Source organism: Homarus americanus, unplaced genomic scaffold (genome assembly GCF_018991925.1).
Source record: "Homarus americanus isolate GMGI-L3 unplaced genomic scaffold, GMGI_Hamer_2.0 scaffold50490, whole genome shotgun sequence".
In the NCBI taxonomy this organism is placed as follows: domain Eukaryota; kingdom Metazoa; phylum Arthropoda; class Malacostraca; order Decapoda; family Nephropidae; genus Homarus; species Homarus americanus.
In genome coordinates, this window is record NW_024735381.1 from 657501 (window position 1) to 720939 (window position 63439).

A 63439-nucleotide genomic window follows, 5' to 3' on the forward strand; every position below is an offset into this window, starting at 1 on the left:
TTAATGGAATTTTATTACTAAGAAAGATGTGATATAACTTTCAGCATGACAAAAGATTAGTTAGTGTTGGGTATAGACTACTGATCCATATAACAAACCTAACCTAACCTAACCTGAAATGATTTAATTCTCACCAAGATGTTATTTACACTAAGTTGTACGTCTGTATGTTCACTAATAACCATAAAAAATTAACTAGTTGTGGACAAAGTAGATACCTAGAGTGCATTATATCCTTTCCAAAGCCGTGGCGAAGCATCACATTAGATTTTCCACAACAGCGTCTCTCCTCCCACGAGAGCCAGTCAGGCGAGCCGAAGAATGTCTGTTTGGGGGGTCAGTGAGACATAGAAAACGGTACGAGCATAAACTGATACACGTTCATAACTCTTCTAAGGTGACTATTTCAATCACTTATTATCTTAGCCTTCATGTTATTAACCTAAACACGTGTAGAATGTTTTATTGTTCAAAAGGTTCGGTAAGGTCGAGTATAATAAACTATCCCTTTACGAGGAAACAGCGAGAAATTATCATCAACTGTGTAACTTCTTCATCTCCTTATTTACGAGATGGGGGGAAGTGAGGTAATATACACACAAATATAATGGATCACTTTAATCAATCTTATCTCTCTTTTTATATATTTTATTGGGCTACTGTTTCAGTGTTTACTCCTTTATATTATAACTTATATTTTCTCTATTAATTCCCCCATCTTCTTTGACCCTTTCCCTCCTTATTTCATTCATCATCTTCCTATGCTCTTAGCTTAATGATTTCTCTCTCTCTCTCTCTCTCTCTCTCTCTCTCTCTCTCTTGTAGTCCATCCACCCTCAGGTTTGTGCCCTCTTGACCTCTTCCTCTGACAGCTTATTCCAAACACTGATGATTGCCTCCGCCTTCCCCCCCTCCTCTCGTCGCACCATATGACCAAACTATCTCAGTCTCACATCTTTCATCTTGCCTCACACATACCACTCCTGTTCCCCCTCACACGGTTTTTGCTTTTTAACTCCTGGTCTTGTGTAAACTTTCTGTACAACGTATTTCGGAAATGATTTTTATTATTATTATTATTATTATTATTATTATTATTATGATGATGATGATGTTGTTGGTGTTGGTGTTGTGGTTGTGGTTGTGGTTGTTGGTTGTTTATCGATTTCATTATAATTCTTAATGGTATTACTTTAATTTAATAAAGTTAAGGAACAAAACACGGTAGTGGTGGTGACAGCCTTCCCTCACCCTCTTGCTAATCCTTTCAGTCGCTCCAGGCAAGCAAGTTTATCCTGCAACATCCTCTCCCAACACTACCTTCTACATCAACACAAACACTAACATTTTTCCTTTACCTTTACACCCTAACAGTACCTCGACTCTCACAACTATCCGATATGTACCCGAACTCTCAACGTGTGACACCCGACCACTTGTGTATCTGTAGTGTCTTGAAAGCCTTTTTGTATTAAATCTCTTCTTATCGAAAAACTTTATTTTAGTATCTACGTCTTCCCAGGAGTCTCTACCACGCAGTCCACCCTTCCTCCATTTGACCCTTCTGTTCGCCAAGAGCAAATTGCACCTTCATGTTTCCTCCTCCTCCTCCTCCTCTCTCTCCTCCTCCTCCCTCCCCCTCCTCTTCCTTCCTTTCTTCCTTCCCCTTCTTCGTCCTTGTCCACCCCAATATCCATCATATCTCCTCCCTCCTCATTACACCGCCCACACCATTGTCCCTTTACCTGCCTCTTCCTTCCCTGGGTCGTGTGTGTGTGTGTGTGTGTGTGTGTGTGTGTGTGTGTGTGTGTGTGTGTGTGTGTGTGTGTGTGTGTGTGTGTGTGTGTGTGTGTGTGCCATGGAGGTGAGGTAAGAAAATTTATACAGAAAAATTTATTTGTTTCTTGAACACTTGTGGCCTTACTGAACCGTGTACTTCTGTAAGTGACTGGTGGGTCATGTAAGATTAACAGTATAAAGAAGTGTTGTACTCGAGGAAACTTGTGGTATCAGTGGGTCGCGTCCCCAGAACCTCGTCGCTCCAGATTAATGCTCCCCATTATCTTGATATGTTGCAGCATTTATCGGAACATAAATTCAAAAGTATTCTGGAAACGCATTAAGAAATATAAATCCTCCAATACAAGGCGTCACCTACGAACCCTCGTGAAATTAGATAAGGCCTTTTTGTGAGGGTTAATCAGGTTCAAACAGCTTTTGTTCCCCCTCCATCATTGTCTGCCACGAGAGATCAAAGGAGACCCTAATAGTGTTTGATCCTTTCCTAAACGAGAGAAAAAGTGGAAGATTTTTATCCAGGTATATACGATGTATTCTTCATAGTTTTAATGACCTAACCTCAGAGTTTTTTTATTATACTTTACAGGTAACAGTTTATCTTACAATATTAGTGACCGTCTTCCCACGAAAAGGTGAAGGTAATTTATTTATTTTTTTTAATCAGCGTTAATCTGCCGCCTCTTTGACAGGATTCATCATATCTTAAACTGTCTAAAACCGCGGCCCCAAATTCCTGCGGGAGTTCTGGAATATGGAAATTGAAAAGTTAGTTGAAGGAATCAGACGTTGCTTCCCGGGAATATATTAAAGTGTGTTTTCCTCTTCCTGAAGTTATATTTCTCGACTTTTGGATAATTTTTCTGCCATTTAGACTTACTTCATTAAAGGTGTTGAGACTGATCTGCTTGGTCTTTCCAAATTACTGTATATAGAGTAAACTGAGTCTTGCCTGTTTAAATACTGTACGTGACTGATTAAAAATTCCATGAATCAATCTCTATCAGCTGAGACAGGTTGTGTGTTCATATTATTGTGATACAACAGTAACTTTATCTCTCTTCGTCGGTGAGGAGCAGTAGGGAGACCAACACCCGGATCTGGTATGAAGGATGAAAATTACTACTCGTAAGAATTGCTCTCAGGAACCAACTTATAGCGGGGCACAAACTGTATTCGTGCCACACACACTTACTCTTAACTCACCTTCCTACTCTGCCAACTCAACCTCTGTAATGGTACCAGCCTGAGCACGCCGGTCACACTCCACCTATAACCTATACCTCATAAGAGAGAGGGAGCTAAGGTAGACCATGCACGTGAGTCCATCATCTTGCTACTAACTGGTGATAACGCTAACCCAGAGTATAACTTGTGTTTCTGAGGACTAAATAACACTAACTTTAAGCTACTGAGACCAAAGTTAACCGTGCCAGTAACGATAGACAATAGATCTCGCAGGAAAAACACTGTCCACACGAAAGTTATAACTGAGTCAGAGACCAATAGCTGCATAACCTACAATTTGTGTTACAGTATACTAGTTGCCAGAAACGGTACACTATACAACCCAAATCTACAACTACCATAGCTTATGATAATGACATCACCACCACCACCACCACCACCACTATCAAAATTACAAGAAGCACCCGTACCACCACTACCACCATTACCACCACCACCACCACCACCACTACCACCACCACCACTACCACTACCACCACTACCACTACCACTATAACCACGACAACCTTTAGGAGAGTAAATTAGAACTTTATACTCTCTACCTGGCCGCCTCAAGAGCCCGTTAGGAGGTGAGTGAGTATAACCAAACATCAAACTTAATAATTAAAAACCATTCTACAAATTATAGCATAAAAACAATGACTAACGCATCCACATCCATTTCTATACGTTCGAGTAGCACACGTTCACAATATGCTCTCTCTCACACACACACACACACACACAAACGTTCCCCCTTAACACAGCTACGAGGAATAAATCTTGGATACTCGTCGTTGACATAAAAAGGCACCAGAAAAATTCCAATAAATTCTATCCCCCTGCAAATGGCGCTCCTGAAAATGTATCACGTTTCATCACTCGACTCGTAGTAGGCGGGAAGAAGAGGAGGAGGAGGAGGAGGAGGAGGAATGAAACCTATGAAGTATTTCCTACAACTTGAAGCTCTGAGGAAAACCTGTACAAGTGGCAGAGTGAGACTTGGTTAGATCAATATGAAGGATCGGCAGGGTGGAGTGGTCTTGTAAATAAGTCTTAACATGACAGATCAAACACAGCGAAATTGAGGGAGTGAAATAGCGAAAAAAGCATGATGAAATAAGCATGATACGTATAATGAAAATGAGGAAATAAGCATGATCAAATAAGTATAATGAGGTGAGTATAATGAATCGAACATGACTAAGCGAGAATTAGTGTGCATGATGAAGTGAACGTCGTGAAGTGTGCATAACGAAGTGAACAGTTTGTAAATAGAAAACATTTTACTTCAGTCTGTCATTCGTGATGGAAGAGTTTTCCATTTTCTTCAACTGTTCTTATAATATTTACTTTCCCCGTGTGCTGTACCAGTGTACCTCATCTTCCTCTCTCTCCACCTCCTCTTCCTCTCTCCCCATCTCCTCTTCCTCTCTCTCCACCTCCTCTTTCTCCTCCACCTCTTCCTCTCTCCCCATCTCCTCTTCCTCTCTCTCCACCTCCTCTTTCTCCTCCACCTCTTCCTCTCTCTCCATCTCCTCTTCCTTTCTCTCCATCTCCTCTTCCTCTCTCCCCATCTTTTCTTCCTCTCTCCCCACCTCCTCTTTCTCTCTCTCCACTTCCTCTTCCTTTCCCGTTTGCCCTTTACCACCTCTTCTTCGTCCTCTATTTCCCCTTCTCGTCCCCTTTACCCGACCTCCCCTTCACCATCCCTTCTTTCCTCTTTTCCTTTCTTTCATTCCCTTTACTACCCCTTTCTCTTCCTCGATCTTTACTTCCCCCTGTGCTTTCTTCCTCTTTCTTCCCGCCTCCCTTTCTTACTTCGTTCCTTAATTGATTGATCCTCTCTCTCTCTCTCTCTCTCTCTCTCTCATCTTCTTCTGCTTCTCCTTGTTTTCAATCCTCCTTCGCTACAACCCCCTCATCCTTCACTTTCTCCTTCGTTCCTTCAGTAATAGGACGTTCCCACCCTCGCTCTCCCTTCCCTAACTCCTTCGTTCCTTCAGTAATAGGACGTTCCCACCTTCGCTCTTCCTTCCCTATCTCCCTCGTTCCTTCAGTAATAGGACGTTCCCACCCTCGTTCTTCCTTCCCTATCTCCTTCGTTCCTTCAGTAATAGAAAGTTCCCACCCTCGCTCTCCCTTCCCTAACTCCTTCGTTCCTTCAGTAATAGGACGTTCCCACCCTCGCTCTTCCTTCCCTATCTCTTTCGTTCCTTCAGTAATAGAAAGTTCCCACCCTCGCTCTTCCTTCCCTATCTACTTCGTTCCTTCAGTAATAGGACGTTCCCACCCTCGCTCTTCCTTCCCTTTCCACCAGTGAGATCCTGCCTGGCCTTCAATAAGGTGGTGGCAGGAGACAAACACTTGGTAATTGAGCGATGTTATCTGAGCCTCGCCCCACTGCTTTAAGTTTTATCAGTTTTTCTTTCACAGTTGGCGGAGCAAACAATGGCCGCAGAACTGACAGTCGTGACAGGACAGATGATAGTTACACCCACTTGTGTCAATATTGGCTTCAACAAATGTGGCTGAGTTAACCAACCGGGTGGTGCTATTGACGAGAGTAACAGGGCAGACGAACTGATACATGACTCACAGTAAATGACATAATATGCTTCTGTTCGGTTATTTAAAACTGGTTAATCTGAAGACCAAAGTTCTGTACTGCCTGTGTCCTAGTGATGTTCTTTTCCCCCCACACAGCCAAATAAAAGTGAGCTCATGTTAACGGAGTCAGAGTACGGACGTAGATAACACATCACACCCTCTTTATTATTATAACCTCCATCACACATACACACCATATACGCTACACCCAAGTGGTTACTACACCCATCACATTCTTCATCTACAGATCTGCCAATTCACCACAACTCCCCCTCCCATCGTCACACTCACCGTTGTTGTATATTATTCACACGACTCTATGTCTGTCCTTTAATCTTCACATTTTGGACCACAATTTAATTTTTTTTTCCGTTTTTCCTTTAATTTTCTCGCACTTTCCTGTATCAGTTTTCCAATTCTATTTTTTTAACACACTTTACTGCAACTTTGTATCACTTTAATCTTTTCCCTGTGTGCGTTGTTCACCAGGTCTCTCTCTCTCTTCTTAATGGCTTCGTCTATCATCTTCGTTTATCACCGTCCTTCTCTCTCACCTCCAGCGTGCAGGGAAAGTCAGTCACTCGAAGGGCACACGGGATGAACTCTTCCAATTTGTGTGAATCAACCATAAAACTCGGGATGCAATTTCATATTTCTTTACTGGAGGATCCTATCTCCGGTTGACTGCTCGCTACCTTTTTCCTCGACACTTCATTCAAAAACGAGACTTTGGTGACGCGTGAGCCTCGAGCAGGAATTGTTGTTGTTGTTGTAGTTGTTGTGGATATGGTGGTGGTGGTAGTGGAGGTCGTGTTGTTGGTAGTATAGTGTTGGTGGTGATGGTGATGGGAGTGGCGATGTTGGGGGATATAATATTGGTTATGGTGATGGTGGTGATAGATGATGATGTTACTTGGTGGTGATAGATGATGATGTTACTTGGTGGTGATAGATGATGATGTTACTTGGTGGTGATGATAAGGATTCGTGATGATGCTTGGTGGCCATAGTGGTAATAGTGATTGGTAGTGGTTGTGGTTGGTGTTGGTGATGTTAATGGTAGATGGTGGTGGTGATCGTGGTGATTATGGTGGTGATGGTATTTTATGATGGTACAAATGCAACGAGTGCACCCATGATGACAGTGCGTATATGTATGGTATCCATTAGTGTGTGTATGCTGAAGTGAGTGTACAACATATATAAGCGAGAAATTTGTGATTTACCTCAAGCAACGTCAAACACATACTTAACATCGCAGGAAGAACTCATCAAAGGAAAATGAAATCCGATTCATGGACATCGCGCTAGATCAGGTGGGGGGTGAGGATGAAAAGGAAAGGAGGTGAAGGGGAGATGGAAATTGAGTTAGGATCGTAAAGTATATATATATATATATATATATATATATATATATATATATATATATATATATAATTTTTTTTTTGCAGTAACCTCCTCCTGTTATCTGGGTCTACGCGTTACCTATTTCTACTTTCCCATTTGTAAACTTAATCAGACTAATTTGGATATCTACTGGTGAAGGTGAAATTTGTGTTTTTATACACCTAAAACAATTGGAGGAAATTATATAAAATATAGTGTGTTTATATACAGTACAGTACAGTACAGTACAGTACAGTACAGTACAGGTATACAGTGTATTGGTAGCCAGTTACAATTATAAGAAATACTACCTATTTTTGTTTATGTAGATTAGATTCACCCACCCGGGAGAACAAACAACAAAAGAAAAAATACGTTGAACAATAAATAAATACAGAAAAAAAAACAGATCAAGAGTGAGAAACGCTATATGTATGTTGGGTGGTCAAAGTAAGAGAAACAATTGAGACCCTGCAATTGTGTGTAAATGAGGCAGAAAGTCAGATCAGCAACCTGGGACTTGGTCACAATTTTTGTGATGCCATATGGCAGCAGGGTCTACCATTAGACAATACATTGTGCTTCCAATATCTTCCCAAGAGGCCGTACCTCCCTGTTTGATAGCTGCCGACTACTTCCTCTACCTACGGTAATTTCCTGTATCTGGCTCGGAGCTTGTCTCATGGTTGCCGGATATGGGAGCTTCAACCAGTCTTTCCTATATTTGGGCAAGGAATTTCCTTTGACAGATTAGATGAAGTGGCAGAGAGAAATGTTTGTGTGTGCCAAGATTGTCATGTTAGGGGAGAGGCTGTTGAGGAAATGGATCAGGACAATCCATCCCGCCCCCCGGACAACGTCGCTGACTCCATCTCGGAGATGGAAACAAATAATTAAATGCATTTCCCCTGTCACTGTGCTACTGCCTCCAACAAGCAGAGAGAGGGGGAGGAGCTGGGACATAGAGAGATGCGGGAGTGAGTCATGCTGTTGTATCACCTCACAAGTTAACGGTTATCATGGAAGTCACGTCCATGTATCCGTGTGGCCTCATCAATCGTAGTGAATGTAATAATTCCTAAAGGTGGGGAAATTTTGCTGAAAACTGGCAGGTATTTTGGTAACCGCAAGGACTCGTATGTGTAATAATATATGTGATCCGATCATTTTAATCCGGAGATTGAGAGCTTCCGGGGACAGGCTTGTATCGCGTGTTCTAATTTCCGAGAATACAGTTGAATGAAAATTAAATAATCAAATTGACTATACTGTAAACTTATGACTGGCCAAAAACGATCAGGTAGGTCCTAAAAATACATACAAACGAATAGTTTTCCGAAATAGGAATCTTTTTTTTTTCAGTCATATACTGTATTAAGAAAAATTCATATGTGTTGAAATTTAGCCCCGTCCTTGAATGCACTGAACACTATTGAGACCTACAGGATCAGATCACGTATGGTTGAAATAGGTTAGTAATGATCCTATTAATTAGTAGGTATTATAACAATGTTGAAATTACCTCTATTTGTCACACAAGTACATTTATTTTCATTAATTTCCATTCATTAATCTTGCTGCTGTGAAATGTGTGTTCTATTGTCGGAGTTCCCTTCTACGACAAGTGGTTTACCCCCCCTGTCGGTACCAAACATCGGTGACCAGCATCTCTCAATAGCAATTTCCCCAGATTCACCCGACGTCATGCTGTATGTTCATTAGAGCATCCATTGCTTCCTGAATGTCGATCATTTGTTGATTTCCATTTCATCCTTCAATTTATCCTTCCATCTGTTTCATTTTCCCTTTATCAATATCTTACTCTCCATTCTCTCAATGTATACCTGCCACCTGAGAAGACCCTCCATCGTTTTCTTCCGGATATTTTTCTCAATTCTGCATCTTCTCAACTTTGTATCTCTTATTCTCTCTAGCATGTTGCTTCTCATATCGCTCTCAAGTACGGTATACCCATTGCTTCTAATTTGCACCTTCCTCTTGTTGTCTTGTATCCAGACACTAAGCTTCTCACCCTGCTTTAATATTCCTCCTTAAAGATCATCATTTTTATCTTCTTTCCTGCAGTTATCTCTTTCCATAGTATATATCATCATTCCTTTCACGTCTACCCCCAGATATCGACAACATTCCACTTCTTCCATTCTATCTTCAATCTCTCTCTTTCTAATCAACCTACTTTCATCAATTTACTCGTGTTTGCAATTACTACCACATTCTTATAGTTCCTTATATATCCTTCTAAACCCATTCACTAATATTTGTAACTTTTCCAACGAATCTTCCACCAGAACAATGTCATCTGGAAACAGCAGCTGGCTCATCTCCCATAGACATTCTGTATAATTACTCTCTATAATGGGGCCTATACCTTATACTTATGTGTCAATATTAAACAACTAAGGTAAACTCAACAGAACATTTCTTCTACATTTCTTTCATTTATTCTTATCATCTTTCCTTTGTATGCAGAAGAACTACGTATGTTTTTTTTTTGCTCCTCTGGTATACATTTTTGTTATCGTTATATCCTTGTCGTCCATGGTATCACTGTTTCATCATCCACCAATAACATTTCAAGTGTAATTATATCCATCTTTGAAATCATTCTGTTGCTAAACCTACTTATAACCAGTCTTCAGTCTTCCCCCCTCCTCCTGTTCCTCCTCCTTCGGTCTCTCTTGTGTGTTATATTCACCAGGTGTACAAAATATTCACTCCATATCTCCTCCTCTTTCTTTTCTCCCCATTTCTCTTTCTCTTCTGTTATCTAGAGTTTCACAGTTTAGTTAATTCCTTTCCGATCATTTGCCGTTTTTTTTTCGTCGTCATCTTCACCTTTTTTTCAGTTTTTCCTTTACTCTTCCCTTCTTTCCCCATTCCTACCCTGCCATTGACGCCCATATGTTGTTCTCTTCTACTGAGTGAACGCTGATGATGCCTTATCTTCTCATTTGCTATTTCTGGTGTTTCCTCAACAGTACTTTCCAAAGGCTGTACCCGTGAACCCTTGCATTTAAATTTCCCATGACTTTCTCACTATCTCTTACACTAAAACTTTCACCACACTTACTCAGGTCTTCGTATGACTCCTCTCTCTCTCTCTCTCTCTCTCTCTCTCTCTGTCTCTGTCTCTGTCTCTCTCTCTCTCTCTCTCTCTCTCTCTCTCTCTTTTCTTGTACTTTGTTTGCAGACTTGCTCCCTAAATCCCAACTGCCTTTACTTACCTTTAATCTGTTTTATAATACTATATTCTCCTCTATAACTCTACACCAATCTCTAAAAAAAACTCTGCCTTTTTTTTTTTCTTTTACTCATTCAGACTCTCCTAACTTTACTCCCTTCACTTGTCCCTTGCCTCTACTTTACCTTTTAGATTTCTCCTTTGTAAACACAGACTCCAGGACCCTTATGCTAATTGGAGTTTAAATCACTCTTTCTACATCAACCAAATTACAGCCACTCACATTCATATATTCCATGTTCATTTTCGTTTCTGTTTCCTTTGTGTTTCCAAATATTACAAGTTGAGGTTACTAGTGCCCCTCGGCCTCAGGTTGAGAAGTGGGGAGGGGGACTGGGGTGTGGGGACAAGTGGTCTAAACCCAGAACAACTAACCTATTACCATGCTCATATGTCTTCTCAGATGTATATAATAGGGTAGTATAGGCGGTACAGTACACAGGAGATCATGGTAGTGTATGTGAGTATTACCATGTATAGTTTTAGTGTTTTACAACTTTTGAATACCCGGGAATCTTCATATCTGCTTTACTTATTTCGTACTTATATTGTCTATTCACAGAGAGGACAGAATGACTAAATCGCTCTCTTCAATCTAAAAGTAGTACCTTGGGGATTAAGGTATTAAATCACCGCTGGTAAACTTGAAACTTACATAATTTGCATACACTAAACATCAGGCAGGGACGCCCTCAGTTGTTAATGTGTGCAGTTTGGGACGCAGTTGATGGATAGATCCTTTCTGTCTTCCTCATCCCCATTATATCTTAACCTCACATCACTGGTTTAAGCCGACTGACTCATCTAAGAATATGGAGCATTGAGAAAAATTAAAACACTTAAAACTGCATTTATCACTCTATTGTGACTGACACACACGCACACACACACACACACACACACACACACACACACACACACACGAGGACCTCAGAAAAGCTTCAGATATTTTCCAGTATATCTACTGTGCCACTCTGTAATCTCACATAATCCCCTTAACATAATATACAAACTTTGCCTTACTGTTTCATCTGATAAGTATGTAAATTATTATTGATACGATTATTTATTATTTTCCATGCATTAGTAAAAACTTTAATTCATCATAAGCTGGTAAGGGTTAGAGTGAGATCTTTGACACACTCATACATATACAAACAATATTACGAGTAAGAATATTTGTCCGTAATATCAACAGCAGGAGAATATGTATACAACTAACCTCCCACCCCACCCCCAATAATATCAACAAGTGCAAACAAAAAAATATTCCCAAGAAGTAAATAACAAAACAATATGATTACCTTAGAACTTTCCTCATAATTTTAACAGCAGGAAGATATGTGTACAACAGAGGCACATATGTTCACTGAAAGAAAAATTTACGTACAGCTAAACCAACAGTTTTAACAGGAAGAAAATATGAGTACAATAATGCACATAATGTTTAACGATAAGAAAGTCTACAGACAGCAACTATCCCGATGTTCACAGAAGGAAAATGTATAACTAACAATAAATACAATGTTAATGGTAAAAGGGATCTAGGTACACACAACAGCCAACATAGTTTAACAGCGAGAAAATATGTGCATAGCAACGCGCATCACATGATAACTGTGTGAGACATATACATATATCTATTCATAACCACGTCAACAAAACATAAAAACACGAAAACAGCAAAAAAAGATAAATTGTAAAGTATTTTCGAAATTTTGGATCCAAGAGTCTCCATCTTCATATGTCGTCACGGTGCTGGAAATTCTTAATGGAAAAAAAAATACAATTAACAAAGGAAACTTTTTCCAGCTTTGGGTAAAAGTTCCTCCATATCCAACTAAAGTTTCATTCCGAGACATTTATTCATTTTTGTTTCATGATCAGTATGTACATTCGGTTTCATTCAGACAGCGTGCGGGATGAGGTGAAACTTTTGTTTAGCTGGTACACTTTGCTGTTCAGCGTCAACACTGAGCTATAAAACAAGCGCCGTGAGACGTAAAACTGTTAGCGAGTATTGTAGTTGTTGGCGTAATGACGTCAGCGAGGACACCCACAGCCATGGACCAGATAGTATATTGATCTGCCCCGCCGAGCTGCGCCTACCCTGCCAGCTGGCTCTACTGCCCTCCCTATCTTACGCTCTCGCCAGCTGGTTCTAGTGACCGTCCTAGTTCTCTCCCTCGCCAGCTGGCTCTAATGACCTCTCTACCTTACTCCCTCTCCAGCTGTCTCTACTACCATCCATCTATCCCTCACAACCTCGCCAGCTGGCTCTAGTGACCTCCCTCCCTCGCCAGCTGGCTCAATTTACCTCCCTCCCTCAACCTATCAGAATTCTTTAGTATGCCCATCATAGTCTTTTCGCCTCAGATCATCTGTCAGATTCTTCTTTATGTGAGCGTTTTATTTTTTTTTATGTTTATGTTTGAAAAGTTAAGACAACACAGCCATGTTTACGTCTTTGTAAGGCGTTATGAAATAGTGGTCAAGGGATTAAAAATCTTTCAAGGGGTCTTAAACTTTTATGATTCTGGATTTTTTTTCTGGCAAGTATTATTTTTTATCAGTAAGCAATAAATGCGGCTTCAATAAGATTGTATTTTGTAGTGCGAAGTTCAGTATTTATCAAAAAGCCGTAATGTGAAGGATCCTGATGCAGCAACATTCTGGATGGTATTGATCCCCTTGATCGACTGCTTTATAACTTACAGTAAGTCTCATTCTATGTAATAAATCACCGGAAATATCGGTCGAAGAAGAGGTGACGGTGGATCTCAGTAGTCACCTAACGATTGACCCAAACGTATCCACCCTGAAAATTAACCACCTCGATGTTACCTGGAGCTTATCTTTTGGTGATTCATTAGTGATAAAATTACGAACGGTCTCGGGTCTCGATGTCAAAAAGTCTAGGCCTCAACAATCAGGTCTCGGTTTTGGTCTCCGACTTAGTGGTGTCGTAAATGTGTCCCTCCATCTCTGATTTGTTCTTATATGTCCGGTAAACAATTTACAATTTATAGTTGTTAAGCACAACATGGAACAACAGTAGAAGTTGTATTTGTTTTTTTTTCAGAATTCTTAACACATTCTCATTTTCCTTTCGCTCAAGCTGTAGATTGGTATTTCATGTTAAATCTATTCCTTCACGTTCATCTTCTGTTACTCCATCAACTTCAGAAATTCTCAGATGTGTGTCCCCGCTGTTACATTCGATTCCCTTCGCAGCCAATAATTTCTTGCCAAATTATATAAAATTTTAGCCGTACGTATTGGAGGTATACAATAATGTCAGCTGAAGTGTCCTTAATTCCAGTCGTCGATTTCGCTCAGGAATGACATAACCAGAAATGTGGGAAAGAAATTAATAATAACGTCTCCAGTATGGATGGATGGACGCACTACTTGCAGGCTAACCACTCACCTTCACTTGTTCCTTCTCTTCATCCAAATGTTGAATCTTTCACTAAATGATTGTAGTGTTTACTGTCAATAATACTGGGTCGAATAGACGTGTGAAGGCAATTAAAGTTGTAGCAGGCTATAATGACTCAGTGAACCGCTCTTACAAACTCTTGTAAATTACAGTCAAATGGAGAAACTACACACGAGTTTTTAGAAACTGACAAACCTTATAATGTAATGAAACTCACAGCCCGGAATGTGGGTACTCGAAGACACCTCCGTCAGCCTCTACAGCGTCGACACACACATATACTGTCTACATACAGTATTATGTACTGTACATGATACCCCAGGTGGAGGCAGTGTACACACACACACACACACACACACACACACACACACACACACACACACACGCGCGCGCGGGTACATGTAAAGAGGCGGTCCTGAACATGAGAAAACACTGGTTAAAACCGTGGCCAACTACACAAAAGCTAGCATTAAAATTTATGACCCAAGAATTATTGAACATGTTCAGTAAATACACAAGTGAACTCTGGACCCCCTCCCCCAGATCCCGGGACGTGCTGGAACGGCAGACTGAAATACGTGGACAGATGTACATCCTGATATGCACAGAAAGTCAGATACACACACTGAGAGCCACACACACTGAGACGCACACTGAGAGACACACACTGAGAGCCACACACTGAGAGCCACACACTATGAGACGCACACTGAGAGCCACACACTATGAGACACACACTGAGAGCCACACACTGAGAGCCACACACTATGAGACGCACACTGACAGACACAACTGAGATTCAAACTGACAAAGGAAGGATCTCGGTTTTTTATACACTATTTACAGGTAAAACAGGTACAATAATTGCAGGTACTAGAGGTGAAGGTGGGTTCCATATAGGCATAGCGGGCCATTAGGGGCAGTAAGATTACACCAGTATAGATGCTACGCCTTTGGTACTCAATGAGGCAGTCTAGCCGCCACTACTCTCGTCCAAAGCAACCATTGACCTTACAAGAACTTCAACAAAAGCAATAACAGTTGTGGTCGTTGTGGAGTTGATCAACCACATTATGACAGTCTGGCTGTCTGTCCTGCTCAGGGTAGGAAGTGTGAGTGTGGAAAGGTCGGACACTTTGGTTAGATATCGATGAGTGAATCGACAAACAACTTTGTGCCATTAGGGTCAGGTTTCTGTGACTGAGGCGGCAGACATCCAAAAAATCCACAGTCTAAGACGACATTGATCATGTTTATTCGTATAAAATATTTGCCAACTCAGTGTTCAGTTAATGTCAGGTAAAGCCTGAGATGGCACTGCACATTACTCCTGAAAGCTCTCATGGTCACTGAGTCAAACATCAACACTTCCTCAGTGCCAGTACGAGAAGATGTTTAAACTGGTGCTCTTACAACTTGAGGACGAAAATTTAGCAACAAACGATACCCTTCAGCCAGTGGCCGCAACAGTTACAATATAAATCAGACAGAAGAGCACTAAGCCTACCAGGATGTTTCAAAACATTCATAGCTCATCTTAAAGATACTGATATACCTAAAGTTGAATCGGTTTTCCTACGTTATCGTTAATGAACTTAAAAAATTACGAGAACACCATGGGAACTGAATCAGCTCAGAAAATTTAGGGTTTTGGTCGCTACATACTGTACAGACAGCCAACAGTATTTGCAAGTCAATTGCTGACAGCCGTTCTATATTCTCAATAAAGTCACAGAGCTGGACGTCATAGAACCTTTAGCCGGCCCCATTCAACGGGTCAGCCCGATAGTAACGTTCAAAAGCCATAAAGCTCGCATCTGTGTGTGTGGACTCAAGTATTTTGAAAAAAGGCTGTACGTGAGAGTACCATCCTACACCCACTGTGAACGACTTAGTTTACCAAGCCGAATGAAGGCTTTCACAGCTCGACTTAAACGAAAGAGAATTTGCTCACAACCTTCACAGCTCGACTTAAACGAAAGAGAATTTGCTCACAACCTTCACAGCTCGACTTAAACGAAAGAGAATTTGCTCACAACGTTAACGACATACAAGGACTATGCACATAATTTTAGCATCAAACATCAGTTGTGTTGTTGATGCGTTCCATCACACGGTCAGACAGAATTTCAGTAAATACCTAATGCAGTAACCCCCCAACAGGTGGCAAGACATAAAGAACATCACATCCTCCTCAACTGACGCAGAAGTGCGAAGTTTCCTGATGATGGTCAACGACTGTGTTTGTTTTTCCCCAAAAATTCGTCGAAATTGTAAAGTCTCTGCACAAGCTCACAAAGAATAACGGTGCAGTACCTGGGCACAGCGAAATGCAGAACAGTGTGCGTTCGATGTTGTAGAAAACGTCTGAGTGGAAAGCACGTTTCAAGACTATCATGATTCGTCACTGGAAACTACACTAACTGCGGATACCACTTACGTTGGTGTAGGTGTTTTTCCAGACCAATAGAAAAGAAGCAGTGTCAGCCTGACTCCCGTGTGGTGATCAATTATGTCAGGCAAACCCTCACAAACGTTGAACAACGTTTTTATTACACATAAAGGAAGCTCTTGTTCTTGAAATACCTACTTCTTGCTCACCACCACAATAGTCACTAGCAATAAACGATGGCTACTATCTTGGTTATTTCAGAGCCAAAACCACCTATCTGGGTACATAGACACTCTGAAACTCTGCAACTCCTCTGTACAATCAAACATCACACGGACCTCCGCGGATTATATGAGGTATATTCCATATAACATTCTAATAAAACACCAGGAAGTTGCCGAATCCGACATCTACGTTGGAGTTTCAAAAGCATTCTCCCTTGATGAGATACATGCAGTGACCTTGGAGGTTCATATCCCTACTAATCCTTATAAGTCTGTTGTTGGATATTCTAGGCATGTCAGCGTGATTCAGCCCCAGTTGCTTCACTCTATCCACCACACTTGACGTGTTCCGTGATTGAAGAACATCGTGACCAACGTGATCTCTTGTTTTCATGACAAGAATGAACCTCGCCACTATTTTTGGAACAATTTTTAAAAAGCTTGGATATTAACTTCTGTGTTAGGGGAGAGTACCATAGACGACCATAAATATTTCAAGTGACATTGTGTAAACGCCAAGCAAGTGATCCTACGGGTATCAACTGAGAGGTATTTAGCATGTCTTTCGATAATTCTTATTCGTGTTACTCCAATTCACCATTTGGCAAATGGTGAAGATATGGGAACCTGGAACAAGGAAAATTAATATATATTTTTTTAAGAACCGGTTTAGTCCACTACATTATATATAAAAAAATGTTTTATCTGTGTACCGAATATTAAACATTAAAGTTAATCAAGTAATAAAGGCAGCAACAATGACGCCCCACTGGCTAGTAAGCTGACCAGAAACGAAGAAGATAAATCAAATTGCGTACGTTACCTCTGTGCCATTATGATAGTAAGAATAGGTGAGTCCTGGTGGCAAGAAGTTGACGAGAACTTCCGTTTTCTGTCTCAGGTTGGAGCCACCAAAGAAAGCGTCTGTTTCTCTTTGCTAACAATAATACACCATAGTATAAACTATAATGCATTAAAGAAAAAGTACTGGAATTTTCTGGTGAAAAGGGAGGTCTTAACCTCCAGGATCCCTCTGGATCCGCCCTTGGTAGGAGGATGGCTCGCTCCAATGGGTAATTATACAAAATAAATGGCAGGCAGAGATTAAAAGGAGGGGGACGCACTTTATTTTACTATCTTTAATGAGACGCAATTACTGTGCATCCTTTAATTGCTCCAACAACACTAAAAAGAACAGAAACTTGTCTTTCTTCCGATTTCCGAAGAGGTTAGTCGTTGACTGTTCATTTGTTTTTATGATCTCTTTCTTTATTTAATGTATATAGTATCGATAACAACCATTCTTCAGAATTGCTATTTAACATCAGGGGATCAATATAACATATAAAATTAGTAGGATACTGTTGTAATGTCGAAATATAGTGGTGGAACTTTTAACTTTTAGGTCACTATTCGTTTTAGGACTGCCCACGACTTTTTGGACGAAATTATATTTATCCTGTATATTTCAATGTGTTTTGAATGGATTTCACATTAATTTCGTAGGCAAGTTGACTATAAGGGAAATACAACTCATTCATTATGAGTTAACTTGTGCCCTAGAAACAAGTGTGAAATTCATGAAAACATTGCCAACCCTCTTCCCGCCATTATCGGATTAACCCTCTCTTCCTAGCGATCACCTGTAGTAATTATTACTTTAGGTGCTGTTAACACATTTCGCCAGAAGCTAGTGCCTGAACCAATGGGATGATCGCGGAATCCCTAGAGGTCCTAGTTGACTGATGGGAAGGCTACTTAATTCCCACAAGTCTATGATGCCATTGTATAAAGGCAGCCCATGCCAAGGTATGTACAATGTACATTGTACATTCCCTCACTCTTATACTCTCGCTAGATTTCAAGTGTCTCCTCATCTAGACCTCATCTCCTCCCAGGACTCCATGGCCATGACTCCGGCGATGTACAGCCCACGTCTTTCGACTTCTTCGTCCTCCTCTCAGAACTTCTCTCAGTCTACAACCCCAACATCCCCGTCGACGTCCCACACTCCCACATTGCCATACCGACGTTCCAAAACTCCAGTGATTCCCTTCTGGTGTCCTACTGCTGCTGTAACTACCCCTGCGACTACAGCCTAGGAGACGTCGACGCCCTCATCACTGTAACTTCGACGTCGTACGACTCCAGCGCTGACCTGCCAACGTCTAAACTTATGACTTCCTCGTCCTCCTCTCACCACACCAAAAACTCCAGCACTGCTTCACTGAGCGACCCACAACTTCAGCACTTTCGTCGACGTCCCGCACTCCAACTTTGCCTCACCAACCTTCCACAGTTCCCCGCTACCTCTTCGACATCCCACAACTACAGTGCTGCCATTCTGGTGTCATCTTACTCCTGACTTCATCCAACCATGTACAGTCTGACCAGTGATTGCTGTAACCCTTCGGTGTTGAACAATATGAAAAACTGGCGAAAAGTTCCGTGCAATGATATTATATCTGGCTTCACATTGATAGCCTTGGTTTCCTTATATGGGATTACGTGGAGCTACTAGTGAAACTATACTTTTCACTTGCCATAATACATTTTCCGCTTGTGTGTAATCCTACAATTTTTAAGTTTATTATAAATCGAAAATAAAATTCGAATGTAAATAAGTAATTGCATATCCTAAGAACATTGTGGATTTGTTAAACTATTATTTTGAGGAACTCGTATTTCACTGCAAGTTTATTATTATATTGGAAATGTTTTCTTATTCTGATAGTCGGTCAAATTGAAATGAAAGGGAAAGTGTGTCCCGTAGGCATGACTGCCCGTTAGGAACAGCGTGGATACAGTTCACAGTCTGTGGTACACAATGTTGTTTATGTTGAGATGTAGAGAAGAGAGCCGTTGGCTCTGAAGATGCAAGAAGGTGTAGGAGGAAGGTAAAGTTAGCAAGTGGGAAATAAAGTGGGATATGTGATAGCGGGTGGGCTATCTACCTTGCGGGGACAGAGTTCCGTTTGCCATGACAGCACTCCCGCAGGCCACTCTGGCGTGGGTAGGCAAGCTAAGCTAAACTAAGGTAGTTCTGTGGTGTTGTTTTGGTGGCCCCTGCAGGTCCTTGTGTCTGACGCATTTTCATATACTACTTGTGTGTAGCTTAGTTTTCATTGTGTATATATTGGTTCTGGTTCTGTGACATCTTTATAATGCTCTGTGGCCACCAGCTATTTAATGTTGTTTAAATAAACAACATTAAATAGAGGTGTGATTATAGTAACACGAACTGAAATTACTGCACTCGAAATTCCATGTCAGTAAGTAGACGACAATATTGGGCATCCGTAGATGACGAGCAGTTTTTCGAGACAATGTTGATCCATATAAAATATATATATATATATATATATATATATATATTATATATATATATATATATATATATATATATATATATATATATATATATATATATATATCCATATATATATATATATATATATATATATATATATATATATATATATATATATATATATATATATATATATATATATATATATATATATATATATTATATATAATATAACTAATATTTATTTGTGATTGATTTTCAATAATTTCTTGGATATGAAGACCGTATTTATATATCAATTATAATTAATTAATATTCGTATAAGCATCTCCGTTCTCCGGCCTAGATCACTTTGTTTGGCCTACGAGGCTCTCTAGAGGGATTTATAAATCTCATAATTTTTTACATGTTGACATAGGGTATTTACCAACCTTGTTACGTGCTTAAACTCCTTATATTTTGAAGCACAGTAATAAATTATTAACAACAACGACGAGTCATAGATGCCACCAGGTCTCCAGTCAAGTCCTGTCCAGTCGGGCCTACAAATTGTTCCCTTGAATGCAATGTGCTTCCCATGACGTTAGAGAGGGTACCTTGGTTCTCATATTCTTATCGTCGCTGACTTTTTGAAGTAAAATAGAAATTAAAATTGCTACCTTTTACCTGTGGAAATTTTCCCTGTTTATATGTTTTGAAATAAATTAGAATATTTCGAAAAACAAGGATGAGGGAAATGACGTCGCAATCACGCTTATCAACCCTACCGAGATAACAGGAGAAAAAGTGTTCATTTGAAATCCATCACACCGAAGGGTAAAAGTAATTTATTGTTTGACTCGGCTGACTGTATATGTTATGTTATAATACAGGTCTTTAGTGCAACACTGTGTGTATCTTTTGTTCTAGTGTTCTCGTTCAGTCTCATCAAAGACAATGAGACTAGACTACAGGTATTAGTCGAAACCTCTTTACAATTCCTCGTTACCACGTCTATATGGGTATCGAACCCTGATCACCTGTTTAAAAAATAAAAGAGCGCTTGAAACACCAGTTTGTTGACCACTATAGTTTGTTACCAATCTGAATCTTCACCATAGATTCTCAGCAAATACATTAAAAATCAGCACACGGTTGGGCTATCGCCCATTGTGTATTTATTTATTGATATATCTTTTTATTTTAATATATGTTATGTATCCGTATACCGAGATGATTATATCCAAGTTTCATGTCATTCGAAGGAGTTTTTTTTTTTATTTAATAAAAGGTGAAATTAGGAAGAAAAAATATATTGATATAACAGCAACATCCTTCGGCCGATTATGCTGAACATATTACCTCTGACACAATTCTTCAGACATCCATTGAAGTGGAATTTTTATTTTCCTTATATTTCAGAGAGGAAAGATTCTCAAATGTTCCTCCTTGTCTAGAATATGTTTGTAATATATTTAAAAAAAATCGACTAAATGAAAAAATAGCATTTATTTTTATCTTTAAAATTACATATATTTGATTAAAATCGCGCTAGTAGTTTTGGAGTTATCTCGAGAAACGGTACAGTTTTTAGTTTTCGAGATAAGGCTCTTAATTTTTTTTTTTTTTTTTTGCTGCCCCCATTTTTTACCCCCATAAAATCTGTCCGATTTCTACTGGATTTGCAGGTAATTATCAGCCACCATTCCCGAGCATTCACTTGACATTTTAAAGTCTATACCCTAGATCTGGCACCTAGTCCCCCCTTCTAAAAGGTATTATTCGCTCGACGGCGAGGGCGTCAGAAGGCACCACCTCCCTCAACGTAGCCAGGTTTGATCTAATTTTAGTTGTGACGCTGCTTGGGACTCGCCACCAACCTCCTCCAACTAGCTTCTCCATTTTCTATTATCACTTTCATGAGGTGACGGACGTCGAATAGAATGGGAAAGAAAAGGCAGTTGTAAATTTGTGAAGTACCAGATATATTTGATAAATTAAACAATATACTAATCATTGTACTTAAGCCATGAACATAATTTACTTGTTAAATAGCCCAGATTATAAAATAATTTCCTTGTTAGCACGATAAACAGTCTTAAAAAGCGATGAACACATAAGATATTCGCAAATTAAACGTAGAAACACATAACGCTTTTTTTCTATTAATATTTTTGTCAAAGGAAAAAATATATTTTTTCTTATATAACACAGCCAACAGGAGCATGGGTGACCAGCTCCACAGAAAACAGCAAGTGCTCTCTCTCTCTCTCTCACTCCTCTACAGGCCATTCTCAAGATATTTTCTGGTTAAAGGTCATGATGCATAGATACACTGAGAAAAAATACAAACATACATACTGACACTTTGCACTTAGAGGATAGGGTGCACACACACACACACACACACACACACACACACACACAAGACCAATCGCTTGTGAGGCTGGATGACCCCAATGACAGTGCGAATACACAACCTCCACTCTCCAGGTCAAACCACATATTCAACACAAACTAAATTCACAATAAAATTTCAGTGTAGGATGAATGGCTTGTCAGTCTTCAGATATATAAATTATTTCAGTTTAGTTTATGTAAATTAAGTATCTTCACGTACATAAACTAAGACTTAAGTTCAATCTACGTAAACACCAGATCTTCAAGGACAATACAGTATATAAATTCTTTAATTTCAGTCTAAAAAAACTTACGTTCTTCAGGTAGATAAATCATGAACATTTATGTCCCCTCTTCTTATTTTATGTTGTGTAGTGCCTATTAGGGTCCTATTTCTGGTAGGAAGTTTACTTTAACATAGTCTTTCTTTTTTTTCATGATTGACCCAATTTTCGTTCTGAATGTTGTATTGGGAAGACAAGATAAAACTAAGAGTTGTACATCCGGTTCGATTTTTTTTGGTTCTATAAATTACATAGGGTAATAAATAGTCTTGAGTCTTGAAATAGGTTCCTGTAACCGGCAGCTGCGTATATAGATTTCAGGAACACTACGGTTAGTACAATACCTGTATATATGTCCCTACTCACTGTTGCGGATACTTAAGGAGATACACTACTCTAGGGTCTGTACCTGCTGCTAAATGACTAAGGACATCAAATATAATCTAAGACCCTATACGTAGATTTTTTCCCCCATGCTTCAACGAGTTATCTAAGGGGGTCCGTAATCAATATTAGACCTGTTTGCAAGGACCTGTTTGTTCCTGTTTCGTTGTGTTTAAACTATGTCCTCCTCCTCCTCCCAGGGTGACCTTCGGAGAGAATACACCCGGGTATCATTATACGTGGGAAAGGGTAATTCAAGTGGCACTACCTCAACACAGCCAACCATTTATGACACAAATTCTTTTTTTTTGTGGGATGGAGAAGGGATATTGTTTCCTCCTCTTCACCCACACACCCATTCCAGACAGACTTCAATCTAATATTTTGCATTCCTGGACAATCTCATCGCTACTAAAGGACGCCTGCATATCTTTAATATAGACGAACCAAAAGTGAAGTATCTTACAATCTTGGAAGTCTTGGTGATGGAAGTTTACAAGCGGTGAGAGAAGCGAAATACATCATAGCCAAAAAATCAAGTGAATGATGACGGAAGACAAGTTATTTGGAAGCATTATTTTCCTTCGTAGGCATAAATAGGTTTCACTTTGCTTGGTCCAGTGAATGTCACAATATTCTACCATTGTTTGTCATTTAATAGTGATGAATGATGCTACCTTCAACCTACTCTGCATACACACATTAAAAATATATATCTGAAAACATTTAGATATATTTATGTGAAGGCAAAAAAATACTGACAGAATGCTGAAGATTTTAAGAACCACTAATGAAAAAATCGGCACTTCTTACAGGAACGTCAAGTTGGCTCAACATCAACAACAACAAAAATACAAATTTCAAAACAAAATAAAATAATCACTAAAAACGAAACGATAAATCAGGTTAAGGACTGATGAAGAAGACAGCAGGTAAAATTCGGGTGGATGAGGGAGAGGGTCAGGTAGACAGTTCCACCCATTTAGTTGAAGAAGTCTGGGAAGGCTGGTTGATGGTTGAAGATGGCTTGCTGCTGCTGTCGGAGTTGATAGAAAAGGTTCTCCTGTTGTCTCTGCAGATGTTGCTGCTGTGCCTGCAGCTGTGAGGTGGAGACAAAGACAAAAGATAAGAGCACTGTCCCATGAAACAAACGCCCAAGGAAAACTACAGCTATCTAGAATTCTGTTAACCGTTGTAGATGTGATGAACATGAGAGAGATTTAAATTTGAGACATGAATCTTAGAAAAATCCAAGCGATATACGCCATACTACTGTGTGTGTTTACCATCTATATGTACACTCGCACCAAAAAGTATCGGTGCAGGGTGAGATCGACGAGTTCCGAAACGATACGTATACACTGTGATATGTCGGGAAGGTTGGTAAGTGTATCCTCAAACCCCCCCGCCCTCCACTAGGTGTTGCCTTATGGCTGACAATCAGGGCTGCCAACATACGGCTGGAACAACTCGCCTTTCCCAATACCTATCGTCACTGGTCTCAAATTGTTCACACTACAGTATGAACCGATACTTTTTGTTGCGAGTGTACAGTAACTGAAACACCTATCTGTGCAGGTGGGGGGTCGATATTCTCCGAAATTTTGCGTGTGACTAGTGACAGCCCTCATATACCACAATTTACCATCCATGGTCTCCTATTGTTTCCCACAAAGTATGCACAGATAGTTGTTTAGTTGTTTTAGCTACAGTGCAAGATGACAACCTAATGAGGTACAGTCACTATCAAGATTTCCTCGACACCTCTGGCAATATCTAGCTTCCCCATAAGGGTTATGCAAGTGATTAGATTTATAGCTTCGACGTTGTCAAGATTAACACCAAAATACTCTATAACACCTGTCCAAGTGTTAGTGTCCTGTCCAAGTGTTAGTGTCCTGTTCAAGTGTCACTGTCCTGTTCAAGTGTCACTGTCCTGTTCAAGTGTTACTGTCCTGTTCAAGTGTCGCTGTCCTATTCAAATGCTACTACCCTGTTCAAGTGTGTCTGTCCTGTTAAAGTGCCTCACCTGTCAGTACCTCACCTGATCCTGGAGATGCGACTGGGACTGCCTGCACACACGGAGAGCTGCCACGGGATCAGGAACGTTCCCTTCGATCACGTTAGCCTGTATCTGGCCATCAGGAGTTTGTTGGTACCTGATCTGTAAACAAACAACACCTTACTGTAGGTTATAGCAAATAGTTGAGGCAAGAAAACAACACCAACACATTTTCAGGGTTTAAGCTGATGGCCATTCCTATTCAACTTTACACACACACACACACACACACACACACACACACACACACACAGGCAACTTAACTTACCCTAATGGGCTGGCCCTGCTTATCAGTGAAGGCACACTCCCCTGTGGTGACGCCGTTCTCGTCTGTGCTCTGACTCTGTGCCACAGCTTGACCCTGCACCCCTGCCACGACGTGATTCCTCCCCTGGGCTCCTGACAAGTGGAGACCCAACACCAACAGTACTGCCATCGTCGCTGTGCGTTTTCCTGCCATGATCGTCTATCTGGGGATGGATGGATAGATCAGTCGCGTAGAAAGAATAAAGAGGAAGAAGAAAGAATACGGAAAGAACTACAGCAACAAAAGGAAGCAAAAAGATAAAAGGAAAAAGAAAGAAGTAAACCATAATGAATCACAAGACTCAATAACGTATACTCACCAATACACTGTAAGCAAGGATTTCTGGAAGTGTTGTGGGAGTAAGAGGAGGAGGAAATGGGTTGATTTTGGATAAACGATGACAAAACAGATAAACAGAGAGACAGACACAATAGCAGGGCACATAAAACACCAATGACCCCCATTTGACCTTGGCCTTCAGCAGTGACCTTGATATTTGACACAGAGGCTTGAGTTTTATATGCATCTCTTTGCCAAGTGTGTACACACACAGACACACACACACGTGTGTGTGTGTGTGTGTGTGTGCGTGTGCGCGTGTGCACGAGAGAGATTCTGTCACTTTGTAATCCAGGGATGCGTTATTACGGTCACACAATGCGTTACGTTAAACAGGAGCCTTCGCCATGCACTGACGGTCTGGGATAACAACTCTTAATACACCAAGGTGGCACTACAACAACCCAACCCGCGACCATCTATGTCCGCCAGAGTGATCCACCTTAGATTAAAATTTAGATGATATAAATTCACATTTAACAAGTCACAATCAAGTGAGTCCATAACGTAATACAGTATAAGATGTTAATAAACTTGTAATTGTAAAATCAATCTAGTCATTGTCTACTAAAATAACCATTGTGCAACCTCATACTAAATCCTAGGTTAGCTTAGTTATGTTGTGACTTCTCCATCCCTCATGTCTGGCTGTGCCTTGAGCCCCAGCATGCCTTCCATCCTTTCCCCACCTTAACCAGAAAAAAAAAAAAACACACACCAAGGTCAGGACGATAACAGGCGTTAAGAACACCGAATTCGGTGTTCTTAACGCCTGTTATGTTAGTGCGCATCGACACACGAAAGACTTTCACTAAGTGGTGTAACGAGGAGATGAGGCGTGTTGAGAAGGAAGAGAGGAGGGTGGAGGAGGGATGAAGTAGTGAGGAGGGTGAGAGAAGGGAAGGAGTGTTGAGGAGGGGAAGGATGAGGAGTGGGGTGGAACTTGCTGAAGGTGACCCAACTCGATTGGTTTCACATGTCCACTCTTTCAGTCACCAACACCTTTTCCTCCTGACTAAATACCCCTCCTCCTAGAGCCAGGTCTAGCACTTGACTTATTAGGGACCTGCCACGCCTTACCAAAACAGATGTATTGTGTCGAGAATCTCTCCTGCGCCCCCCTCCCCACACTTCTGTCACTGTGTAACTTGCCGACATATTCCATGGCCCTTCAGACATTTACTACCTTTAACTCCGCAAGCTTCCCTGTTGCGCGCGATAAACGCTTTTGCACTTCACCTTCCACGGGATGCAAGGGGGTGCTCAATAAACTAGCCCCCTCGTGGTGCAAACGAATCTTTCCTCTCAACCTGCCACACCGATCAGTGGTTCCCAGTGTAATTATTATTAATAGCATTTCAATTACTATTATTACTATTACGTTACAGCTAAACATCTAAAAGCTGTGAAACTAACGATGTGCACTAAGCTTGTCTCAGCTAATATACGCAGTGACGAGTCGTAATATCAGCTTATTGTCTCACAGCGGCCGGTTATGTAATGTTTGGACAACGGATGACTCGAAAACGAACATAAAAATTCATTACTGCTTTTAACTTAAACATTGACTGGTACTGTCACACGCAACACTCATATTACTACTGTCACACGCAACACTCATATGACTACTGTCACACGCAACACTCATATTACTACTGTCACACACAACACTTACATTACTACTGTCACACACACAACACTCACACATTGCTACTGTCACACACACAACACTCAAACATTACTACTGTCACACACACACAACACTCACATTACTACTGTCACACACACAACACTCACACATTACTAATACACACACACAACATCAAACATTACTACTGTCACACACACACAACACTCAAACATTACTACTGTCACACACACACACAACACTCCAAACATTACTACTGTCACACACACACAACACTCTACATTATTACTGTCACACACACACACAACACTCAAACATTACTACTGTCACACACACACAACACTCAAACATTACTACTGTCACACACACACAACACTCAAACATTACTACTGTCAACACACACACAACTCTAAACATTACTACTGTCACACACACACAACACTCATTACTACTGTCACACACACACAACACTCAAACATTACTACTGTCACACACACAACACTCAAACATTACTACTCTCACACACACACAACACCAACATTACTACTGTCACACACACAACACTAAACATTACTACTGTCACACACACACAACACTCAAACATTACTACTGTCACACACACACAAACACTCACATTACTACTGTCACACACACACACAACACTAAACATTACTACTGTCACACACACACAACACTCAAAATTACTACTGTCACACACACACAACACTCAAACATTACTACTCACACACACACAACACTCACATTACTACTGTCACACACAAACACTAAACATTACTACTGTCACACACACACAACACCAAACATTACTACTGTCACACACACACAACACTCACATTACTACTGTCACACACAACAACACTCAAACAACACACACACACACACACAACACTCAAACATTACTACTGTCACACACACAACACTCAAACATTACTACTGTCACACACACAACACTCACATTACTACTGTCACACACACACACAACACTCAAAATTACTACTGTCACACACACAACACTCAAACATTACTACTGTCCCACACAACACTCAAACATTACTACTGTCACACACACAACACTCAAACATTACTACTACACACAACAACACTCAAACATTACTATCAACACACAAAAAACACTAAACATTACTACTGTCACACACACAAAACACTAAACATTACTACTGTCACAACACACAACACTCAAACATTACTACTGTCACACACACACAAACACTCAAACATTACTACTGTCACACACACAATAACACTCCAAACAGCACACTCAACACAACACTCAAACATTACTACTGTCACACACACAACACTCAAACATTACTACTGTCACACACACACACAACACTCAAACATTACACTGTCACACACACAAAACACTCAACACACACACACACACACAACACTCAAACATTACTACTGTCACACACACAACACTCAAACACACACTGTCACACACACACACAACACTCAAACATTACTACTGTCACACACACAAACACTCAAACATTACTACTGTCACACACAACACTACATTACTACTGTCACACACACACAACACTCAAACATTACTACTGTCACACACACAACAACACTCAAACATTACTACTGTCACACACAACACTCAAACATTACTACTGTCACACACACAACACTCAAACATTACTACTGTCACACACACACAACACTAAACATTACTACTGTCACACACACAAAACACTCAAACATTACTACTGTCACACACACAAAACACTCCAAACATTACTACTGTCACACACACACAACACTCAAAACATTACTGTCACACACAAAACACTCAAACATTACTACTGTCACACACACACAACACTAATCATTACTACTGTCACACACACAAACACTCCAAACACACTACTGTCACACAACAGCACTCGAGACAATTACTGGTATTTTATATAATTGACCACAAAACGTGATCTTCCCACCTCACAACAACACACCCCCACACCTCCCAACACACCTTTCACACCTCCCAACACAGCCTCTACACCTCACAACACACCTCTACACTCCAACACACCCTACACCTCACAACACACCCTACACTCACAACACACCTCACACCTCACAACACACCCCACACCTCACAACACACCCTCTACACCTCACAACACACCTTACACCTCACAACACACCTTCTACACCTCACAACACACCCTATCACCTCACACACCCTCTACACCTCCCAACACACCTCTACACCTCCAACACACCCCTACACCTCACAACACACCCTCTACACCTCACAACACACCTCACACCCCCACACACCCCACACCCCACACACCCCACACCCCTCACAACACACCTCACACCTCACACACACCCTCTACACCTCACACACCCCACACCTCACAACACACCCCTCACAACCTCACAACACACCCTCACACCTCCAAACACACACCCCACACCCTCACAACACACCCTCTACACCCCACAACACACCCTCACACCACAACACACCCTCTACACCTCACAACACACCCTCTACACCTCACAACACACCCCACACTCACAACACACCCCCCTACACCCTCACAGCACACCCCACACCTCACAACACACCCCCACACCTACAACACACCCTCTACACCTCACAGCACACCCCACACCTCACAACACACCCCACACAGACAGACACACCACACACCTCACAACACACCTTCACACCTCACAACACACCCTCTAGACAGACAGACACACCCCACACCTCACAACACACACCCCCACACCACAACACACCCCACACCTCACAACACACCCTCTAGACAGACAGACACACCACACCTCACAACACACCCTCTACACCCTCACAACACACCCTCTAGACAGACAGACAGACACACCACACCACACACCCCCACACCTCACAACACACCTCTAGACAGACAGACAGACACACCACACCCCACAACACACCCCTACACCTCACAACACACCCCTCTACACCTCACAAACACACTCTCCACCTCACAACACACCCTCTAGACAGACAGACACACCACACCACAACACACCCCTCACACCCTCACAACACACCCTCTACACCTCACAACACACCCTCTAGACAGACAGACACACCCTCTACACCTCACAACACACCCTCTACACCTCACAACAACACACCCCTACACCTCACAACACACCCCCACACCACAACACACCCTCTACACCCTCACAACACACCCACACCTCACAACACACACAGCTAATCACACATTCCAAGCAGAAAACGTGAAACTCTGCCTTACCTTGTACCATTTAACACATGAGTGACAATAACAACGTCCCTTCTCCTCTACCTACGTATTACCTCAAGAAACACGATGATCCCTATTACACACACACACACACACACACACACACACACACACACACACACACACACACACGGGCTCCCGAAAATTCCTGAGTATTTTTTCTTCATCCTAATTCGCGATTTGGGAGCGGATGTAAATACAAAGATGGATTATAAAAGTTTCCTGTGATTTTTTTTAACCTAATTGATGATGTGATAACGTATCTAAATGACTCACTCTGATATGCGACAACACAAGAAGCAATTCTTAATATATTTTCACCTATAAATAAGAGTTGTGTTTGTGTCACTTTCTCTGTGATATACTTTCATCATCTCTTCCTCCCCCCGCCATCAGTTTGTTCTCTTGTATCGGTCAGTCACACCAAGGGGGAAAGTCTCTCTAACACACACAACTACGCACAAACACAATAAACTACATAAAAGTGTAGATATTTTTTAATAATAAAGTAGATATTTAATGGAAAAAAATACATCTCTGTAAATAATTAATATGAGAACGAAAAAATAAATAAATCACTGTGAAGTCATAAGAAAAAAACACTAAACTGAAATTAAATTACTATACAGGAAACTTAACTACAGCTTAACGAGTTCATTCATAAGCTGATGAAGGAAATATTAAGGTCACATTACTCGTGTTTTATCCATCTGTTCATTATCAAATTTAAGTTAATATTTAAACACTTTATATAATTCTTACGATCAATTTCACTGAGTAAAATTAAAAAGGTTTATAAGTGTAGTAATACCATTACCAATAACAACAATACAGTAATAACAATAATAATAAAAATCAATAATAATAATAATAATAATAATAGTCTTTTTTTTTCGTTTTCAATATACAAAATCAGCCTGAAATGAGACCATCCCACACACGTGACAACAAGGGGTCTCCCAGGTTTGCCTCAATCAATGGTATCCTGATATTTATAAGAAATAGTGAAAGTGTGTCAATCCTGAATCTAGGCAGTGGGCGGACGGGTGCTTGGTAGCAAGGGGGGAGGGAGGAAAGGAGGGAATAAGGAGAGGGTAGAGTGCAGAGGATATTGGGAAGGATGTTGAAGGGTGGATGGAAGGAAAAAGAGGCGTGTGGGGTGAGAAGAAGGAAGAAGAGAGTATGGGAGAAAGTCGTGTTGGGAAGGAGGAGGGTGTGGGGGTCAGGAGGTGCGATTCTCGGTGGGATGGGGGTGTTGGGGAGGAAGGTTGAGGTGAGACGGACGGCAGGTGCCTTAAGTGTTGATCTGCTTAGGTTAGGTTAGGTTAGAGTTATATTGTCTCTTATCTGAAAAGTTGCGCCTGACGAACCAACGCTTAACTGCCCTATTTGTCTCATCTAAGCGTGGCGAAATAGTTTGACCAGAACTGAACACTATGACGTAGTCGCAACTTACACACTAAAATGGGCGGTGGATGAGGGTTAAGGTCATGTGGGGAGACCCTGGATCGAGAGTTAATGCCAAGATAATAGATCTCAAAGGACGTCGCTGGTCATCTAGAACATCCAAACAATACCCTCCCACAACACGGTAGAGTCGCTTTCACTTTCTGTATAGCGGAAGGGAGGGAGGGAGCGAGGAGGGAGGGAAGGAGGGCGGGAAGGAGAAAGGAGGGAAGGAGGACGGAGCTCGAAGCATTACCGGTTTGCACGTCCACATATTTCCTCGTAACCTGAGATGTAAGAACATGTCTAACTGTGGATCACACAAGTTTGTAACGTAATGGAGGATTCTCATAGATTCGTAAATTATTTTTCCCTTTTACTGGATATCAGCGTAATGACATAAACTCGGGGCTCAACATAGCGTCAAAATTGCTCCCAGAAATATTTTATCCTACGAATCTATGAGGATCTTAAGACACAAGCGTTGTATGTCTCTACCACCCCCTCCTCCCTCTTTCCACGTGCTGATGAATGAGGGAGGGAGTGTGAGAGGCAGGATGGGAAGAGAAAGAACTAGAGAGGGGCGAGGAGGGTGGAGTCTTGACAGCCAATCATCAAAGCAAGCCATGCACAGGGGCGCCTCTCACTTACACACACAACCCACGTCATGACTTTCACAAACACATACAGTACATATGTTTTTTCCTTTTACATACACACACACACACGCCTGTTGTCATCCAACTGTGATGAGCGTCACCTCATCCATCTCCCAGTTCACCCGTCTAGCCTAACCTGATCTTTACAATAATTTCACCGCGCGCTGGTCGGCCTTGCAACAGCTCAAGGCACAACAACTTTAGGTCAACAATGGGCTAAAGGTCATGGTCACAGGTCATCCATGAAGGTCTGGTAAAACGCCATAAAGGAAGAAAAACTTGAGGTGAGGGAGGCGAGGTAGGAGGCGAGAGTGGGGGCAGGGTGAGGCGAGGTGAGGGCGAGGTGAGGGAGATGGGGTGAGGGATGTTGATCGCCCACATTGAAATTTCGCCGAGTGCCATTCATAGTGAAGTTCCATTGTTCTTGTTTTCTCTCATTCTCATACATAATTGTAATGCTCGGAGTGTGTATGTGTGTATGTGTGTGTATGTATGTGTGTGTATGTATGTGTGCATGTGTGTGTGTATGTGTGTGTATGTGTGTGTGTGTTTTACTTTCACCAGACGGTCGAGTTGCATCGTCGCCATCTTACCTGGTCATGCGGAAATACAGATAGAATGGACAATGGACATGCCCACTAGGTGATGTAAAAATAACATACACTTACTCAGTCACAGAAATTATTACAAAAATTACAGAACGTTATTATCCTGTGTACTAATGACAACACTGATAAAGGGGCTTATTATATTACTTTAAATATTGTACACTCCTGTAACCTAAATAATCTGTGCATTAGTACATTTGGTAAGTACTGTACATGACTAACTTAAGACAGGTAATCAAATATCCCGTCTACACTGTCAGAACCACCCGCATGTCTCTTCCCTGTGTAGGGTCACCAAGATTCGACAGGTGAAGTAACAAAATCACACCTGTTACACGCTTAACCTCCCGTCGTACAAGACTCAGGGGAACACGAGGATAAATAATGTTAATAATTTTCTGAGTGAAAGATTCGGGAGAAAAAATAATCACCTAAGAGTTCGTCGCCAAAAACGTATCTCACATTAATTTTAACCAACCTACTGTAATGCTACCTAGGGGTGTGTGTGTGTGAAGTGTAATCGTGAAGGTGGTTACTCTTATGGTGAAATGCCGGGAGGAGGGAGGTTACAGAAATTTGGGATATCTGAAGAAAAAAATAATCCTCGTGAGTGAAGGTCATCCATCTGTCAGGTCAGGATGTCATGACTGGGAGGAAGGAAGGGCGTGACTCACGGGGTTGACAAAACTCTTCCTAACCCCACATAAATCACACGCTGTCGACACACTGTGGTGTGTGGTTTTATTTGAAGTAATAATGAGATGAATAGACTTGCAAAATCGCATTCCTCTGCACATCACTGCCCGATCAATACAAGCTTGGCAGGATGGCTGGCTTTGACAGTCCGGACCCCAAGGATATGCACGGTTGAAAAATCCTCCATCCTAAGCCCAACACTCTCCAATCAAGAGATGTAGTAATGGAAAATCATAGATAGGAGGTAATAACACGTAATAACAAAGGCGACAAATGATAAAGTAATAAATGGTAACACGGTCTAACCTTAGTTTCGTGGTGGAGAACGTGTAACTGTGCGGCTCAGGCGGACCAGCCGTATTTATACAGAGAACCAGCTGCTGAGTTGTCAGATGTCATCAAACTAATATTTTCACATTTTCCTGAATTTATTTATTTTTAATGATCAGGTGGCATGGTCTTTATGTCATCTAAGTAATAAGTAAGGGAAGGTCTACGTAACGTAAGGTACAGTATGTGTGCATCAGGAGTAAAGAAAATATCATTTGACCTCTGCCAAAACACTCGCAATATTGCATCCGCTTCATTCTAAGAACACGTCACTGTATGAAATTTGGAGCGTATTTCACACACACACACACACACACACACACACACACACACACACACACACACGTCATTGCTCATCTTATAAAAGTGAAGTACGGTAATGTGATTGGTTATGTAGTTGTGTGATAAGTCATCAGGGATTCAGAAAATTCGTCGACCCCTGAACGAATAGGCACCAGTCCTAAAAGGTCTCTGTTTTGCTAGGTCCTAGTTATAAAAGGCTCCTGTTCTACTAGACCCCATTCCTAAGAGTCCTTTGTTCCAATTAGGCCCCTGTTCTCCTAGGCCCTAGCCTAAAGGCCCTGTTCTACTAGGTCCCATTCTTAAAAGACACCTGTTCTATTAGCTCCTCCCCCAAGACGAACATTCTCCCTCTCCACCCTACGTGACTTACTGTACAGAAAGGACCCGGTCAGGCGCAGGCGTTAGGTGGTGGAAGGATACTACTACTGACCGAGACTGTACATTTCCTCCCCACCGTGGTAATTCTTCACCCCCCCCGCACACCAAACATGAGATGTATCAAGCGAAACGTGTATATGGGGCAAGTAACAAGATCATTAGATTACAAGATGTTGTAACCGCTAGACTTAGGTTAGGATATAAGTACCTCTGGCAGTATTGCCCTCAAACAGATGTGAACAAAACTAAATGTTAAGTGTGTGGCCAAACATATGGCCACACACTCGAACATATGTCCTCGACTGTGTGAAGATAGAACCTTTTAGGGACAGGTCCAAGCACGGTGTGTGAAATGACACAGTACTTTATCTATTAATGCCAAGATAGCCGACATATTAAGATGGTATCCACTTTTTTGCACTCAGTAGCTATATCAGTTCCCACGTATAGAACCAAACACGCAATATTGCTTGAATACCTTTCACGAAAATGTGAATAACAAAGTGTGCGGCCAGACATACTGCCTCACACTCCTCTATTCAAACAAAGAATTTATTTTAAATATTCGAAAATTCAATGCCATATCTGACCACTGGGTTAGTTACACAGACCCTTAGTGAATTCAACTCTGTAATCTATTTGCGCTACCGCTCACAGGATGAGTATGGGGTGCACAATAAACTAGCAGCTGTAAGCGGCCAAATTAAATTCAAACGAAAACAACAACGACAACAAAAATAACAGCAACAACAACACGCACAGACACAACACTAGACACACATACTATCAAGGTTATGAAGTTGACAATGTATGATTATTTCTCAGTGAAGCGGAACGGTGTTGATTGATAACTCGGGTTCACAAGTGTCGGTGGTAGCGGGATGAACTTTAACTGACCTGTGGAGACGATTGCAGACGGAGACCAGCATGAGAGGAGCAAACAGTACCTACGACCAGCTGACCAGGTGTCACAATCTCCACGCCCACCAAGACGCTGACCGACCTTACGTGTCCTTTACCCTCCTAGCCTCACTTAAAAAAACAAACAAACAAACAAACAGGCCACGCCTAAACCAAAGCTATCAACAATCTCCATATATCCATCTGGTATCTTGTGTGGTTTAATATCTTAGACAGACTACTGACAAACCATAGAAACTCAATCACATTAAACTTAATTCATGAAAGGTGTTCAAAGACAAGCTGTTAGGCCTTACTTAGTTTACCTATGTATTTAACCAAACTATTAACTACTGTATGACAGTTTGTGACAGTAGTTTACCTTGTGGTTGTCAGTAGTAGCAATATTATTAGTTTTCCTAATATTATTTTAGTTACTGTAAATGCAGTATTACTGCTATTTTTCTTAATATTATAAGTAATTCTACTTTTATAAGCTATTATTATTATTATTATTGATTCTCATTATTATGACCATTATCAGCATCAATATCATTATAATCAATGTCATTATTATTATTATCATCAGCATCATCCATGTTATTACTATCAACATTATCATCGTCATCGTCATTGTTATGGACAGTCACCTTGATGAAGTTGTATCCATACGGAAAACAATCGAGCATAATTTTAGCAATGCAGTCACAGCTAAAACAGGATATGGGGTATGAATTATTTATACTTGTACGTGTTGACTATTCTCTTTCTTTCTCTCGTTCACAATTAAAATCGGTGTATGCATCCGGATCCTATTGTTATTAGTAGTGTGGTGCTCTTTCTCTCTTTTGGTGGTATCAAGGCCATCACACGGAAAAGATCAGTCCTTAACAAACTCTGATATAGAGTACACAGACAAACAAGGGAAGGTCCAGTGTAGGTAGAAGGTAATAGGCACACACCAAACAGGGAGGTACTACCGCTTGGGAAGATGTTGGAAGCATAATGTGTTGTCTAATGGTAGACCCTGCTGCCATATGGCATCACGAAAATTGTTACCAAGTCCCAGGTTGCTGATCTGACTTTCTACCTCATTTACACACAATTGCAGGGTCTCAATTGTTTCTCTTACAATATTGACAACACAACAAACATATATTGTTTCTCACTTTTTGATCTTTTTCAAATATGCACTAAAACAGAAATATGCATTTATATACACTTAAAAATGCCACTTATAAAGCCAAGAATCGGGTTATACGGAAACAAATAGTTAATATAAACTAATGTTAATGTTTATTATACGTAATGTATTTAACATATATATGTGAAAATTGCTAAAATATATATGAACATGTATTTACAATATAGACTGACATATTTTCAGACATTACAGATTGTGGTTGCATTCTTACGTAACGTTGATTCGTCAGGCACCTTTTTCCAGTATATGTTCAGGAACGACTTTAGGCACTGTTATTCAGTTTATGCAATGGAATATCCTGAAACAAATGCCTGCACAAATCTGCGTTGAACTGGGAACGATCAGACCCTGACTTACTGGAACATGCAAAAGTAGTTGTTGCTCCTTTTGTGCACTATTGGACTTAACAACTTCGAGTCGGATGTGCTTGCTTGTTTTAAGTGTGTTGGACTTGAAATTCTTGCTCCTGTCACTGGTGCTCACAATATTTACAAAACAGTAACACTTCCATCAGTAGTAAATGCATCAAATTCCTTTACATATGATCTCAGCACTTCATTTTGGTTTCTTTGTACTTTCGGCAAACAGCAGAAAGAGTAGCTCACACAGCAGCACTGCTCTGACCACTAACTCACTAGTCAATGAGTCATGACCAGGTGTGGAAACGACAGATTAAAGCGACGTGACCTCACCTCACTTCACCTAACCACACCTCACCTCACCTCCCAGTACCACGTGTGCTCATTCAGTGGCAACAAAGAGATACTGCCAGATGAATATTTTACCAAAATATGCATTTATATGCAGTTATCTAGGTAATATGCACTTATCATAGAAATCACGCAAAATATGCATTTGCATATGAAATATGCAAATGCATAACTATCCAGCCCTAATTATTATTATTATTATTATTACCCCCCAGGCCCCAATGTGGGTCAGTGACCTGTGCCCGGGTGGGCTAATCCACGTAAAAACAAAAACAAGAAGTAAGTGTGTACTCTAACTGCCCTAACGTATCGTTCTGGACTTGACAGAGCCTTTCCAGAACCCCCTAAAATCGATTTCAGCACCCCCTGGGGATCCTTACACCCCAGGTTAAGAAACGCTGTTCTAATATGTCAACAACAAATACAAAATAAACACCCAAATGAACCGAGTCAGATGACCATCGACTGCTGTGTGTTTGCTGACGGTCAGTATAATATTTTATTCACCGGGTAAGCAAGATTAAATGCATTCAATATTTCGGGTTGAGAGGTCATTCTTATAGCCAAAAAGACATCGTTTAATAGTTCTTATACTAACAAAGCTTCTCGGTGTTAATTTAATGTTGGGCCAGTTATTCCCAGGTCTTGGGGGACAAATTAGCCATGGTAATATAATAACTTACCAAAAATATGATAACTGGTTTGTGTTTTGGTACGGAGAGAAAGGATCGATCATGTCTTCTCCTTGCATTTATTTTTCTACAAGTCTCTTTGAACAACAGACCCGCCGTGGTAACTAAATTCTCCCTGTGCTGTTGTTTTTTTTTTCGTTTTATTTCCTCATTCTAGTGTGTGTTTTTTCTTATAGGAGACTGCAACATTATTGTGTTTTTTTTTATCCAAAGTCATCGATGGGTTAAAGTATATTCTCTTGCTTGGAAGTGAGAAAAACTGACGATGATGAATTTTGAGACATAATAATCCGGTGTGTATGTTGCTGAAGACTCGTATCCAAAGTTCCTAAGCAGACGACACTTTTGGTTATCTCTGCTACTTAGACAGAGAGACAGACAGACAGACAGACAGGTACAAACTCGACAAAAGATCGAGGGAACACTGTCTAAGGATATAGTGAAAGATAGGGTATTAAATATCTCTCACTCACTCCCGACAAACATAATCCTCAGCAGTCTCGTGCGGCAGGGGAAATAATTCAAATTGTCTTTCAGGAACAACGGTAGCAGGTCAGGCTCATACATAAGATTGTATAGTACACTTATACTGTGTACACTGCTTTCAAGCGACTCTTAATGCGGTGACATGGAAGTGAATCAATTGTACCCACACACAAACACACACACACACACACACTCACAAATGTATCCCAAAAATAATGAATAAGAAAAATTGGAAGTTTACGAGGTGCTGACCTTATAAACCGGTAAAAAACAACACCAAATAAACATGATCACACACCACAGAAAAAAAGAAAAATAATGAATTCGCTGAAACAAACAATCGAACATACCGTGACGCATCCATTATGTTAATATGAGACATCAACTCTCTAGGGCTGTCATACTGATCTAGAGGTATACTGTTGTAAGTGGTGGCTATTGATTTCGGACTGAGGCATTCACTTAAATTCTCTCTTCACTTCTCCCTCCTCTTTTCCTCTTCTTCCATCCCCTTCCTCCACTCTCTCTTCCTTCCTTCCCTTCCCTTTCTCCTCCTCTTCCTTCTTCCTCTTCCACACCCTTCCTCCCCTTACTTCCTTCCCCAAGCCATCCTCTTCCTGCCCTCTTCCTCAATATTAAAAGGGGCGTCACCCTGAACTAATCGAAACAACATGCTGGTAAGAAAATGACTCACTCACTACTATACTGTGCTCCACTCAGACCTGGTCGCCCCACTGCCTAAGTCGTGACTCTATCTCTCCTCATCAATCTTCCTCTCATCTTTACTTCAGGTGAGTTAGGTGTTTATTTATTAAGGTAAAAATTTTGAGTGTGGGTGATAAGGAATTAATTTTATATAGTGTGTGTGGGTGTCGAGAGTAAGAGTGTAGAGTGTAAGTGTGAAGTGTTTCTACGTGTTGTCTTGGTTTCTTTCTTTTTTTTACCACTTTCTACACTTAACTTGAACCACTTTCCCTTTTATCTCTACCCTCCCATACAACTGTAAACGAGGAATAGGGATACTGAATAAATGATAAGATGTTTATGGAATTTTTTTTTGTATTTTATAATATATCCTCTTGTGCTTTATTATATGACTTAATGTTGAATAAAATAACGTCCACTACTAAAGAAAAAGTTCATTGCTTTACTTCTGAAATTGACTTCGATATGAATGTTACCGCAGACAGTGGCTAGTTTACTGTGCACCACATACTCATTCTATTAGCCAGTAGCTCAGAAGGAATAACAGAGTAGAGGCCACAAAGGGTGTGTATAACAGAGCTCAGTGGTCAGGATATTGTAGCATTGAATGTTACACTGCAAACAGCATTTCCAGTGTCCTAGGCTAAGTATATACGACCCTGAAATGGGGAGAGGGTCATTTAGGAAGGAATTTCAGAATAATTGCAGGACAAAAGACGGGCCGTATACAGGCTGACTATGACTGTGGTGTCGAACAGATGGCCGTGGCGAGGATGGTGCAGCAGCTTTGTCCCCCAAACTGACACACATGAGGACCTACTTTAAAATTACTACGTTAAGTTTTACCTAAGTTTAACAAAATCTTACTCACGACACGACATAATGTTTCCATCGTAACCAAATCTCTCCCCACCCCCTACTGAAATAAAAGCAGTCATCAAAACACATTAGTGGACCCTCCAACCAAGAGATTCCTTCAAGGGTTTCAGCCAAACGTAAAATGTCTCTCTTTCAATTTCTCCGGAACCAAAAACTGACTGAGGTGAAAGTAAGCAGACACACGTGATTAATAGAGTGAATGGGACAATGTAAGTTTAATAAAAGAGCATTGTAAAAAAATAGTGATTCAGTAAAATGGTGTTTGTAATATTGATGGTGATAATGATTTTGAAAAAGATGATAAGAAGAAGAAGAAGAAGATAATGGTGGGGGGGGGAGGGAGAGCACTATGATGGACATAATTAACCTCATCCATTATAATGTCTGAATATTTTAAACAATAAAGAGTGTATAAGAGCCGCAAGCTCTGGCACTGTGTACTCGACATTCACCATAAACAATGGCACCAAACCTAAATCTACCATCAGCACCCCATTAAACATTTTAGTGCCACTGTGGGTGCTCTCTTGTTTACATCTATAAATCCAAACAAAAGTGGGTAAAAGTCGGTGACTGAGTTAACGTTACACGTTTTCGAAATATGCCTCGTGGTTAAAACATTCATCTGTCACGTCAGGGCTTTGGGTTGATTAAATGTAACCAATAATCGGAAATAAAAGTACGATCTGTTTTTAGAGTTTATCAATTTAATGTCAGTCTCCATATTTATTCTTAGGCGTCTTCAGCTCATAGTTAATTGAGAGCCTTATGTCCCAGAGATCAAGTAATCTTCAACATCTTTCACTGGAGATCTGGACCTTATGAGGACACAACTACTAAGTGGGTTTAATCCCAAGACACTGAATTCCAACGATGAAAGTAACGACGTCAACACTGGATCCCACGAGATAGGAAAGCACACAGGAAAAGATCAACTACCAGATGGCTCAATCAGATAGAGACATTTGGGACTATTAACATCTTCACTACTGGACTATTAACACCTTCACTACTAGACTATTGACACCTTCCCTACAGGACGCTACTTTTAATATTTTATTTCGTTAACGCCAGACGATTTTTTTTTCAAGACAGAGCCCCCCCCCCCGTACGGAAGGGGTTAAGCAGACAAGGAGGATTCAAGATATGGTCAGGTGAACATATATAAAACAGCAGTGAGGAATTTGTTGGGGAGAACATGTTGTAGATTGGTGATGCTCACCTGTGTGCTGTAGCAAGACTAAGCCAGATTTGGGACTGTCTTGTGGAGGTGCCATAAATTAACACATCTTTAACAGTGGTAAGAATGAATGAATGAATGAATGACAATGAATGTGTGTGTGTGTGTGTGTGTGTATAAGAGAGAGAGAGAGAGATTTTCCTGCCATCCTGCATTAAGCTGGATAAGCCTTGATATAATTAGGAAATAGTTACTGAGTCATCGATTCAATTCAGTAACTCTTATGCTCAGAGACCAATACGGCTCTGAAAGTCATTTAACATTTAATGCTTTAATTCACTCCACTCAACACACCTTGCTGGGTTGTCAATCTTAGTGTATACGAGGTTTCGAGACACACTCTTATTCTCCCACAAGAGGACTTTCTAGACATTCTGCAATAATTCCTATGACAGCAAATAACCGACTCACCTAGCAGACCGACAGGCAATCTCTGCTTTTAATAGATGTGGGAGTTCCAGCTGAGTGCCACCATGGGTCAGCAGTGCCCTGTCATCGTGTGAAAAAAAAGTTCTCATCCCACCCTTTGTCCAGTTCATGACGTTATCAAACAGCTGGGGTAACAGAACATAACCTTGGGTATACAGGAACACTTCACAGTCCTCAGCTTACACACACATACACACACACACACACACACACACACACACATATATATATATATATATATATATATATATATATATATATATATATATATATATATATATATATATATATATATATATATATATATATACAAACACACACACACACACACACACACACACCAATACGCTTAAAGGTTATTTCCTTCATATATTGTGTCAGATGTTTGCTGTAGGTACTAAGTACCATCACATACCGTTTAGATATAGTCTCTTCCCCGAGATTTTCCTCGATCAACAGTCATAACAAGTTTCAACAAATGAATTGAAGATAGATGTTTTATCGTGCTGGTATGATTTACGTAGACAGACAGACAGACAGACAGACATCAAAACGAAATCGAATGCATTCCCGGCACAGTCGTATCGCTTTAAGTTATAACAAGGAAGTCTTTCTGTACACTTCAGATAAGAGACAGACATCCGGACAGAGAAACAGACAGACAGAGAGCCGGTCAAGTTTTCCTTCCAGGCTCACGGTTTGAGTACCATCCATCAATAACTCAAATCTTGCACATTGTCGCCATCTGCTCTGAGATTAGAAAACCGATTATATTCCAGGATTGTTGTTGTGGAGTGATGACATACAATAACCTCTCCAATGAGTGAAACTACGGCCGTGTCCAAGGATTGGCAGGTATAGCTTTCCAACTGGTTATGGTTCCTGACTCCATTGCAAGACCATCGGTTACAGTTGCAGGGATTGGTTATCGAGTAGTCAAGGATGGTACGTAACATCCCTGCAATGATATCAGTTGCAGGAGTACTGGCTGCCTGGAGGGTCTGGATGGTTAGGGCGACGATTCCACTTTTTGAAGATATTGATGCCCAGCCCAGTGGTGAGTACGGGTATAGTTAGTCAAGTAGATTGTTGGGTGTATCAAAGTTCAGATACTTGTTACACACACACGCACACACACACACACACACACACACACAACACAACACAACACACACAGAGTAAATATCATTACATAAACCAGATCCTGACAATTACCCAGTTATAAAGACTTTATATAAGAAATCTTCGCGTCACACTCTCTGCACAGTGCTCAACTAACCTGAGATGATCCTTTATGATTTAAAGCACCTCAGAACCTCTGCTAACACGTCCACACACAGAGAGAGAGAGAGAGAGAGAGAAGAGAGAGAGAGAGAGAGAGAGAAGAGAGAGAGAGAGAAGAGAGAGAGAGAGAGAGAGAGAGAGAGAGAGAGAGATTCCTTCCTTCCCTCTTGTGTTGACAGACTGGCCTGTGTACTCCTTCAATTCTGGCGATGGACAAGGCGACACAAAAACGCGGCTGAGCTTATGGGTATTCGACGCTCTAGGAGCCGAGGAGCCCCCCGTCGTCGACTCCCTCACCGTCTGTCTCTGGTTCCAGGCTGTCACCTTCCTCGAATTCAGCACCATCTTTAGTTATATGGATGTGAACCTCAATCATGACTTCTTTCTTCGTGAGTATGTGGCAACTGTTCTCATAATGGCTTCATTCTTCGTGAGCAAATGGTGACTGCACCTTGCTAGTGGACGTACAATGTTCTTCCATTGTGAGTCTTTCCATTAAGTCTTCAGCTAACTAGTTGATGATGATGATGCCCCAGGTGGCGTTTGGTTGTTGATTTACCGATATGAAGCGTGTGATTAAATCTACTGTACGTGTTATAGTTTATATTCTGATTACCATTTGTGATCTGTAAATGTAATGTAAGTGTAGTTTGATAGCTTAAGCGATACAGTGATCTCTCTTAGCTGTAGTTTGAGTATATCGCATTTTTTCCAGTTATACATCAAAATGTTGTAGTTTTCTTTTTCAAATGCTTCCACTACTAAGGTTATTTGTACCATTCAGTGTAGTTAAAGATGTCATTTGCTGTATATCTTATATTTTTTTCATGTTATGGATAAGAAGTCCTGGATCGAAGTTGAATGTTCTTCCTAGTCGAATTTATAGGGTCTTGAATCTTTTATCGTTGTTTGCTTCGGTAAAATCTGATAAGTTTTTCAATTTTATTTCTGTTTTTCTTTAGGTGTGTTTCCCGATAATATAAAATTATCATATAAGAGAAAACGCTTCCCAGAGTTTGGGGGATGGCCGCTGGTGCCTCTGTGGTGGTACTCGACTTGCATGGTACTGCAGCCGGGTGGTATTGAACTGTGGCTGGACGGGGAGAGCCGGGTAGGTGCCGCTAACATTAGTCACTCCCCACTCACTGGCATGCTGGTTGTGGGTCAGGAGCAGGACCAGATCGACGCAGGCTACACCAAGGAACAGCCCTGGGTCAGGTGACAGGACTGACGCTTTGGGATGTAGCTCTTGCGCCTCAGCAGCTCCGCATCTGGGCCGCCTGCGGGATGCCCAAAGTGGCGCCTCTGCTCTCCTGGACCAACCCAATGTGGACAATACACAACGAAACAGGCTACATAACACAACACAGTGAAGGACCGTGTAGCCGCAGGAAGACCATAAATAATAGTGTTTCTGTTCACTGCGAAGATGTCTTGGGGAGATGCCAAGGAGTTTCTTTCCTTAACAGGCCTGAAGATGGCGGCTCCTCAAAATGAAGAAGAAATAAAGGCCATATCCACAATTATAAAGAAAAAACAGTATCTTTGCGGCTCCGGCTTCATTGAAAACTCGAGCGTTTGGCTGGGCCTCATGGTCAATCCCAAAACAGGCAAAGTTGAAGATACTGAAGGCCAGGAGGTTCAGTTTGCAATAATATACAAAAAGCATCCAACTTTTATGCATATCGTGCAGCTTCAATCTGAGGAATGGATAGTGCTGGATGACCATCTCAAGTTGTGTTTTGTTGGGATTCAACAGGGAAGTAAGGAAACGTTTCACCTCCGTGGCCTTTGTGATGAAGATGATTCGGGACGTACATCCTTCGTCTTGGCTGTACACCCAGAGAGTGGCATCTACTTCCATGGTTACAAACATCTGCGCATATCTAAGGACTCCAACAGTCCTCGCTGGTGTCTTCGCCAAGCGAGTTCTAAGGTCATGGCCTGTGTCAACTTAGACATCCCTCCACTTGGACGTCACCAGTGGCACTTACAGAAGGAAATTTGTGGCACCAAAGCAAATTCAACCATCTCTCTCAAACTCAGCAGGTGCACTGAAGTTCAGTACACCTGCACTGACGCTTCCTGTATTGACCTAGCGAAGGTGTGTGACTCTGATTTTGACTGTGCAGATCGCTCGGATGAAATCGGGTGCATAACAGCCCTGGTACCGGACAACTACATGGATTCCTCCCCACCGTCTTACCCTCTGTTGGTCACTGCTGAACTGATCGTGGGAGAATGACAAAGTTCAACCTTCTAAGCATGACGCTTGGTCTAAACATGGAAGTGAAATTGTTCTGGAGAGACCCTGGTAACCTTCCAGCACCTCAAGCCCAACACAACCATGAACGTCAAAACGATGCCGAAGAGAGAGGTTAGTGGTGGCGTGGGTATGTCTTCCTTTCCTTTTCTTATTATATAACTAGTTTCCCTTTTGAATAAAAGAATAAATTGATTGAATAAATATTTCATTTAGAATGTAATATCATTTGTTCATAAATAAGAATGTATTTAAGTATTATGTTACTGCTTTAATTAAAAGTCTCTCTTCTTTTCTTTCTTCTCTCTCACTTTATTGAAAGGAACGTTTAGAAAACCCTTCTTCTCATACTGTATTAAGTCCTATATACATACAGTATATACATCGATAACCGACTCATATAGGGGAATGCTTAAAGTCTCGTTGGTTATAAATCAAGCTATCGAAGCAATTAATCACATAAGAATATAACAAATTCAGGGGTTAGAGACCGGCAAACCCCCAACACTCCATCTAGATAGATAGATCACTATCACTATCTCTATCCTCTAAGTACCGCCCACTAGTTTAACACCAATTGTAGGTAAATTACTGGAAATGATAATTCGAAACTCAGTTCGAAATCACCTCGAGAAACACAAATTGATCAATGATTCCCAGCATAGCATCATAAGTGGGCATTCATGTCTGATAAATCTATTTACATTCTTTTCAACTGTGTTTGAATCAGTGAATGACGGACATGATTATGGTGTGGTATACCTCGACTTTAGTAAAGCCTCCGACAGTCTACCACAAAAGACTGATACGTGAAGTGGAGGCTCATGGAATTGGAAGATAGGTTCTAAACTGGAGTAGGGTGTGGTTACAGGACAATAAAACAGAGAATCCGTATTAATGGCTCCAAATCCGATTGGGGTAACGTCACTAGTGGAGTACCCCACCATTACGATTTATTATAAGAACATAAGAACATAAGAAAATAAGGAGTCTGCAATAGGCCGGTTGATGTGCAAGTCTGCATGGCAGCTCCTGTCGAGAGTTACTACCACTCTATCATCCATGAATCTATCTTGCCTCCTTTTAAAACTTTCCAGCATTCCACCACTTACTACAAAGTTGCTAAGCTTGTTCCACTCGTCCACCACCCTATTTGTGAACCAGTTCCTTCCTATCTCCCTCCTAAACCTAAACTTATCCAACTTAAATCCGTTGCTACGAGTCCTATCCTGCTCGGATATTATAAGAACTTTATCTATATCGCCTTTATTGATTCCTTTTACCCACTTAGATACTTCTATCATATCTCCCCGCACTCTTCGTCTTTCTAGGGAATGCAAGTTAAGTTTCTTTAACCTATCTTGATACGGAAGGTTTCTAAGTCCCGGAATCATTTTCGTCATTCTTCGCTGCACCGACTCCAGTGAATTGATATCAATTCTATAATAAGGGCACCAGAACTGAACCGCATAATCGAGGTGCGGCCTGACAAACGCAAGATATAGTTGCAATAAGACCTCTGCACTCTTATTACTTACCCTTCTAGATATAAAACCTAATACCCTGTTTGCATTATTTCGAACATTAACGCACTGTTTTCTAGGCCGTTGGTCCGGGCTTACAAGTACCCCTAAGTCTCTTTCACAAGCCAACCTCTCTAGGTTGATGTTGTTAAGGCTGTATACATTGACAGTATTTATTCTTCCAATATTAAGTACACTGCACTTGCTGGTGTTGAATTTAATTTGCCATTTCTCTGACCACTCCTGCAGTTTATTTAAATCTTCCTGTAGTGCATTTGCATCCTGCCCTGAATTAATCTGCCGCCCTATTTTGGTGTCATCCGCAAACTTGCTTATGTCACTGCTGATCCCAGTATCTAGATCGTTTAAGTAGATTATGAACAAGAGTGGGCCCAGTACTGACCCCTGGGGAACCCCACTGGTTACACAGCTCCACTCAGATTTAACACCAACTTCGCTGACCCTCTGTGTTCTATCGGTGAGCCACGATTTTATCCAATTTAAAACATTCCCCTCGATACCATGAGCCTTAACGTTTCTCAGAAGCCTCTGATGTGGTACTCTGTCAAACGCTTTGCTTAAGTCTAAGTAAATAACATCGTAATTTTCATCATTATCTACTACCTCGAAGACTTTCCTAAAAAACGTAAGCAGATTTGTTAGACAAGATTTTCCCTTTGTAAACCCATGTTGAGAGTCGTACATTAATTTTCTTTTCTAAATGGGATCGAATGCTATTTGCTATAATTGATTCAAGAAATTTCCCCACTACTGACGTCAAACTAATCGGCCGGTAATTTGACGCTGGTGCTCTGTCTCCCTTTTTGAATATGGGTACTACATTTGCCTGTTTCCACAAGTCTGGCACAACTCCCGTGTATAATGATTTTGTAAATAAATTTACGAGGGGTCCGCTAATCTGTTTCTTACACCTTTTCAAAACTCGAGGGAAAATTTCATCAGGCCCTGGGGATTTTGTTTTCTTTAATTTATTTATCTTATTAAGAACATCCTATTTTGTGATCGTGATATTCTTTAATTTCTCTTCTTCATTTCCCCTAAATATCAGCTCCACCTCTGGCATTTCCCTTTTAATTTCTTCTGTGAAAACTGATAAAAAATTAGCTGGTCAATGCTTTGCTCATTTCCTCACTGTCATCGATCACTTCCCCTCTCCCTGACTTCAAAGGCCCAACTTTGTCCTTGACCTTTGTCCTATATAGCCTGGAAAAATCACGCTGGAGAGCTTCAAATATTGGTTTGGTGGATATGTGAGCAATAGGGGTTGGGTGCAAACGGGACTGCCCAGTATGGGTCAATAGGCCCGCTGTAGGTTCCTCCATACTCTTATGATATATCTCTGTCGTGCACACTGTCACGCAAGAAAACAAAGAAGACATATAAACTAAGCATAATAAGCCTTAAATAAGGAATGTAAAGCATGAATTAAGTGTTACTTACCTATAAGAACATAAGAAAATAAGGAGTTCGCAATAGGCCGGTTGGCCTGTGCATGGCAGCTCCTGTCGAGAGTTACTACCACTCTCTATCATCCATGAATCTATCTAGCCTCCTTTTGAAACTTTCCAGAGTTCCCGCACTTACTACAAAGTTGCTAAGCTTGTTCCACTCGTCCACCACACTATTTGTGAACCAGTTTCTTCCTATCTCCCTCCTAAACCTAAACTTATCCAACTTGAATCCGTTGCTCCGAGTCCTATCCTGCTCGGATATTATAAGAACTTTATCTATATCCCCTTTATTAATTCATTTCACCCACTTAAATACTTCTATCATATCTCCGCACTCTTTGTCTTTCTAGGGAATGCAAGTTATGTTTCTTTAACCTATCCTGATATGGAAGGTTTCTAAGTCCCGGAATCATTTTTGTCATTCTTCGCTGCACCGACTCTAGTGAATTTATATCCATTCTATAATAAGGGCACCAGAACTGAACCGCATAATCGAGGTGCGGCCTGACTAACGCAAGATATAGTTGCAATAAGACCTCTGCACTCTTGTTACTTACACTTCTAGATATAAAACCCAATACTCTGTTTGCCTTATTTCAAACATTAACGCACTGTTTTCTAGGCCGTAGGTCCGGGCTTACAAGTACCCCTAGGTCTCTTTCACAAGTCGATTCTCTAGGTTGATGTTGTTAAGGCTGTAAACATTATCAGTATTTGTTCTTCCAATATTAAGCACGCTGCACTTGCTGGTGTTGAATTTCATTTGCCATTTTACAGACCACCCCTGCAGTTTATTTAGATCCTCCTGTAATGCATTTGCATCCTGCCCTGAATTAATCTGCTGCCCTATTTTGGTGTCATCCGCAAACTTGCTTATGTCACTGCTGATCCTAGTACCTAGATCGTTTATGTAGATTATGAACAAGAGTGGGCCTAGTACTGACCCCTGGGGAACCCCACTGGTTACACGGCCCCACTTCAGATTTAACACCATCTAAGCTGACCCTCTGCGTTCTATCGGTGAGCCATGATTTTATCCAATTTAAAACTTCTCGATACTGTGAGCCATAATTTTTCTCAGAAGCCTCTGATGCGGTACTCTGTCAAATGCTTTGCTAAAGTCTAAGTAAATAACATTGTAATTTTCGTCATTATCTACTACCTCGAAGACTTTCCTAAAAAACGTCAGATGATTTGTTAGACAAGATTTTCCCTTTGTAAACCCATGTTGAGAGTCGTAGATTAATTTGCTTTTCTCTAGATGCTACCGGATGCTATCTGCTATAATTGATTCAAGAAATTTCCCCACTACTGACGTCAAACTGATCGGCCTGTAATTTGACCCTGATGCTCTGTCTCCCTTTTTTAATATGGGCAATACAGTTGCCTGTTTCCACAAGTCTGGCACAACTCCAGTGTCTAACGTGATTGTTAATAAGTTTACGAGGGGTCCACTAATCTGTTCCCTACTCTCCTTCAAGACTCGAGGGAAAATTTCATCCGGCCCTGGGGATTTTGTCTTCTTTAGTTTATTTATCTTGTTAAGAACATCCTCTTTTCTGGAATTTCATCTCGAATTTCTTCTGTGAAAACTGATAAGAAGTAGCTGTTCAATGCTTTGCTTATTTCTCCACTGCCATTTATCACTTCTCCCTCCTGACTTTAAAGGCCCAACTTTGTTCTTGACCTTTGTTCTATATACCTGGAAAAATCCCTTGGGATTCGCCTTAGATTCTCCTATTATTTTGATTTCATAGTCTCTCTTTGCTTTCCTATTCTGACCTGACCTAACCTGCTCCAAGCTAACCTAACCTAACCTGACCTGACCTGACCTGCTCTAACTTAACCTGACCTGACATGACCGCACTTGGCCTGACCTACTCTAACCTGGTGAAGACGTCACAGCAGTTGTTGGCGATGAAGTCACAGCAGTTGGTGATGACGTCATAACCGTTGGTGATTGATCTCAACATCACCAGGTGTGGCGTCCAGAAATAACCATCTCCAACGGTCCTGAGCCTCCTACCATTCAGCTGGACCTGGAGGTTGAGTGTCAAGGTCGTGGTACCCCAGTTGTGAACGGTAACTACTGACCTTGTGTTTATATTAAGGGAACTTTGTCTTTGTCTGTGGGAAATTAGTAAAATATATTAATTAATACAGATTATTTCCTTCCATTAAGGTTATTTATTACTGATCTGCTCGTTCAAGTTAATCCTTGTTAAATATTTTACTATTCTAATATAACGATTTGTTGATTATTGACCCAGTGGTGCCAACTGATTCAGGGATACCAACCCCATGTGGTAACTTAATGTTTTGTTTTTTCAATTGAAATACATCATCTTGTTGACTCCTCGAGATGATGTACGGAAAAATCATCAGCATAACCAAATGCTTTGTTTATACTCTTGGTTGTTTAGTGTTATTATTAATTGAGGCTCTTTGTAGATAGTACTGTACACACAATAACACACACACACGGAATAGTGATGTTATTATGACTCAAATATTCCTAGAGTCTTTATGGCTGGATGGATGAATTATTCACGTAGGATCAATAACGCTTTAAAAGGGTCCCTCACAAAAGATTAAAACGTAAAGTGCAGGAAACCGTATTGGGGTGGGATCTCAAATGGATTATAGCGTGGTTAACTGACAGGTAACAGAGAGTCAGCATCAATGGCACCAAATATGACGCTGTTAACGTCTAGGGAGAAACAGAAGAACCAGATATTAGCTAAACAATGGACACAAATCCGGACTGAGAAATATTTAGGTGGTAATGATAACTTGGAACCTTAAACCAGGTCAGCAACGTGTTTATGCTCGCAACAAGGCATTCAGAGGAGGATGGCGAGACATTAGGAACCTTGTGTATAGAGACAGATCAAAAAAACTTGAATTTGCAGGCTCTTGGGAGATGTAGAGTGAGGGGCAATATTGTCGACGTGTGAAAATGGAAAATGTGATTAAATGAAGATGATATGACAATGGTACTTCAGTTATCAAACCTAGAGCGGACACGTTAGTAGTTGTAAGAATTGGTTTGGAAATAGAATTATGAAAGAGTGAACAAATTACCAAACACCGTTATTAACTCGAACTCAGTGGGAAGCTTAAATTATAGGATGGACAGATGCAGTATATGGGTGATAAGGGTTGGGTGTAGAGGACTGCCTATAGTAGGGGCAATTTTCTTCTTTCTTCGTATTCCTAACACTCCAGGAGGTACAAGAGCACAGTTAGTAGTGATCATAAGCGTTACATCATGAGATCGATCTTTACTTGTTACATTACCTCCCCTCAATAGGAGCTATGCAATGTCCAGGAGCAGTGTTTAGAGCTATACCGTAAAGTTATTTTCAGAAGCTATACCATAGAGCTAGATTAAGAAATTTCGTTACACGCACAACGTTTCTTGTACGAGGCTTTTTGATATCAACGAAGGTCTCTAAACGCTGAAGAACTACCCAGTCACAGTTTTTTTGATTTGTTCTGATTACCCGTAAAAAGTTATGTAAATTTCGGTGATGAATTTTTTGTCATTGCTTCAGACGTACACACACAAAGTTAACACAGGTACAAGAAAGTTTTGATCTTTGGACGACTTGTTTTTGTAGGTTACATGTACACTGGCCAAGAAAACCCGCTGGTGCTGACAGCGAACCTCAAGTCTACCGTGTACTGCGACTTCCAGCTGAGATGGTACCCCTGGGACGAACAACACTGTTATGTCTTGTTCAAGGTTACTTCTCTCTCTGTTTCTTTTACTGTATAATATGAATCATAAAGGTATGACTAATACTAACTCTCTCTCACTTTCTCTCTCCCTTTGTATTATATAAATTGAGTTACAATGGTGATACAGGGGAAGAACGGTATCAGATGAAGTCAGCCCTTGGGAGAACTCGTCCCTAAGATAAATCGCCCGGCCTGCAAGGCCCTGGGAAATCCCATCCTCAAGAGAACCCGGCCATGTAATTTTCTGTTTATCGGCATAAAGTAAGTATCATCACACAATTTTCTCGTAACTGTATTCGCCTCGGGAGATGTCAGTACCGCAGTTGCGGTCCTACCGGCAGAAAAGCATCACACTAAAGAGCTTCTTGGAGAGGTGAGACATTGTTAGCATAAGTGACGCGCGGGTCCGTGAACATTCCTAGACATGGTAACGACAGTTGAGTAATGCACAAAATGGCCAAACATATTATCAACACAGTGTAAATGGGCGAATCTTCAATTACCTTCTCCTAAAATCCACCCAACCACCTCCCAAATACCCACTACCCTCCCGCCCAACAAGCAATAGCCCTTCATCCTTAACTACAGGCGTCAAGTTAAGTCATGCCTATATTTTACTAATATAGGTCGGATCTCTTCGAGTCCGGGTTCTCCATGAGGCCGGGGTCGGATGGGGTCGAGTTCACTAGTATTTGGGTAGAAATGGAACTCTTCACTGCATTTTACCATCTTTGTTAACCTACCTCAGCTTATCCCATAACCTTCCACGATACGACAGCGAAAGTTTACATGCGACCATTGATGTAACTAAATAAAGAGCTGTCTGTCTATCTCTGTCTGTCTGTCTATCTATCTGCCTGTCTATATCTATCAATCTATCTATCTATCTATCTCAACAGGTAACCAACGTTCCTGAGGGAGGCCTGCTAATATCCAACAGCTCTGGAGTTCATTGCCCGGAGGCCCAGGAAGACTATGCAGTGATAGAGTGCAGCCTGCGGAAGAAACCACACCCCACCAAGTACCTCACCCTCGTCCTTCACCTCTCACGGCGCTACGCACGCACTTATGGACTACCTACCTCCCTACCTTCTCCTCCTTGTCCTGGGGTATGTGTGGTTGTCGTAAATATTAAGGCTTATGCAAATAAGATAGAGGGAATAATTAGATGAGAAGGTGTTAAAGGTAAATGTATTTATTGTGATAATGATATTAATTATTTCATTAATAATAATAATAATAATAATAATAATAATAATAATAATAATAATAATAATATGACAAATGCACCTCACGTTTTGATTACGATGACATACATTTGCTTGTGGCAGGTGACGAGCGAAATCATTGAAGTACTTAACAGCAATAATAACCTTTATGTTAGCCTATATCATCTTACACTACCTACAATTACCTCTACGATATCTTCCTTACGATGGGTAAACGGTTTTTCTATCATATGCTAAGGTAATCTAATCTAACCAAATCTAATCTAACTTAACTTAATCAAACCTAACCTAATTTAAACGAACCCAACCTAATCTAACCTAACCTAAATTGCCTTCCCTTCGTCAGATACGGGACGCTAATGCTACCAGTTGAGTCCTTCAACGAAAGAGGCACAATGAGCCTCACGACCTTACTAGTGTTCATCTCCCTGTACACAGAGAAGAGCTCCTCCCTGCCCAGCACCCACTACATCAAGCACATTGACGTGTGGTTCGTGTTCAGCCTCACCTACCTGTCTTTGATCATCATCGTCCACCTGGCAACTTTCCCCTCCAACTCCAGGTCTGGCAACCTCGTAGGACACTCGATGTCAAAAGGCCGTGGTAATTTTGTAACTCATGGTCGGGCAGCTGATTATAGCAATAGAACGACCATCTCTGGCAAGATTCTTCGTGCTAGTAGGGTGATCTTTTCCCTGCTGTTCCTTTTATTTACTCTTCTTTACCTTTTAGTCATTCTTTAAAAATGACCATCACATTCCACAACTGCTCGAATATTGGTGATAATTTACTACCAATATAACAATGAGAGCCACTGGAGATGTGTCACCTTCCTCCACCGACAACACTGAGTGAATACATTAACTCTACAGAAATTTATCACCATGAAACAAATATTTTTACCAGGGTTGACGGACGGTATCAACATCCAACCACCAGAATTTAAGCCGAGGGGGTTGGAAAATGAACAACACTCAGACAACTGGACCTTAAGTAGCTGATGTGTGTCCCAGTCATACATGTGATTAGACTTTAACAAATTGAAGGAATTATTCTTTGTAACGACTTGTGTTAATGTAGCTCTTAAAAGTAGACTACTGGGAGTGTACTTGCACGAACATTATTTCTTAAGTAATTATGTGAATTCAGCAACCTGTAGTACATACATACATGCATACATACATGCATACAGACAGACAGACAGACAGACAGACAGACAGACAGACAGACAGACATACAGTATATTCTTGTAAAATGTAAAACCCATACAGTACACAGACAACTATCAGAACTGACTTCTCTATAGGGAAACTTGAGACCTTATGTGATAATCTATAGTACGATTGTTGTGACAGCACTGGTACACACTTTCATGTATACTGTACATCCACGAGTCTGTATACTGTGAGTAATAGATAACTAACCGACCAACTCCCATCACGATCATCTAGTAAACTAACAAATAACGATGAGAATAAGTAAATAAACACATAATTGTGATATAATTATTTTGCATTACAGATAAAAGATAACTTACTTAGATACGTTGAAATGATATGTGAAGCGACAAGAGTAAAAACCACATTACTGTTGACGAGGTCTTATTATTGTGGAAGGGAAACGGTTTATTAAAATCACCATCTGTCAATAGTGCTGAGGAGAATGGATGGCAGGGAATAGTGAGGAGGGTGACTGCTTGATGCTGCTCTTAGTCCCTTACCCGTCAAAACCTGCACCGTATATGAAAAAGTCTTACAAGAATGAAACAGCAAAACGCCAACATATTGAAAGAAAGTGTTTGAAAGTCTCTATGTTGTTACCTTTAGTAGTTCGAACGTGTTGAGATATTGTACGCTGGGTTACATATACTGTACGTGTCCGTGGTCACATATTTTTACGCAAAGCCACTTTATCCTATAATTATACTGTATATACTAAACCGATTATAGTATATGAAATTAATCTTAGAGAGAGAGAGAGAGAGAGAGAGAGAGAGAGAGAGAGAGAAAGAGCTATTCCATACCCACATCCCTCCCATATTCCCCTCCCAGGTGGTTTGACTTGGTATAATATTTCAACTTTTTAATCACTAACGAGGAGAGGTTGTTAGTGAGTCTATGAGGATAATTGACAAAGTAATATTAGCAAAAAATATATACATATAGTTATACCAAACAAAATATCATAGGTTTATTTAACCTTCGAAGCGATCAGTGACCTATTTTGACATTTCTGGGGTGACCATAAACATTAGAAAACACAGGTTAACAGGAGGTTATTGTTAAAACACCGCCAGAAATAAATCTTTGCACTTACAACAACATCTATCAGTATGGTCCAAAAAAAAAAAGTTCTGGGCCAAATATAAAAGACTGTCATAAAATGTCTCGTAGCATTTTGTGGTTCAGGTTGAGACACAAAGCAATATAGTTTTAATGAATTTATTTTTTAATGGAGCTATGAGTAGGGAGTGAAGGGGGTGGGGGTCTACCAATGTCAGGTCACTAACAGAACTGAACCGCCTATTCTAATCCTCCTCAGACCAGTATATCCTTATAATCATATTCCTATAATATATTATTTCTTTCACTATTATATTACTTTGTATTATTATAATATATATCGTGTATGACTCAGTCTCTACATATAAGGAGTTCTGAAGGTTTACTTTGAACCATTGTATGACCCATTGTGTGATTTACCAAGGCGCCAGTGTCCCTGTTTGAAGACGCTCCCTGCTGTATTATAATCATAAATTACGCAAATTTCCTCGTATTCGTTTTACCTTTTTAAAGCCTTATCACTCATATTGGTATTCTCCCTTACTAGAAACATCTGTGTGTGTTGTTTACACCGAGTTTATATTCCAACATTTATTTATTATCATTGCCAAGCGAAATTACGTCTAGGAATCATTTCCACCAATCAGCTCCATCGTTACAAAACCACTACGGATTCATTCATAATTTTACTCTAGTGTTGAGACTCTGCTACATAAGAGTAAACGTCCTCAAGAGGTTAAAGGAACTATGAGGCAACTGTACATATGTGTGTGTATGTGTCTGTATGTGTGTGTGTGTGTCTGGTGTATGCATTCGTGTAAGTGTTGACGTGCGTACATCACACTGCCTCAAGCTCACCTATAAACTTACTCGTGTCTACCGTGAAATTTGTCGCTTTTTTATGTTTGTCAAGAATATCATTAGGCGGTTAATTGCTTCTCTTGTATGTCTCGCTCTGTTACTATGCCTCTTTCATTCTTTAACTATATGTCCTTCTTTCTTTCTATCGCTCTCTCTCATTCACATTAATCCAGCATTTTCCTTTACATTAACACCTAAAAAGAGAGACAGTAACGGAAAGAGAGAAAAATGAACGGGAGAAAGACACAGAATAAGGAGAGAGAGAGAGAGAGAGAGAGAGAGAGTTATAGCTGGTGATACGGGAAGGGTTGACCTCCTCGCGTTCACTAATTAAACCCGGAGAGGTTTATCTTTTACCTTGACTGGCAACCATAATACTCGGTTTTATTTCTCACACACACACACACACATACATATATATATATATATATATATATATATATATATATATATATATATATATATATATATATATATATTGTCAACATCTCCAATATAAACACTTATAACACCTGTACAAGCATAAGCAAACTATTAGCGTCTCCTTTACACACGTAAACACACTAGCAGCGTCTCCTAAACACACCCCTATATTATCTCCCTGTAAACACACACACACACACACACACACACACACACACACACACACACACACACACAATCTTATCATCTCTAAACCTCTATGTCAGAAACACTCTTGGATTCGCTTTTTTTTGTCTTATCGATGGTGACTTTGTTTACACCCGTCACGCTCTCACTCACCTTGCTTCATGGGGCTTACTGTCCATTTATTATCAGGTCTGTCTATTATGTGCTGCTGGGTGTGGCTATGGTGGTGGTGGTGATATGGTGGTGGTGAGAGGACGTGGATGATGGTGATGATAGTGATGATTGTGGTGGTCGTAGTGGTGGTAGTAGTTGCAGGGGTGGTAGGAGTTAGGGGTTAATGATGGTGGTGGTGGTGGTGGTAGAGAAGACGGTTATGATGGTGGTGGTGGTAGGGAGGTGGTAGGGAGGATGATTGTGTTAATAGTTGTAGAGAGGATGGTGGTGGTGGTGGTGGTGGTGGTGCCAGAGGTAGGTGGGGGAGGAGTGCCTGTAGTTACCTCGCATGGTTCAGTGTGGCACCGCCTCTCTCGCTAGTGGCACCTGACCTCACCGCACCCACCTCCACCACCTAGTTCAGTGGCAGTGCACATACAGTACATCACAACCTACCAGCCACCACCACCATCACTACCACCTGCGCTTACCTTAGTGGTAGTACACCCACCTATGCACCACTATTTAGCCCAATGGTAATCCGTCTACCTACACCACCACTTATCTCAGTGGGTGACGCTCTACCACTAATGCATAGTAAGAAGGTATTTAATGTAAGATTGTAAGGCTGAAAACCTTTGGAGTGGGGGGCCATATATGTCACCATCCCTCAGACTTGATTAAATAAGCCGTCAACCGAAGAATTGGCTACTTACACAGAAAAGTCAGATTAGAAAAAATGGGAGATAGTTTACTGTTCTTGTTGATTACAAAGAAAGTGGGAGATGATTTACTGTATTGGTTAACTTCAAAGAAAATGAGACAAAGTAGATGAATATAGTTTACCCCATTAATTAAAACTAAGACAATAGGAGAAATTTAATCCTCCTTATAACAAATAAAATGGGAGATAATTGTCCTTTTGTTGGTGGTAAAGAAAACGAAAAAGAGTTTCCCTACAGACTGAGTATAGAGAAGGAGGAAAGCTCCTTTGGTGATTATAAAGAAATGGGATATTGTTTATTTTCTTGTGGATTAAAGAAAATAGACGGTAGCTTACCATCAAATTTAAGACAGAAAATGGGAATGGATTACTACCCTTTAATGTTATCTAAAATCAGTGTGTTTTTGATGTCAGTGTTCATTATTGAATAACAAGGAACATGGAACCTGTCTTAGTGTTCACATGATTTTAAAAGTGTTCATATTAAAGCAATTTGAAAGTTATTTATGTAAGTGCTAAGAGTCAATATTTATGTGTTCTAACTATTTGAGAACAAGTGCCCTAAAACCTCGTCTGATGTTCATATATGTTCAAATACCATTAAGCAAAAAGTGATATGAAAATTATTTAATCAATGTCTCCCTGTGTTCAAACTACCCAAAATTGGAAGAATCATTGTTCAAAGGTGTTCAAAATTAACATTAAACTAAAGTGACTTAAATTATTATCTGGAATCATTGTTAAAATGTGTTAAAAAAATTTAAGGAATTTTAAATATTCTGAAAATCTGATTTTAAATTGAACGTCAATTTTTAAATACGTGCGCTGGAAATCCCATGTCCCAACTATTTGCTGGACTAAGGGCGTGTCCAGCTACTAGTGGACACCCGTAGCCACATGTCCTCAATGTCTTTTTACAATTAATTTTAAAGTAATTGGTTGTGCGTTGTTTTACTGAGAGAGAGAGAGAGAGAGAGAAGAGAGAGCCCCAAACCGGTCATCCATCACCTCAGTCGACAGCATCCACCTCAGGGCGTGCGAGGTCGTGATAATCCCGTCTGGTTAGAAAGAAAAAGAGAGAGAGAGAGAGGAGAACAGAGACAAGAGAGAGAGAGAGAGAGAGAGAGAGAGAGAGAGAGAGACAGGGCAGGTATGGGGGTCCTCATTAGCAGAGTGCCATATGTTGCTCCCTCATCACAACACGTAACCCGTTGACTCATCACCTAAACAAACTGTTACGTTGAAGAATTGAGAGTAACATCTTGTGTGGACCGCGTCATAACACACTAAGTAGTAGTAGTAGTAGTAGTAGTAGTAGTAGTAGTAGTAGTAGTAGTACTGTATTGGTAGTAGTGGTAATAAATAAATAAACAACCAAGTCCTCCCCACTAACGCAGTATAGTCAGAGTTTATCGGTAATAATATAGACTATAGTGAATCTTGAATGATGCTCAGGTGTTTATGCAAGAATAACACAAATACAATAATGCTCAGGTGATGTTCATTAGGAGAGATAATGATTTTTTTTTTCGGTATCATCAGAATAGCTCTCTCTCTCTCTCTCTCTCTCTCCTTTATATTTACTCTACCTAGCATATGTGTTTGAAGCTCGTGGGATCTTTAGGACAACTTTGCCATCCAAACATATCCTTTCACACACACACACACACACACACACACGGTTCCCTGGTGATACCCTCCATTTTCATGCATGGCAACGTGTGTGTGTGTCTGTGCATATAGGAGTGTTTGTTTGTATGACAGTGTGATTATGAGTGTGTTTATATCTTATTTTTTGTTTCTGCCTGTTACCTCCTGACAACCCTGTATCTTACCAATCTTCCTATACAGGTGTTCTGATTTATGACTTCATTAATTAATACGTTTTACATCATCGTTTATATATAGTTATTAATTTCACCTCAAAATGATTCACGTAATGAGTTCAATATCAGTACAAATATTTCATCGTCTTTTTGGTGATTATTATTTATTTTTTCTGGGAGGGTGAAGAACCGTGTTATATTCTTAAGCTGCCTAGGCAAAGAAACGGCCGGCTCCAGTGAATGTATTTAGGAACAATATTGGTCTGACCTCTTTCTGTTATTTATGAGACAAGCAGACAGGAAGTGACCCAGAATCATGTTATCATTTGGTCCTCTGAATATCTCCTCCCCATACCCAACATCTCAAGCCACATAAGACACCAACACACGACTGAACACATATCCAATATTTTGGATTCACCAAATACCGCGTTTTGAACACTTCTGCCCTTCACCCTCCTTCTCTTCCTCCCTTCACCCTCCCTTCATCCTTCATCCTCTCCTTTCTTCCTCTCTCCTCCCTTCACCCTCCCTCCTTTCAATCCTCCCCCCCCTCCCCCCACCATCATACACATAACAAGAGAATCGATAATGGTAGATATAAGCCTGGCAGGAACATCAGTGGGTGGGGATATCTGCTGTGTCTGTCTTTCTCAGTCCTTTTCGTCTAACCTTCTCCCTCTACCTCCATACATCCTCACATTCTCTTGGACTCCCTTTTTGAGTTATGGATATCTATGCCTCTTTCTTTGTCCACTGGATCTGGGAGGGGATGCATCTCTCTCTCTCTCTCTATCTGTGTCTCTACAGTGAAAGCGTCACACCATCCTCTCTTCTATCCACTAGCTATGGGAGGAAATGCGTTTCATCCAGTGATATGAGAAAACTCTCCCCTCCTCTCTCTATCTCCTGTTGCTGGGGGGATAAGCACCATTATTCACTGATATTAGATTCGCCTCTGCTCGCTCACCCATATCTAGTGATGCGGGCTGCCTTTCATCCTTAGGGGTCTAATGGGAAACTCAGTCCGCTGGTAGCTAACCTGGAAAGAAAGAAAGTGGAACCCCGCGACCAGCAAGATGAGACTACGTGTAGGACATAGCCTTAAACTGACCCCACTGGAGCGAGGTGCCAGCGCTTCTCATATGAAATATTTTATTACGTTATGCCCTTGACCATTTATATGATACACTTTATATTAATTCAAGTACATACATACATACATACAGTACATACATAATGGTTGCCCTCGTAACGAGGATGGCCGGCCCTTGGGTCACCGAGGCGTGAATTTGTTTAAGGTGTAGAAGCTGTCGCCAACACAACACCCACACCCTGAGTTAACAAGTTGCGTGACCCAGTGTCAAGCAATAATCCGAGAAGACCGGACAATCTGCCAACTGCACTGGCTAACCATTACCCCGGAACACGATCCGCAAATCGGTTAACATCCAGGTCCCCAATTACTGTACTGCTGGGTAGACAGGCATATAAACACTGTAGTTCATTACGCTGTTGAGGTTTATATTGTTTACATAACCAGGTCAGGTAACACGGTGGCACTCCCTAGTATCCAACAAATACACAAAGACATCATAGAATTTTCTCTTAATACTTTTGTTTACGTGTTTGTTGTCGTAAAGAGAAAGGTCATTACCGAGGCTTTGTTGGCTGTTCTCTTTGATTGTTTCCTCTTTATGGTATGTATGTATGTGTGTGTGTGTGTGTTGTGCTTTTAGCTTATGTCTTTATGTAAACAATAATTTCCCCAAAGCTTTTTTTTTCACAAGAGATTTAATAAAGTTAAGAATAACCGGCATTATTTAATTCCTAAACACACACACACACACACACACACACACACACACACACTCTCCATTGGGCTATTTTTTTCAACAGACAAATTGAAATAAAATTCGCTGTTATTGGCACTATTCCCTCCTCCCTCCCTCTCCCCATCACATCTCAATGGTATCAGAGAAGCTTCAGAAATGTTCCATACTGGTTGGTTGCTAGTACAGGTGATATCTCAAACACTTTTTTTTTTCAGTTTGGAAGTTGAAATTTTAAACACACACTTAACCAATGTACTGTAGCAAAACACTAATCATAATTTCAATTTTTTTTAATCATTTGGGTCATAACATGGAGGTGGTAGATGAAATATTTGAACGTAACGTGATTTATTTCTCCATTTCATTGGTACCCTGGACAGTCCCTAACACATAGATCTTACTTTAACTTAAGCCTCTATGATCCCTTCTGAGCCTCCCGCTGGTGTCCCCTCCCCCACCAGGTCCTGATCCCTGCACGGTGCCCTACAACCCTGGGCTTTAGAGGGCGGTGCTGTGTGACGAATACATAAGGGAAGACCACGGCAGGGGGAGGAGGAGGACAACGGCAGGGGAGAGGAGGAGGACAACGGCAGGGGAGAGGAGGAGGACAACGGCAGGGGAGAGAAGGAGGATCACTGCAGGGGAGGAGGACAACGGCAAGGGGGAGGGAGAATCACGGCAGGGGTGAGGAGGACTGCAGAGGAGGACAACGGCAAGGGGAGGGAGAAGGGTCAGCAGGGTGAGAGGAGGACAACGGCAGGGGAGGGAGATCACTGCAGGGGAGGAGGACAACGGCAGGGGAGGAGGACAACGGCAGGGGAGGAGGACAACGGGCAGGGGAGGAGGATCACTGGGAGGAGGACAACGGCAGGGGGAGGAAGACCACGGCAGAGTGGAAGGGGGAGTTTGGTCTAACACGAGGGGCAATATTAGAGACGAATAATTAGAAGAATGGATGGATAGAAAGTTGATGGATAAATGTGTAGACAGATAAAGCGATTGAACCATTTGAATCAGAGGAGCAGGATTCATTCATAAATTGATGTGTGTGTGTGTGTGTGTGTGTGTGTGTGTGTGTGTGTGTGTGTGTGTGTGTGTGTATGTGTGTGTGTGTGTGTGTGTGCGTGCGTGTGTGTGCGTTGTCTCTCTCATAGAAGGTCACCTGGAGATTGCTTCATCATAAGAGTATAAATCAGGTTCACGCACAGATATATAGTGTGCCAATAGGACCATCTGCTTTAATGGCCTTGACCCGGGGGAGACCTTGACCATATCCGGGTCAGGGTTAGAAATGTTGGGGGGGGAGGCGAGGCGAGTCAGGGAGTGTGGCGTGGCTAGGTGGGCCGAGGTTGGGCAACTTTCGTGTGTGTGTGTGTGGCAGGAGATGACTGATCATATCCTCGTCTCCAATGACCCTTGGCGCAGACAAACGCACTCGTCTAAATACATTCACTGGAGCACTGACATTGTTTTCGTATGTCTGTTCTCTCTCTCTGTCTGTCTGTCTGTCTGTCTGTATTGTCTCAACGGTATTCTTTGCGCATGCGTATTAAAACCACTTTATCTTCCTGCGTGTCAGAGCCA

General features: G+C 41.0%; 1 protein-coding gene across 1 annotated transcript; it reads right to left on the reverse strand.

The window, feature by feature from the left end:
- Positions 1 to 21593: 21593 nt before the first annotated feature.
- On the reverse strand, positions 21594 to 34140 carry LOC121870856. The gene is made up of 4 exons (XM_042372833.1): positions 34101 to 34140; positions 25028 to 25229; positions 24742 to 24861; positions 21594 to 23796 (listed from the first exon to the last, which is right to left on the reverse strand). The coding sequence occupies exons 2-4, from the start codon at positions 25217 to 25219 to the stop codon at positions 23680 to 23682; spliced, it is 429 nt and encodes a 142-aa protein (XP_042228767.1). The 5' UTR covers positions 25220 to 25229; positions 34101 to 34140; the 3' UTR covers positions 21594 to 23679.
- Between the last annotated feature and the right edge of the window lie 29299 nt (positions 34141 to 63439).

Coding starts and splice junctions, on each gene's coding strand:
- LOC121870856 (XM_042372833.1), bottom strand. CDS start 25,219: ATGGCAGGAAAACGCACAGCGACGATGGCAGTACTGTTGGTGTTGGGT. Junction 24,862..25,027: donor AGCAGGGCCAGCCCATTAGG/GTAAGTTAAGTT, acceptor GTTTGTTTACAG/ATCAGGTACCAACAAACTCC. Junction 23,797..24,741: donor AGTCGCATCTCCAGGATCAG/GTGAGGTACTGA, acceptor TCCACCTCACAG/CTGCAGGCACAGCAGCAACA.